The 71580-nt window shown below is 46.0% G+C and overlaps 2 protein-coding genes across 2 annotated transcripts in view; one reads left to right on the top strand and one right to left on the bottom strand.

The window, feature by feature from the left end:
- Positions 1 to 12202: 12202 nt before the first annotated feature.
- Positions 12203 to 27926, bottom strand: SCD (stearoyl-CoA desaturase). The gene is made up of 6 exons (XM_060641758.3): positions 27487 to 27926; positions 26683 to 26965; positions 22645 to 22775; positions 20989 to 21194; positions 19287 to 19519; positions 12203 to 16279 (listed from the first exon to the last, which is right to left on the bottom strand). The coding sequence occupies exons 1-6, from the start codon at positions 27511 to 27513 to the stop codon at positions 16080 to 16082; spliced, it is 1080 nt and encodes a 359-aa protein (XP_060497741.1). The 5' UTR covers positions 27514 to 27926; the 3' UTR covers positions 12203 to 16079.
- Positions 27927 to 64959: 37033 nt separating this feature from the next.
- Positions 64960 to 71580, top strand: part of PKD2L1 (polycystin 2 like 1, transient receptor potential cation channel) — a 31453-nt gene continuing 24832 nt past the window's right edge. The window contains exons 1-2 of the mRNA XM_060641759.3: positions 64960 to 65776; positions 66317 to 66430. Of these exons, the coding sequence (XP_060497742.2) occupies positions 65551 to 65776; positions 66317 to 66430 (340 nt within the window). The 5' untranslated portion in view covers positions 64960 to 65550. The remainder of the gene's footprint in view (positions 65777 to 66316; positions 66431 to 71580) is intronic.

A 71580-nucleotide genomic window follows, 5' to 3' on the forward strand; every position in this document is an offset into this window, starting at 1 on the left:
AACTATATACTTTAAATGGGCGAATATTATGGTATATGGATTGTATCTCAGTAAAGCCATTATAAAAAAATTGAGGATCAAGAGTTTTTGTTTATGAAGTTTATATCTATTAAACATTCCCTCTATTAAAAATTAAAACATAAACATTTAAAATATTTATTTTTGCAATAACAATATGCCTATTACATGTGGACATAAATAACAAATTTTTATGAAAAATAGCTCTATTTTCCAAAACAAAAATAATGTAGTGAGAATAGTGTTACTGTTTTACATTTTTATTAGTCTCTGTAATGTCTGACTTAATAGTGTATAGCTAGATTCTCAAATCAGTTGCCATATGTTTGGTTGAAGTATATGAAGAAAATCTAACCTCACAGATATGTAACTGAAAAAGGGAGGAGTATTTTAATAGCTTTTTAAAAGATCATTGTTGATATTCTTCTTTGATACTACACTAAAACTCAACAAGTAAGAGTTTCTTTTTTTTTTTTTTAATGTTTATTTATTTTTGAGACAGAGAGAGACAGAGCATGAACAGGGGAGGGTCAGAGAGAGGGAGACACAGAATCTGAAACAGGCTCCAGGCTCTGAGCAGTCAGCACAGAACATGACATGGGGCTTGAACTCACGGACCGCAAGATCATGACCTGAGCCGAAGTCGGACGCTCAACCGACTGAGCCACCCAGGCGCCCCAACAAGTAAGAGTTTCTTAAAGGTTAGTTGTAAGCTAGACTCTGAAACCACATGAATGAACTTCATTTTCTGTTATGTAAGAATCTACTGGTCTCTCTCGCATTTTGAATGCAACTTTTATCCATGCATGATTTTATAACATTATGCTTTGGTCATTTGCAAAATATTCATTCCCTGAGTTATGCCAATCTTCCAAAATATTGACAAATTTTATTCTATAATATCAAAAAAAATCACACTTGTTAATATCACCACTGATTTCATCAAATGAGTCTTTAATTATTGGGAAGCTGTCAAACTCAGTGCCACATGCAAGTTTTCCAAGACTCTAATTTTTTTCTTGAAAGCTCAGATTCTACCATTGGAACGAATATTTTGAGTTCTGGAAGTAACGAATTCAATTTACTAATGTTCAAGAAAATGTCTGCTAAATACTCAAGTCTGAACATCCATAGTTTGTCAGTCATTCTTTCAAGTAAAACTGATGTTATAATGAATAGTGGTTAATTCAGCTCACAACTAAAATGATTACAGTAATGCTTCTCATCAAGACAACACTGGTTTGGTTTTTTTTTAATGTTTATTTATTTATTTTGAGAGAGAAAGAGTGAGCACACGTGCGCATGGGCAAGCAGGGGAAGGGGCAGAAAGAAAGGAGAGAGAGAATCCTAAGTAGGCTCCTCACTGTCAGTGAGTGTCAGAAGCTCAATCTCATGAACTGTGAAATCATGACCTGAGCCCGAAATCAGGAGTCACCACGCTTAACCAACCGAGCCACCCAGGCACCCCCCAACCGCTGTTCTTTGATACACAGCAGAAGTGTTTGATGTGTACTTTCTGTCTTGTGACACAGAATTTTTAAAAGACACGTTCTCAATGGTCAAGATTTAATACAAGTAACAATTTTTACTCTGTTGTCGAAAACGCTTTTTTTAAAAGTAGGCTTCACATCCAATGCGGAGTACAATGCTGAGCCCGAACCCACGGCCCCAAGATCAAGACCTGATCTGAGATCAAGAGTCAGATGCTCAACCGACTTGAGCCACCCAGGTGCCTCTTAAAAACACTTTTAAATGAAACTTAACTCCCCCCAAGTGCATGGCAGTGGGGAAAGCAATGACCATTAGTAGGATGTGGAGCTACTGCCTTTATTCCTATCAAGGTGCAAAGAGTTTACCCACCATTGGGTACAAATGTCAACATGATGGTGACAAAAGGCAAATGAAGTCTTAATATTATCATTTTGGTCTCACAGATCCCACTGCAAGTTTCTGGGGGGATCTTCAGAGATCCATGGATCGCATGTTGAGAACCTCTGTGTCAAATGCTTCTTCCGCTTATGCATATATTAAGTAGTGAAACAGATACGTGAAAGTAGGACCCATGGACTCCTCATCTGAGAGTGTCTCCATTATTAGAACGTCGAAGTGAGTGACACCAATATGAAGTATAATGTGAACTCATATAACAAATACAGTTGATCAAATACAGTGGTGATCAAATACAGTTGACCATTGAAAAATATGGCCTTGAACTGTACAGGTGCACTTATATGCAGGTTTTTTTTTAAATACATAAATACAGTACAGAACTAGAAATATATTTTCTCTTCCTTGTGATTTTCCCAGTAACATTTTCTTTTTCCTAGCTTACCTGATTATGAGAATACAGTATGGAATACATATAACATACAAAATATGTGTGAATCAACGTTTATGTTATCATTAAGGCTTCTGATCAACAGTAGTCTATAATTAGTTAACTTTTGGGGGAGTCAAAAGTTACAGCAGATTTTCTACTGCATGGGGGTGGATGCCCCTAACCCCTACATTGTTCAAGGGTCAACTTTAATTAAACTGCTACCAGAGATCTAGTTAAAAACGCAATTAGTAATTATCAGCCAGATATGGTCACTTTAAACTCATCTAGTCCAGGTCATAAAGGTAGCTTAAATAGAGGTGCTTAAGATCATGAAGAGAAGGGATATGGCTAAGCAGGTAAAAAGAGACAAGGTTGACATCCATTCCACAGACTAAAAATAACAAAACTTAACTCCTATCATCTTTGGAAAGGGCTTTCATGTACTTGAAATCATAGAGTCAAAAACTAGGTGGAACCTAAGAGGTCATCCATACAGGAAGCTCCTCACAGCATCTCCCTCTGACAGGGCAAACAAATCCGGTGAGGGGTGGCTTCCTTCTCCTTAGACCTCATAACCGTTCAAGTTACTTTTACTTAAAATTGGCCCCACCCCCTGGTCCCCACAAACCACACTCTCATTCCCACATAGTTTCACTCCTTTATCCCACCCTCCAGAACAATAAGCAATAGGTCTGTTTCCTCTTTTGCGACATATTTTAAGTTAGGTACCAAGTCCCTTCTTCTATACCAAGTACCCTCTTCCATTTTTTCAGTCTAAAAGTACTCCTAAAAGCACTCAGTTTCTTCCACTTTCTTTTTCGTCTGGACCCATGCCAGAGTGTGTATTTGTTGATGGAGGGTTTTGTTTTGGAGGGCCTAGTGTGGTCTCATCCTTCTAGGCCTTGTTTCCAATATCTCCTCCTCCATGCAATGGTCCTGGGTTACCCTGCTCTTCTCCCCTGACTGAGCCTTTCTGGTATTCCAGGCACTGTGCCATTTAATTCCCAGAGCAACCCCATGAACGGTACCATCAATGGTTCCCACTCCCACCCCTCCTTTTTAAGGCATTACAGTTTGAGAATTTTCGTAATTGTGCACAGCTGTGTAACTACCACCCGGGTCAAGATCCAGAACAGCTCCATCACCCTAAAAGTGCCCTCATGCCCTTTTGTAGTCACATATGTATTTTTTTCTTAATTTTTTAAAATGTTTATTTATTTTTGAGAGAGAGAGAGAGAGACAAAGAGCATGAGCAGAGGAGGGGCAGAGAGAGAGGGAGACACAGAATTCGAAGCAGGCTCCAGGCTCTGAGCTGTCAGCACAGAGCCTGACATGGGGCTCAAACTCAAGAACCATGTGATCATGACCTAGGCCAAAGTTGGATGCTTAACCGACTGAGCCACCCAGGCGCCCCCACATATGTACTTTTCTAATGGGATAATTTTGTATGTACTATTTGTTAATTTGAATGTTTCTCTTAACAAGATGTATTAAACATATTCTGACGGCAGTTCGTATAGTTTTAAAATGTAATTTTAATGTCTGCATCATAGTCCCATAAATTGTTTCATAATTTATTTAACCAATGTCCTTTTGTCAGATACCTAGTTTTTACAATGTCCTACTCCCTCTTCCTGGAATTATTTCTTTCATGGCTGATATTCCTTAGTCTGTTTTGCTAACTCTGTGTCCTCTTTCTACCTGTTAAGTGTTGGTGCTTCCCAAGACTCTGTCGTTGAATCTTCGTACCTGTAATCCCTTCCTAGGTGATCAATTTCCTTTCTAGTTTCACCATACACTCTTTGGATCTCCTCTCTTTTTCTGAACACCAAGACCCTTCTTCCCTACTGTCTGCTGGGTATTATTTCCAGGTGGATATTCTTCTCATAACTCAAGCTATACACGTCAAAAATTGAACTCCTATTCCCTTTCCCGAATCTGCTTCTTTCTCTCCCTTTCTCCCCCTCTGCCCTCTGAGTGGAGGTGCTAACCTTTGCAGTCACTGAGGAGAGGAACCTGAAAGTCATCTTTGACTCTCTCTTATCTCACATTTCCAATCAATTAAATGCTATTGATTCGACTCCAAAATGCTTCTCAGCTTGTGCCCTTCCTATCCATTTCCACTAGGACTATCCTGGTTTTTAGGTTCCATGACCTGCTAACTAATCCTCCAGCCCCTAATCTGATCCTCCTTTGATCTGCTCTTTATGGTTACCACCAGTTAACTTTCTGAAACATGGAGATTATTTTCCTCTCCCGCCTGAAAACACCTGATGGCTGCCTATCGCTTACAGAAGCAAGCCTAAACTTTCCAGGCCGGATATCAAGCCCTCCTTTCCATGGTTCCTTCCCACTCTCCCACCCCTCCTTTATGCTCGGGTTACATCACCCCTGAGCTGTTCCGGAGCACGCGCTTCTGCTCTACTCTACCCGGTAACTACTCAACATTTAGTCTGTTTTGCTGTTTCTTTGCTCCCTGCCGCCTCTTACGCGACAGGTGTTTGCAGTATTGCAAATGAGATCAAAACGTGCTCTGCCCACAGACCTTTCCGGGTTAGCAAAGGCTCACATCACCTCAAAGGCAAACCCTAGATTAAGAGCCCATCAGGACAGCCCTGAGGTAGGGAGGGGCTAGCAGGGAGGAAGGGGAAAATCTCTCTTTACATCTCCTCGCAGCCGAGATGCATTGGAGCTGTGCTGGTAAGGAACAGTGTTCTCCATCCCTCTGTAAAACTCTCCTCGACTTCTAAAGTGCAAGATGTCTTGCCAACTGAACGGTATTTTCGGTATTTTTTCCCCATTCCTGAGAAGGGCAGACTGAGGTCTACGAGAGCAGGGCTCTGAGTCAGGCTCCCCTCCCCAAAAAAGGAGACAGCCGGCCTGCAATTCAAAGAGAGAGAGGCTGTAAGGATAGCACCTCCTGATTGGAGCAGACGGAGTCAGACAAGCTTGGGGGTTGCTGATTGGCTCCGGCTTGATCAGGCGCTGTTGGGCTGTTGTAAATGTAAATAGCTCTGTGACCGGCAGTAACCCCGAGGGGAGGGGGTGGAGAGGGAGGCTCTTCCTCTCTCCATTCATGTCTGCTACCAGCCAGGCCCAGACAGGCAGGCTCTTTAGTAGAGGGGGCTGGGCAGGACAAGCCTGGCGGCTGTGTCTTCGGAGATCTTAAGCTAGAGCTAAGAGTTAAGACCAGCCCGCGGGTCTGATCCAGGGCTGACAGCTTCCACACAGAGATGCTTCTTTTCCGCACTCAGCTTTGACTGTTTAAGAGGGCTTAATGGAATGTTCCGTGCGAGGCCGAAGGTGTTGGAGGGCGCTGAAGGGTGCTTTTATGGGGGTAGCCTAAATGGCTGTAGTGGGTGTGCCTCAGGGAGATGGGAGCCTGTCCTTGCCTGTTTCTGTTCACAGTCCTATTTGTGGAAAAGGCAAGAGTGGGGGCACAGCTTCAGGCCAGAGAGGTTCCTGATGCTCAGTGTTCCTGGATGATAGCCTTTCCACTGGAAGTGCAGCTTTTCTCCCACCATCTCTCTACTCCAGGGGGAAAGGGAAGTCTGTGGGGACTGGCTTTCTGGGAAGTAGGGAAGAGGAAAGGAACAGACCGGCACATGGTAAGAATAAAGGGCGACCTTCACACATTGCTGATGGAAATGTCAAATGCTGCAGCCACTGTGGGAGACAGTGTGGTGCTTCCACAAAAAGTTAAACACAGAATTGCCCTGTGGCCCAACAACTCCACTCCTGGGTACATACACAAATGAATGGAAAACAGGTACTCCAGTACTTAATAGCCAAAAGGTGGAAACCACTCTAATGTTCATCAACATATGAAGGGAGAAACCAACTGTGCTGTCTGCATACAATGGAATATTATTTGGCAGTGAAGAGGGATGAAGTCCTGATTCAGGCTACAATGTGCATTATGCTAAGAGAAGGAAGCCAGACACAGAAGGTCCCGTATTGTAGGATTCCCTTTATGTGACATATCCTGAATAGGTAAATTGATAGACACAGAAGGCAGATTGGTGGTTCCAGGGGCTGGGGGGAGGGGAGAAGATGGAGACCGTTTAACAAGTACAAAGCCTTCTTTTGCCGTGATGAAAAGGTTTTGGAAATAGTTACGGGTGGTGGTTGCACAACATGGTGAATGGGCTAAATACCACTGAATTGTTCCATTTATAACTCATTGTAGGGTCTAATCCCTGGAGGGTCTTGTTTTTGTTTTTGTTTTTAATGTTTGTTTATTTTTGAGAGAGAGACGGAGCACAAGCTGGGGAGGGGCAGAGAGAGCAGGAGACATAGAATCTGAAGCAGGCTCCAGGCTCCGATCTGTCAGCAGAGTCTGACTGGGTGGGGGGCTCCAACTCACGAACCCTGAGATCATGACCTGAACTGAAGTCGGATGCTCAACCGAACGAGCCACCCAGGCGCCCCTGAATTGTTCCCTTTAAAATGGTTAATTTTATGGCCTGTGAATTTTACTTCAATTTAAAAACATATACAGCACAAAACCGACAAACAAAAAGACTACAGGGTGAATGCTTGCTGCTGTCCGGAGTGCTTTAAGAAAGGAATAGGACTATTAATGAGCAATTTGGCGCCCTCCCCCACCTTTCACTTTCACTTTCCTCTCATTGCTCATTTCCTCCGGTTTGTCACACAGTTTTTTAAAGCTTGACACGGTCCTGGCTACTCTCTGCTCCTGTGGGAAATGGCCGGGAGGGAGAGGGCCCCTTTGGGCCCTCTGAGACCGTCCCTGCCTGGCCAGAGAACCACTGTGAGTCAGCACAGCAGACACTTGGCCTTTGTGAGCCATCTGTGGCTTGGGTGTAGCAGGCAGGGGAGGGCCAGGCCCCCTCCCGAAAAGGGGAGGGCTCTGCCTCCAGCAACCCCAGTATAGCATCTCAGTTCCCTGGAGCCTGCAATTAAGGCCTGTGGTATTTGCCCCCGAAGTTGGTGAACAAGAATCAGCACTTTGCCTGCCGGCCCTCGGAACACAAAGTTAACTACAGGTCACAATACAGCTCAGGCTCCCTGTGACATAGCAACGGTTCGTGGCAGAGGCAGAATTTAAACCAAGACATGTGACCTTTCGATAATTTTATCAACCAGATATTCTCAAAGAAGAAGATGCCCTTGAGGATCTCAAAACCTGACAGGAGGGGGGGCGTATGGTTTGGAAACGCGTAGATGCAATGTCACATATGTCTCTAATGTTTGGGAGAGCTTCCCTCAGGTGTAGTTGAAATGGGTCATGAGGTGGAGTGAGATTCTTCTGGAACAGAAGACCCATCTGCAGTTTGACTTCGCATCAGTTAAGCTCCCTGCCATTCTAACTAGGCTTTGCCTCTGAGTGTAACTGAATATCACGGGGCATATACGTGAATATATGCGATTGATGCACATGGGCTTTGGTGTATCATCTACTCCACACCCAATATAGAGTAGTTAATGACCTCCAGTTCTGGAGCTGGATCGCAGAACCATTAATCACTCTCTTACAGCTCAACTTCTCTCCAAGTGATTCCAATGACCTTGTCAGTAAAATCGGGGCAGTGATAGCACCTGCTTCTGATACAGGGCGATGACGCATTCTCAAGCCCTCCGTACGACGCCTGGTTGTGTGGTAAGTGTTGTTGTTTCTATCATTGTGTGCATAGGTCTGGTGGACTCAGAGCTTAGGTTTCCCGCATCAAAATGTTGTTAGATGTGTACTTATGCACTGGCCTCAACCCCTTTACCGAATGTGGAACGTGGTACATGGTATGTGGATTTTTCCGAGGGCTTTGGTTTAGCAAGAATATCCTCCTAGTCTGCTTAGTTTATAGCAGCTGCCTTTTCTCATGTGACTGGTGTCCTGTCTCCCTGTAGTTTGAGGACAGAGATCATATCATTCTATAATTAAGAAAATGTAGAGTGTTTCTTTTCGTTACACTTGAGTTTGAATCTCAGCTTTTTACAACTAATGGTAAAAACATTAAAACACAATTTTTTCTTGGACTTTTTTATTGAGATATAATTCATCTACCATAAAAACTGCGCTTTAAAGTGCATGATTCAGTGGTTCCCTGCATATTCACAGAGTTGTGCAACCACCACGACAATCTAACGCTAGATCATTTCATCATCCCCCTCCCTCCAAAAAAGAAAAAAAAAAAAAAACCCCATGCCTACTAGCAGTCACCTGAATTTCCTACCCCAGCCTCTGGCAACCACCAGTCTGTTTTTGTCTCCGGAGTTGCCCGTGCTGCATTTCACACAGATGGGATTGTATGGGGCATGGTCTTCTGTGTCCGGCTACTTTTCCTCAGACTAATGTTTTCAGAGTTTATCCGTGTTGCAGAGGCATTGGTAATTCTTTTTGGGGGGCTGAACACTATCTCATCATATGGCCGTGCCACCTTGTGCTTATTCATCTCTCGGACATTTGAGTTGTTTCTATCTTTTGGCGATTGTGTAGTATGTAATGCTGGTATGAACTTTCAAGTACAAGCTTTTGTGCGGACATACGTTTTCAATACTCGTGGGTACAGACGCCTAAGCATAAAGTTGCTGGATCATACAGTAGCTATGTTGTAACCTTTTGAGGGACTGCCAAACTGTTTTCCACAGCAGCTGCATAATTTTAGATTCCCCCCCTAGCAATAAGTGAAGATTCCAATTTTTCTGTGTCCTCATCAGCACTTGCTATTAACTGTCTATTTCATGATAGCCACCCTGGGGAGTGTGAATATATCTTTTTGTGGTTCTGATTGGCATTTCTTGAGAGCCAATACTGAACATCTTTTTGTGCGTTTGTTGGTCATCTGTGTATCTCCTTTGCAGAAACGTCTGTTCAAATACTTGGCCTATTTTAAAATTGGGTTGTCTTTTTATTGTTAAGTTGCAAGAGGTTTGTTTGTTTGTTTTTAAGTAAGCTCCACGCCCAACGTGGAACTTAGACCCACAACCCCAAGATCAAGAGGTGCATGCTCCACCGACTGAGCCAGCCAGGCGCTTCAAAGCACAGATTTTTATTTATTTATCTAAAAAAAATTTTTTTTTAATGTTTATTTATTTTTGAGACAGAGAGAAACAGAGCATGAACAGGGGAGGGTCAGTGAGAGAGGGAGACACAGAATCTGAAGCAGGCTCCGGGCTCCGAGCTGTCGGTACAGAGCCCGATGTGGGGCTCGAACTCACCGTCTGTGAGATCATGACCTGAGCCAAAGTCAGAAGCTCAACCGACTGAGCCACCCAGGCGCCCCCAAAGCACAGATTTTTAAATTTGGATGAAGTCCAATTTAGTTTTTTATTGTTATTTAGGCTTTTGGTATCATATCTAAGAAACCATTGCCTAATTCAAGGTTATAGAGATTTACACTTTTGTTTTCTCTTAAGAGTTTTATAGTTTTAGCTGATCCATTTTGAATTAATATTTATACATGATGTGAGGTAGTAGGTCAACCACATTCTTTTGCATGTAGATAGCCAGCTGTCCCAACACCATTTGTTGAAAAAACTATTCTTTCTCATTGAATTGTCTAAGCATCTTTGTCAAAAGTCAGTTGACTATAAATATATGGGTTTATTTCTATACTCTCAATTCTATTCTATTGATGTCCTTATGCTGGCACTAACACTGTCTTGTTTGGACTATTCTGGGTCCCTTGAATTTCCATATGAATTTTAGGATAAGCTTGTCAATTTCTGTTTAAAAAGGCAATTGGAATTTTGATAAGAATTGCATTGACTCTGCAGATAAATTTGGGGAGTATTACTAACTTACATCTTCCATTTCATGAACATGAGAGATTTCTCTCCATTTATTTAGGTCTTCTTTAATTTCTTTCTTTCTTATTTCTTTCTTTCTTTCCTTCTTTCTTTCTTTCAAGATTTTGTTTCTAAGTAATCTCTGCACCCAACGTGGGGCTCAAAGTCACAACCCCGAGATCAAGAGTCACATGCCCTACAGGCTGAGCCAGTTGGGCTTCCCTTCTTTAATTTCTCTCAATAACATTTTGTAGTTAACAATGTACCATTCTTATGTGTGTGCTTCGTTAGATTTATTTCTATTTATCTTATTCTTTTTGATGCTGTTATAAGTGGAATTCTTTTCTTGTGTATTATTCTTTGCTAGTTTATAGAAATACAATTGATTTTTGTGTATCACTCTAGTATTCCGCAACCTTGCTGAATTTGTTTTTTAGTTCTAATAGTTTTTTTCTGTGTGGATTCTTTAGGACTTCTTTTATATACAAAATCAAAATCCTGTCATTTCCATACAGAGATGGATTTACTTCTTCCTTTCCAATCTGGATGCTTTTCTTTCTTTCTGTGCCCCGGTGAATACTTTTAGGGACTGTCTTGGTTCTTCCTCTAGAGAAGAGAGAGAAAATTCTTGTTCATTGGACACCAGGAGCCTTATTTACATGTTCTTCTCCATTATTATCTTATCCTTCGTCCCATGGTTAAATCTGGATTATTAACTAGAGCCTTAACCTCTTAACATGTCAAGAAGAGTTCATTACCTTGCCCCTTAGGAGCTCATTATTTACAACTCACGCTTACAGTTAAGTTCATTACTTATTCCTTTTCTCTCTCAATCTTGAATTCAGTTCTCTCAACTGAACATATTGATCAAGCTCGAAGAGCTCTCTCCTTTCTTTCCTTTCTTCCTTCTTGGAACTTTCGCAGATAGGAATCAGAAAACTGCCACAGGGTGAAATAGCAAATACACAAAATACAGATTGCCTGGAGGAAGCATAGTAGCTCGTTCAATTAGGACAACCAGGTTGAAGAGAGGAGGAAAGGAAAAGAAGGTAGCAGAGCTTACTGAGGATAAATTTTTTTAATTGGACGCCAGTTAATGGGAAACAAAGCCAATACTTAGAAGGAACAGAACAAGTATAGAACAACCGAAATAATAGTCCAGCCTAAACATTTTAAAGGGAAAGGGGTGGAAAGCCAGATATGGTGAAGAAAATGCCACTATCCACTTAAGTTATTAAGGTCTGGCAAGGTCTCAGTGAATATAGACTTGATTTTGCCTGCTCAGAATTACTCTGAGAGAATCTTGCTTCCCGTCCTAAGTAAGGGTAACCCTGTCCTAAGGGCTTGCCATCCTAAGCAACTTACGGTAACAAGCAAGGGGAGCTGGTTCTGGGGAACTCAGAAGCCTGGGTGTTGTCAAGGTGGCTCCTATGGGAAGACGGAGCTTCTTCAAACTGCGGGAAAGTCCACATTCTCTTTTCCATGAGGATTCTCAGATAAGTGGTAAAGGCTAAAGGCTTTTCCACCTTAAGATCACAGAGCCCTATTCTGGGAGTTTCCTAACCTTGCCTTGGATTGTTTTTCCTTTCTTCCTGCTGCCGTTAATCAGCATGTTCAGGAAGCCACTTAATTCCCGGGAGGCCCACATTTCTTCACCTTTCTTGGAGGAATGACCCGGACTGCCCGGCCTAGGTTGCAAGGTAAAAAACAGCTTTCCCAGAGATGCTTCTCCTGTTGTTCTCTTCCTCTCTGAGTATCTCTGTCTTGGGTCCGTGTGATCGTGTGACACGCAAGAGACCTGGCATTTCCCCAGGCCAAAGTGCCAGCTGGTGTAAATGTGTTTGACTTAATGGCAACAGACTCCTGGTTTCCTGCTGCCAAGGCGGCGTTTAACCTAAAGTTACCCTTAGGAAGGGCAGGGCGGGTTACTGGGGTGAGTCAACCAGTGTAGCGTCTACTTCTTTTTTACTCTTAAAGGTACAGGGACAGGGTATAGGCAGCGTGGTAAACAATCGATTAAAACTACCCAAGCGATAAGTGTACGGGTCAGCAGATCTAAACTAAAGTCCCAGGAAACTTTGAATCACAGCCAAAAATCGCCCAGACACAGTACAATCAGATTCACTTCACTTTTATTATGAACAAACACAATTTCAGATCAGTACAACTAAGCTTCAGAGTTGATATTAATAGAAATTATTCCAAAATTATTCTTAGGTCACAAATAACTACTATCCCACATAAAAAGGGGGAAATCCCACCCAATCAAGGAAAAGGTATCCTGTGTATTGTTTCCACGGCAATGAGTTTATGCATTCTCAAATGTTGTCTGGCTAGTTATCCACCACTTATCCAATGGATTTACTCAATCTCCCAGAGAGAACCAGATCGATTAATGATAGCATCCAGGACCCACGGTTCATGGTGGACACAAGTTCATGGTGGATACTGCTACTATAAAAATACTCAGGACTTAAAAGAATTCCTCTGCTGAAGGATCCCAAAATGCTTTAAAAAAGCATTAGTCACACCTCAAAACTGCCCTTTGAGGTAGGTCAGTATTATTATCCCATTTTAACAGAAGGAAAACTGAGGCACATTATAGTTAAGTGACTTGCCTAGGGTCACGTAGCAAGTCAGTGGCACAGTGGTAGGAGAGGCCCTGGCCTTAGCCACCCGCGAAACATTGACATCTTGTTTTCTTTAACCTTTCACGCTGACCCATTTGAGCTAGACTTACAGAGAATACACTCAGGATACTAGCAAACCAAGGAGGAAAAGTTTCCATTTTAAATGCTACAACCATCTTTTCGTCTAAAAAAAAAAAATTATAAATCAAATACATTCAAATTACTTCCACCCTCCATCAAATGTGGGCACTTAATACAAATAGCCCTAAGAAAAGATTCCAAAATAAAGCCCAGAAGGGAATCCTGCAAATAACTATACTGATAATTCTCCAGCCAGGCCCCCTTTTCTACCAGCCACTTTTTGCAGGCTCTCAGGTGCAAAGGAACTCCACAGAGGAAGTGAGAGCAGGGCTCATATGCAACACTGATTAGAAAAGATGTAAGGCACCCAAATAAGTTGTCAGCACACCCACAAAGCGAGGACTGTTAGAAATTCAGACTTGAGTTTCTGGGACATTAATGTGTCAATTGAACTCAGCTTTAGAATCTTGAAAAAAGTGTTCCTTACTCAGCAGACACCCTTCTACCTACACATTCTCCTATATACTGGGGCCCTCAGCTTGAGGACCCTGTCCAGCCTTGTGTAGGTCATGCTGTGGATCAGATCCCTGCGACATAATTCGAACAGAAAGATAACCTTGTTTTTGATCAGAATTTATAAAGCAGGCATCTGATAACCTGTGGAATTAAAACTACCCAAGGGATAAGTACACAGGTCAGCAGATCTAAACTACGGTGATCTTCCAGTAGATTCTTTTCTACCGAGAGGAAGAGCTCAAAAGACAAGGATGCCTTTAGTCCAGGTTAACCCCTGTAGCCTCTGTCTATTTGATGAATACAGGAAGAAAGGCCCTCTTCCCTTCCACTATTAGGGCTCAACAGTGCACAGAACATTTGGTATTGTACATTTCCAATCTTTCACAGAGTACAGCCAGGCTTTTGCATTGATGACTTAGGTACAGGGACAGAAATAGTCCAAGGTTCTCAAAACACCGATGATTTTTTGCAGACCTCTCCTATACTACTGTTTGCCCTAGGCTGTGGGGTGGGGAATGCTGGTTAGTTTACTGAACAGAGACGCTGTTCAGCCAAGTTCATGGCATCTCAGATCCCAAGTCTCGGCTTTGCAGTACACCCTGGCTCCAGGGAACGGGGCCTCCTTTTGAGTGAGGCACTTTGGAACTTCCCTTTGCTTCTTGTGCTTCCCAGTGAAGACTAGGCTCCCTCCCACTTCTACAAGCATTGCACTGTCCACTGGGAGCAGACTCGGGCTGGGCAGGCTTACTGAGCGAGCAGGGGGCAGCTAGCATGCTCTCTCGTGTTCTGATCCAGACAGAGGAGGATAAAAACAAACCCTTCTTTGCCCGATGGCTGGCTCACTGGTACCACATGAGCATTTGGCCTGGCTGTGCCTGAGCCAGGGATGTTTCTGGTAAGGTTTGCCAGCTTTGTCTTGAGTCATCAGTGTGGTAGGGGAGCACAGAGGTGTAGATGGAGAGACTCTGGAGGCCAAGTGAGAGTGGCAGCTAGCTCAACTTTATAAAGAGAAACAGTGGTTCAGTGGCCCTGAGCATTCTGTCTGCAGGAAGGGGAGCTTCCTGGTGAGCAATAGCCATCACTGCCTCTGAGTATCTACAAAAGAGCCTTCCTGCCCAGAGAAAGAAGAAAACAGCAGGGAGGAGATAGAACCTGTAGGAGAAAATGGACAGCTAGGGTAGAGCCAGGAATCAATAACCACAGTAGTTAAGAGATTCCTACCTCGCCTTCCCCCGGCCCAGGCAGTCCTATACTTTAGACTAAAATTTTAACAGAGAAGGAATGGATGAAATGGTTCAACACTGAGGGGAGAAGCCTTCTAGTTTTTATTCATTCCAAGGAGAAATTGGCATTCATGAACGAGCCTAACATTTAACTTGTTTGTATAACCACCTTCCAAATCAGGACATCCAATGACTTAGTAACCTTCTGAATCCCCTGGCAAGGTGTTCTGAAAGCCCTTCTTTTGTAAAGTTATCTCTTAGGAACTGCCAACAGACCTTGCCCCGGAACCTCTCCATCTCCTGTCCAGCAGTGAGAGGAAAGCAGACAACCCACCTCATTTCTCCTCTTTTTCAAGCATCCCTCTTTCAGAGGGAGGCACTCTAAGTGAATTACTTCAACATTGCAAGCAAAGGATGTATGTATGTATATTTTTATGTTGGACCCAACCCCACCTCTTAAAATCCTTCCTTCTGTGGAAGGTGGCTGTGCTCACCACTATGCCACAAACATGTTCCTTTTTTGGATGTCTGGAAACGCTTGAGCCACCTTATTACTATGATGGGAGCTGACCAATGTCCCGGAGATGGCAGAGCAGAAAGCTGAAAGAATTTTGATGATTCCGTGATCCGCTAGATTCACCGATTCTGGACACAAGCAACCTCAAGATTTCTTGTCATATGGAATAAGAAATCTTGTTGTTATTAAAAAAAAAAAAAAAAAAAAAAAAAAAAAAAAATCCTTCCCCAGCAGAGACCACTTTTACTACAAACTAAATGCTTCTTCTTTATCCTCAGACTAAACTACAGTGGGACATTGCCAAGCTCTATGCCCATTCCCCATTCAGAGTCAGGAGAGAGAGGAGGCATGCCATCTGGTGGGGCTCCAAGTCCCCACCAGGCAAGCAACTGTGTGTCCAATCACAGCAGGAGCTTCTTGCCTTGATTCCCACCTCACCCCATCTTTACTTTTCTCAATCATACCATACACGCTAACTCTCTCCCCTGACAATTTACCTGCTTTAGAAGCTTTGTGCCCAATAAAGTTATTTTCCATTCCAACTCGCAAAAGCCTGGGCTGAAGACAATTAACGGGTGCCTTCCCAGAAGATTTTATCATAGCTCTGGCGTGAGCCACCCATCCTGAGTCTCAGGACAGCTCAAGGAAAGAGTTATGTGGGGCAAAGCCCACAAGCTCTGGGCTACAGAACGGTTGTCTAGGCTTTGGAAGTTGGACGCCCACCAATGAATGACGAGCTGCTTGCCTGGGAGGCAACGAGCGAGGAGAGGAAGGGAAGGGATACGAACAAAGCAAAGAAAATGACGATGGACTAGAAGAGAGGGAAGAGAAGAGCAAAAATAAGAATATCAGCTTAGTGTCGTGAAGGCAGAGTTGTTGGCTTTCAATTTTAAAAGAATACTGTACTGGAGTGGGTTAATGTCATCCTCTTTAGCATCCTGGTAGCATTATTCAGTAGTTAATAAACAGAACATTAAACCTCTGCCCGGCTGGCTTTCGGAAAAGGAACCCGAGGGACCCAAAACTCAGCCACTCTTGTAGCTTCCGTCTCCAGTTCTTTTAATCCTGGCCAGGATGGCGGCCTTGGATACTTTCTTCCGGTCGTAAGCCAGGCCGAGGAAAGCCATGCAGTCGATGAAGAATGTGGTGAAGTTGATGTGCCAGCGGTACTCACTGGCAGAGTAGTCATAGGGAAAGGAGTGGTGGTAGTTGTGGAAGCCCTCCCCTGGAACAGAAGCAATGAGAGTTATGGGGCCACGCTGTGAGCTGCAGTCTTCGTGGTCTCCGCGCGCTGGTTGCCTAGCAGAGGGCCTCAAACCCCTCAGAAACTTGCTATTGCTGAATGAACCAATGAACCCAGGCTCTTCGCCTCTGAACCCAATTGTTTCCCTCAGAGGCGCTGGGGAGCCCTGATCCCCCAAGCCTTTCTAGGAGCCTTTGTCAGAGAAGGACCGGCAATTTCTCCCAGAGGATAAGCTAACTAGAGAGAAATCGCTATGGCTGGGAATGGATTTCAGATTGGAAGATTCCAGAGCCTCGCTAAATATTGGTCTGAGCCGCTACAGGCTCTTTGTGTGCATGTGCATGTGTCAGCGTGGGGAGAGGACAGAGTCGAGAATGAAGGACTTCTGCTGTGCTTCTTCCAGAGATGAGCAAAGGACCACACCTTTCGCCACGGCATTAGCGCCACCTCGAAGGGGGGAAGATATTGACAGAATTGGGCGGTAACAGCCCAAAGGCAGAAGAAAAAAGGCCCAGTGCAGGGGCCCGAATTTCCTCAGTCACTACTGGTTTACAATGGACTGTTCCGGCTTCTAGTACTCTGAGCTTTGACCCTGGTGTAGGGTGATGCTGATAAAACAGAATCTCTCTGAGGGAGTAAGAATTAAAATGCTTATGGGGCACCCGGGTGGCTCAGTCGGTTAAGCGACCAACTCTCGGCTTTGGCTCAGGTCAGGATCTCACGGTTGGTGGGATCAGGCCCTTTGTCGGGCTCTGCGTTGACAGTGAGGAGCCTGTGTGGAATTCTCTCTCTCTGTTTCTCTCCTTCTCTCTCCCTCTCTCTCTGCTCCTCCCCTGCTCGCTCTCTCTCTCTCTCTCAAAATAAATAAATAAACTTAAAAGGAAAAAGACTCAAAATGCTTAGATATTCCCTCTAACCTCTGAGATTCTGAGATGAGCAGGTCACTTTGCTGGACAGAAGAAAAACAAAGCAATTCCGGTTTTAGGAGAATTTCGGGAACAGGTAAAGCTTTGGAAACTCCGCAGAGAGTGAGCCCTCCAACCTCTGGCAGGACTCTTCCTTCTGGATCATATTCAACAGTAACAATACTGACCCTTAGAAAGCTGGGGGAAAGCTGGGAAAGACTGGCTAATAAAAGAGCACACTCTGAGCCCTTTGAAGATAAAAGAACCCTAGTAGAGCAGTAATGATATTAATAACAAGCAAGTGAAGGAAGTCCTGCAAAGTAAATGACACCATCCAGGGCAAGTCAAGGTATGTCCTCTCTCTGTGACACCTGATTATCCACAGTGTGAACTGAGTAGGAGGCTGGGCTCGCCACAAGGCCGAACGTACTGACAAGATTACCAATTTCCATAAATGGTTTTGTACCAAGGCTCTGTACAAGCACCAACCAGGCCTCCGGTTATCAGATTTAAAACTAAACCAGATACACACATAGCCAAGAGGCCAAGAAACAGAGGAAGGCCCATGGATGGAACAGGGAGAGGACTCTGCAACTGGGGCAGCAAGACAGAGCCCAAGCAAGGCTCAAAGAAGGAGGGCAGCTTTGGCAGAGAGAAAAAGAGCGTGTGACTGTGGGGGAGGTAACTCAAGAAGAAAAAGGTTAGAACGGCAGAAAAATAAGCCCCAGGAGAACAAAGGCCAGAGGTGAAAAGGGAGGAGTGCAACAGGTCGGAGAAACGAATGAGAGCCGAGACAAAGTAAGATACTGGCAGCCACTCTGAAGTCGTGCTCAGCAAGAGGCTGCAGTTGGGGAAGCTCGCCATAGACCCAGCGCCAGGAGAGGACAAGTGTCATTCCAGAAACTTCCATTTCTGTGAAAGTCTCAGACTTGCATCGCCTAGGTGACTGATTTCAAACATGGTTCAGAGTATGAGCGGGCGCACTGGTAGACGGTGCCTGCGAGGCGCGGGAGGCGCATGAAAGTTCCGAAGAGATGGGAAAAAAAACGCCCTAGTACCGATAGTAAAGATGATGAGGATTGAGAATCTAATGGGAGGTTTTAAAGCGAAAAAGTGAAGGTTAGGCCACAGTGGGCACAAATATGTGGAACAGTGAAGTGGCCTAGATATACCGGATGACCAATAGCATTGATCATTGGTGAGGAAGAGGTCACGGGGTCTGCTTCAGGAAAATAAATTCCAGGCCTCGGTCAAGGTCTATATTTAGTTGAAAACAGTGATGGGAAAAAAAGGGGGGGGGGGCGGGGAGTCAGATGGTTAGAAGCCTGTTGTCTTAGCCTCTGGCTATTAAGACTGGAATGATAGAAATACATTCATGAATAGTCAGCATTAGATCAGTGAGCAGGTACTTGTGATCAAACTAACCACTTTACTCATGGTTCCCTAAGCCATGTTGTGGGGAAGGTGTGTTCCTAGCACAGAGGAGAAACAGGAGAGAGAAAGATAAAGGGCAAGAGATAGGACTGATGAGTGGTGGCGAAGGGTCACCAACAATTGCTTTGATGCCCTTCATGTTGGCATCACCAAAGAATAAGGCGTGGCACATGCTTCAGATGTGGCCTCCCTGAATACAGCAAGAAGACAAAATAGAAGTTGGTGCAATTAAATTACAAGGACTTAGTCTACATTGTATATTCCACGTTTACATATAACACCCTAGGCTTACCGCCCACCCAAATGATCCTGTTGGCCCGTTTATGCATTCCCTGCCCCAAGCAAGACCTGCAATCCAGCCCAGAGGTGACTGGAAAAAGGAAAACCCAAAGGGGCTCACTATACATAGCATTTGGGAATGTTCTGGAATGTGAAATTAAGTGCATTGTTGTTTTTTTACCCTTTTCTTCCCACAGAAAATCTGTTGCCTGACTCTGAAAAGTTGTCTAATATACTGACCCTTAGTTTTGTAGTGGAATCCCAGACAGAAAGAAGTCCTAAAACAGGTTACTCTGGTTTTTCTGGCTCCTAACCTAACACCCTAACCGGCGGACCACTCGAAGGGGTCTTGCTGAGGACTGCTGACTTACCTACAGCTCCCAGGGAAACCAGGATATTCTCTCGGGGGCTAATGGTGGTGTCATAAGGGCGATATCCGTAGAGGTGGGCAGCGCTGTTCACCAGCCAGGTGGCATTGAGCACAATGGCGTAACGCAAGAAAGTGGCAACGCACAAGCTGTGTATAAAAGTTTCACCCCAGAAATACCAGGGCACAAGAGTGGGCAGGATGAAGCACATCAACAGGATGCCGGGTTTGTAGTACCTACATTGAGAGACCATACGCTGAGTCAGAGGGGAGAGGACTCCCAGATCTGCCTGATTTTCCCCACTGTCACCGGTGGGGCTCTTTCCTTCTATGGGGTACAACATAGCAGAAGTCAAAGCAAGAGGGAACGGGGTGGGGAAATGTTCTGAGAATGTCTCCGGGGTTAGAAAATGAGGTAATGGCAGGTGAACTGACTTTTCTAGGATCACACCAGTAGGAACCGGTGGAGCAAGGATTGGAATGCTTGTCTCCAGCGTCTGCATCCAATGTTCTTTTTGACTGTAGCCTAATATCACCTTGGTAAGACAGGTGACGTCCCAATTACCAACTTAATAAACTCAGTCCTCCTTCCCAGGCTGTTTTTCCCTTCTGCCTTGTAGGCTCCTTTCTCTTTCCTGTCCATGGTTTCTGAGAGTCTGTGCTCTGTGTCTTGCCTCCACATCCTGCTGGCCACCCCTCTCATCATTCCTCTCCTTCCTGAGCCAGGCACAGAGCGTCCTTGACGCCCGCAGGCCCTCTGGAGGCTCCGTGCCATTCTTCACTCTCTCCAATGTAGGCTACGCCATTGACATTTCTAGGGAACTGGTTTCCTGCTTCTCTTCAGTGGCCAGTGTTCTCTACTCTCCTATCATTAGTATTCCCTGCATCAAACTTTGCGTTCCTGCCATGTTAACTGGATCCCTGTTAACTCCTTACTTGTGGTCCTGCTTCTCAGCTCTCTGACTCAATGGATTTTTTTTCGACCATCCCGAGAGTGACCTTTCTAAAGAACACCTCCGGTCATGCCACATTGCTGTGCAAAAAACTTGTAATGGTTTCCCGTTGCCTATTGAATTAAGTCCTACTTTTGCTTTTAAGGCTCTACAAGAATAGTGTCAGCCTCTCTTTCTAGTCTTATTGCCACCACACCCTGTGCTTCAAGCAAAAGGACTTTGTGGCTGGAATGTGCTTTCATGCTTTAGCTCCTTCTCTTCTTTGTGTTTGTACTTTCCCTTCCCACACACACCTGTGAAAATCTCTATCCATCAGGGGATTCCAAAGCTATCTTCTGCATTAACCCTTCCCCCATGCCCCCCACTACACAACCTCCCTCTCCTTTGGGCCCCTCATTGGTATAGAAAACATCTTGCATGTGTCATGGCTGTCCAGATCTTTGGCTTTCCCTCCACCTCCCAACAGGCTACAAACTCCTTGAAGGCAAGGACTGTGACACAGTCATCATTGTATCTGTGAATGTCCTAGGCCAATAAGCATTTGTTGAATCTAATTGGTTTAATTAAGAGAGCTCTGAGAGAAAGAACAACAGTCCACGGGCAGGGGCCTGTGGGCCGTTAAGTATGAGGGTTTTAAGTTAAATTCGGAACGTGCAAACTCACTAAATTACTCAGCTTCGGTTTATAAGCCCTAGGGGAAAAAAGGGGGCTCCCCAAACACGAGATGCCCAGCCCCCTTATCCCCTCACTCACCTTCTCTGGAACATCACCAGCTTCTCAGCTTTTAGGTCAGACAAGTCTAGCAAACCACCCTTCTCTTTGACGGCTGGGTGTTTGCGTACGAGCAGCCAACCCACATGAGAGAAGAAAAAGCCACGTCGGGAATTGTGAGGATCAGCATCTGTTTCTGAAAACTTGTGGTGAGCACGGTGATCTCGGGCCCATTCAAACACGTCATTCTGAAGGGACAGAGAAGAGGAATGTAGGCCTGATGAGAAATACCCTCTGAGAGGACTTCCACTGGATAGGCAACTTTAAGAGCCCATGGCTCTCAGCTCCACCTCACAAAATGCCCAGGGGTTTGGGTATCAAAGGGGTCATGGAGTTGCCTCCTCTTGTCCCCCAGCTTGCCCCTGAAGCTTCGGTGGAAGGGCAATTTAAAGTCCCCGGACCACAAACAGGACTAGCTTCTTCTTGCAGGTTATATGGTGGACAGAACGGAGGCAGATCACACAGAACTCAGAGAGTTTCATTCGAAAAGCACATTGCAATTCTTCAAGCAAGAAAAATGCTGGAAAAGGTCCTCACGGGGCGCCAAACCCCTGGGCATGGAGATCACGAGGGAGGCAGCCTTGCATCCCAGGTCTCGGCCGGTGGATGAAGCTTCAGAGAGCTCCGTTCTGACGCCTTGCCACATAGACGATGGCCAGGCAAAGAAATCACGATCTTGACTCCATTTCCAAATGACCTGTGGGCTCCCCTAGGATTCTTTTCATCCCTTAAAGAATGTGCCAGAATCTCTTCCTTTGCCCCACAAAGACAACATCAGGAACCATCAGTGCTGTGACGGAAATGATTATACAACTGTGGCAAGTACCTGGGATGCTGCCATGAAGGAGAGGATCAGTTTGCTTTCTTTCCTTTTTCCTCTTGCTCCAAGCTAAGCCCCGCACCACAGGCTATCTTTTGTCCATTGCTTCCACTTAATAACTGGGAGTTCCCTTTCCCCAGTTCCCTGTATTCTATCTCTGCCATGAACTCTTTGCCTCAACAAACTTCAATATTTGACTTAGCCAGACTGGCAGCCCAAGATAGGACCAAAATGTCGGTCTACCTAACTTGTCAGTGACACCATTTCCTCATCTGTAAGACGGGGGTAATCACACCGACCTTCTAAGATCGTTGTGAGGGTTTCATGAGGTAATCCACGTCAAGGGCCTAGAATAGTCAGGCACATAATCAGCGCTACAAAGTATTTGCTCATATACCCGAGAACACAGAGTCCAAGAGTCTGAAATATCAGCTTCAATCCCATTATGGTGGAATCCTAAAATATTCGCCTAAAATGGCGAATTTATTGTCCAGTGTCTGCCCAGGAACACAGGGTCAGCTCCTTATGCACTGCGGCCCCTTATGATAAGGCCCCCAACAGCTAAGACTGTGTGACAACAGAGGGACCTTAGGATCAAAAATAATCCCATGATGCTGAGACTATTTCCTATGTAGCTCCTACTCCCTTTTCCAATGTGGACTTAGGGACTGGGCCTGCACTGGAGGTGACCCTACAGGGGAGAGGAAATTGAGGTGCTGTCCAGGTACAGCTCCTCTCCAGGCACTGAGCTCCTCCATTCTGTCCCTGGACCATCAGAAGAGTGGAGGGAAAAGAGCTGAGCAGAGCCAGCTCCTTACCTGGAATGCCATCGTGTTCGCAATGATCAGGAAGAACCGCAGGGGCAGCCGAGCTTTGTAAGTCCGGTGACTCCATAGGCGATGAGCTCCCGCTGTTATGCCCAGGGCGCTGATCACATAGTAGAAGAACCCTGCCGGGAGAAGTCAGTGTGGGTAGTCACTAATCTGGGAAGACATTCACATGACGTTCTCCAGACTGGTCCGTGTGTTCTTTAGGCTTCGGGTGAGGATCTGTTTTACCCTAAACTCCAGGGATGCCTTGGTCTCCCATGCCCCTTCCGTTTTACAAACTGAAAACTACCATCACCTCCCATCCTCTGGAACGAGCCAAATCCCAGGCACTTCAGAAAGGCCAGGCAGAGAAGAGGGCTCTTATCACCCAGCCACTTGTCATTCTCCATCATGAAGGACATTATCCCAGATCCCATTTCCTTTGACCTTCAGTTAAACTTTTCCAAAGTTTTAAGGACCACAGACGACTCCTGCAAAGTTTAGGACCTATAAGCAAGGATGGTATTAAAATGTTTGACAGCCAGTATGGTCTACGCATTAACCAGTTCAAGGGACCCTGGATTCTAGAGGACACTCACAGGGCTCTGAACCGTGGCTATTTACCAACTAGTATAAAAACATTTCAATATTTTAGCAGGCAGTGGGGCCATATCGGGGGAAAACCCGCCCTGCACATAAGTCATATCCGCACAGTGTCTGAAGCTTTGCCAAGGCTTTTATGCTCTCTGATTCATCGGATACCTTGAATGGGATCTAATATCCTCACTTTGCAGTTACGTGTACTTTGCAGTACGCGGTGAGAGGCTGAGTGGGCTCGAAACCAAGTTGTCTGTCAACAAGCAGTTTGTGTCCCAGCTATACTGTACTCTCCACAGCCCCACGGTTCCTGTGTCCCTCCTTTGCCATGTGCCTCAGTCAGTCCCTGCTCCCTCTGGCAAGGCTAATTCTAGGTAGTGGTGGGATGGCCTCCAAGCTACCGGTGGAATACCCCAACACTGTCCTGCCTCACCTTCCTGGAGGCCTGCAGGACATAACCTCTAGATTATACAGAGATATAATCTCCAACTGGGAAGTGGGTTTCTGCGTATAGCCATCTTCCGCCTTCCTGGAGGCCTGCAGGATATAATCTCTAGATTATACAGAGATATAATCTCGAGCTGAAAAGTGGGTTTCTGGGTATACCCATCTTCCTCTGCTCTAGGAGGCAGGGGCTGAGGCCTTGGTAGAGCGGTGACGGTTGACAATGTTTCATTCCTAGGAAAACTGCTAGAAACAATAGATCCTCAGTGGCCACGGAACTTAGTTGCAGTTGGAGACACTGCACATTGTAACAAATTGTCCTGTGTTCTCCTCCAGCCATAGATACCAGTTTCCTAAATAACCCCCTTCCTCCCCTATCCTATCTTCCTCCACCCTCTCCTGTTCCTCCTACAGGATCTGGAGGAGAGCCATGGGGCCAGAGTCTGTCCCAGTGAAAGCTCTACCCATAGTCTCTCTGAGCTGGGATTGGGGCTTCAGGTGATTTGCTGGCTTTAAGCCATGTGGTGTGTTCTTTCCAGATGTATAGTAGCTGCCTGCAACTGCGTCTGAAAAAGTGACAGTTGAGCCACAGCCGACCAGTCACCAATGAGGAAGAAAAATGGCTCTGGGCATGAAAGCAAAAGCACTCAGCTCAGAACCAAGGAAGCTGCTAGGGCTTTTGCATGCCACAGAGGACCTGGCAAGTTGACTCAGAAAGCACATAAGACGCTAGTGTTAACAGGGGCATTGGGAAAAGAGCCCATCCACTCTGGTGCCTTTTTCTATCAGTATCTCTAAAGCCTATCTAATAGAAAGCCTTAAGTCCATTGGAGATTCATTTCTTCATGAATGTCCAACTCGTCAGCCTAAGGAAAGTCTCATAGCTTTGACTCTAAGAAAGATTTGAGAAGTTTTGCCCCTTGGCCAGTATTGCCGAGGTATCTCTTCAGCCCTAAGGGCTCTTCTGAGATGCTTGGAACCATGAGAAATACTGGAATCACTACGAGTTGCTAATTTAACACTGTCCTTAGGGATAAAACAAAAGGAGAAGCCAAGCTCCTAAACTCTGAAGGTGGCCCTCTGACCCTCCCTTCACCCCTCTTGTTCCTTGAGACAGAGAAGTTCTGACTTCCTAGATACAGCTGGTCATCCCATCAACTAAGCCATCCACCACGTGGCCCGGGGGCGGGTGTGTGTGTGTGTGTGTGTGTGTGTGTGTGTGTGTGTGTAAATCACCATCCAGTCTCTGTGTGCCATGTTTCTCTGTCCATAGGTACAGTACACACCCATGGGCAGAGCCCCCAAAAGGCAGCATTGTTCCCCCTGCACCAGCAGCCAAGGGCAAGGAGCAATCAGCAATTGTCTGGCCAAGCTCCGGGCCTCACGAGGCCTACAGGGAGTTCTGAGGTTAGAGGAGGATAGGTGACAAAACTACCTGTGAAGATCCTCTACTGGGAAGAAGGAGCAGAGAGAAGAATCCAGTCTCCCTGGGGGATCCTTCAACCTGCTCTTGACCTCTCACACTACAGCTGAAGTTCTGCTGGGTTCTCAGAGGGGTACAGAACACATGTCCCCTCCCCTCCCAAGCATAAGGGCCCTTCCTGGTCTGCAGATGAACTGATTTCCTGCGCCCGGCCAGCCCCAGGAGTGACACACATGTAACCCAAAGAGCACTACCTTCCTAATCCCAAAAAAGTCCTGTTTGTCCCACTTTGTATCTGGAAAAATTGAGATCCCAAAGAGAGGGGATCTACCCAGTTGCATTTCTCTGTGGCACTGAGATTTCCCAAGACAAAGCTTCAGGGACCGGGTCCCACCACCTTTACACCAAGAGGTCCGTGGGGGGGATCAGCTAAAACTTGGCCTACCAGCCCTTCGACACAACTCTCGGCCAAGAGTGCAGCTGTCGGCAGGCATCCCACACCCAAGACTGCTCTGGAAACCCTAAAGTTGTGTTTTGGAGGGGAGTTCTGGCTCACTACCCTCAGAGAGGGGCAACGTGGAGCCCCTGGGGCACTGGAGCCCTCTGCTCTCCCTTTCCCCTTCCCAGGTCAGGCTTTTGGTGGCAGAGGTGAAAATGCCTGCAAAGCACATGTGTGTATCCAGGGGGCAGGGCGCTGCCATCAGCCCATCCCCGTGGATCCCTGAAAAAGCTGAGCTAAGGGCAGGTTAGGGACAAACCGGAAACCATTTCCCTCGCTGCGGCAGCCTCAAGGCTGGGGCTGCTCAGGGTACTCTTGCCTGGCCTGGCTGTCCCTGGCAAGGAGGGACTTCCTGACATCAAGAGAGAGGGGCCAGAGCATGCCAGATGGGCATTGGACATGAAACATTTCCTCCGTCATATTTCATTCTCAGAACATTTTCATTTGGTGGCATGCTCAGTTCCCTGCAGACGTCCATGGAGTCGCAGCAACATCTGTGTGACCTGCTTCATACAGGAGCTTTCTTCGTCTATTTAACAAAGAAGCCTGGTCGGGCCAAGGGCCGAGGCAAAATTATTTTGTAGATAACCTCTTCTCTGTTCCTCCCTCTTCTACTAACTCTTTTCCTGAGCGGGTTCTCTTGCTTTCCTAGGACTGTGCTCAGCATATTCCCTCTAAAGCTGCTGGTCTAGTCCCATGTTCCCATGCCTCCCAGGTTGTGGCCTTGATCCTTTCGTGGCCGGCAGGGCTAGGACAGGCAGCCAAGCAAATGACTTGAAACAGAAATGCTCTTTCAGGGAGACCTGACTCTTTGGCCCAGGTCAACTTATTTCAAAGCCTGCAGCACCCGGTCTCAGGGCTCCCTCCCCAACCCCCAAATTAAAGGACCCCCAGCATCGTCACTCCTGCATCCCGATCCCCCTAGGCTCCATTCTCAGCCCACCATTCTTGAGTCACAAGAGACATGGCTGGGAAAACCTGGGCCTGGAGGGGCTGTTGCCTCTGCTCTATGCAAGATCCTACCTTATTAGAGGAGTGGGGAGAAGCCAGGGTACGGGGTCAGAAGGACAAGGGAATCTCTTACCCCAGATCCAGGTGTAGACCTTGCAGGTGGGAACCAATATGATCCCATAGAGGGCTCCTAAGTGTAGCAGAGACATAAGGATGATGTTTCTCCAAACATACTGAAGCTTGGGCCTTGGGCCCTCGGGATCTTTGTAGCTTGGGTCATAGATGTCATCTTTCATTTCAGGGCGGATGTCTTCTTCCAAGTATGGGGAAGGCTTCTCCAACTTGCACCCTCCATTCTGCAGAATCCTGGAGGGAGGCGCTGTGATGGTGGTGGTAGTTGTGTAGGAGCTAGAGATCTGGAGGGGAGAGGAAGCAGAGTCAGGAGGGAGAAGAGGACACGTGCGTGCACGTAGCCTTTGCCACTTCACTCTAATCAAGGGGGGGGGGGGAGGGGAGGGAGGGTGGCGTAGGGACAGACCCTGCGCCCAAAGCCCACGTTAACTGAAGAGTCCGGGGTACCTCTGATGGAAGAGAGGGAAGCCCCCAGGACCTGTGCAAATAGATCGTGGAAGGTGGTGGAACCTCAAGGTGAAGATGCGATAGTAAGGAGGAGAAAAACACTCGCACCCTTAAGAACACACAAAGGAAAACCCACATGCATATATAGACATCAAAGTCCCGGCACGACCAGGTTTTTCTTTAAAGCTTAAGAAACAAAAGTTGGGGAACCAAGTCCTCAAATTACAATCCACATTCCCAACAAACTGAAGGCAGTACAACTCGCAAAAGATGACTATACAGTCCACGGAGATCTCAACGCTCTCGTCCACCCAGCGCCTGCGAACCCGCAGCGTGCGGGCAATTACTTGGAGCTCACCTCCTCTTGCAGCAAGTGGGCCGGCATCTGGGCTCTCTGATGCGGGGATCACTTTCCCGGGGCTGAGACTGCAGAGCGGAGTTCCGGATAGCCGGAACAGAGGGTAGACTTCGGTTCCCGAGCCCGCGTTTGCGTGGTGACCCGCGGCGCTGCGCCCCGAACCCCTCTCTGCGCGGTGCGCGCCGGATCGGTGTCGGGATCCGATCTGCAGTACGTGGCTCTACCCGGGATGGGAATTTAAAGGCTAGAGCTGGCAGTGGATGTCCCGTATTTCCTCAGACCCCTTTTATTCGCTGCCAAGAAGGGGCAAAGTGCGCGGAGTTGGCTCGCCGTGGGAGACCCGCCTGGGCGGGAGAGGGGAGGAGACAGGGCTGAGGCGTGCTGCGGGATGGAGACGCACAAACAGGATACTGCAGACACACCGCGGCTCCGCGGCTGCAGCCCAGGCCCCTGCCCCTGCCCCCGGGGAAATGCTAATGTGCTTCTGTAGAATCTGGCGCGTCATTGGCCGAAGGGAATTTGGTGCCACCTCGTCCAGCCGTTGCCATTGGCTGGGCGCAATCTGCTGTTCCCTCTGCCGCGAGCTACTCGCTCCCCCTCCCGTCTCTTTCTCCTTCTCGGCTCCTCTTCCCCGGCCGCTGGCCCGGTGCCCGGCACCCTGCGGGCTCGGAGGCGCTCGGGAGCTTTCCCTCCGCACGCGGGAGAGGACCCGGTCCGGGAGTGGGGGGTGGCTACCCGCCCGGGACTGGCCCCCGACCGCGGGCGAACGCCTGGGCACCGGGGAAGTTTCCCTGGCAACAGTGGGGAAGCCCCGGGGCCGACCACTCCGCGCAGCTCGGTCCTGTCTTCGCGCGCCCAGAGACGCGTGGGAGGCGAGACGTGGCTTCAGAGCTGGGGTCCCGGGCAAAGGGAGCCGGCGGGGTCCCGCGTGGCTCCCCGGCGGGCGCGGGGCCGGGGGCCGCTGCGGAACAATGGTCCTGCCCCGCCCACCAGCCCCGCCGCGCGAACCCGAGCCTGCGGAACCCGCGGGGTCTCGGGGCGGGCGGCCCGCACACATGCCTGCACATCCACGTGTGTGTGTGTGTGTGTGTGTGTGTGTGTGTGTGTGTGCGCGCGCGCGTGTGTGCGTGTGTACCTGCACGCGCGCAGGGTGTTCCGCCTTGGAGCGCGCTCAGCAGGGGACAGTCACTGCCAGGCACCGCGGTGGAGGGTGGGGGTGGGGGGGTAGGAATCCCATCCCTCTGTGCTGCGCACAGGCCTCTATGCCTCTGGGATGTTTTGGTGAGACTTGAGCCAGGTTGTAATTCGGGGTTCTCCTCCAAGGAAAAAGGCAGAGAGCGCACGCTTTCGCTTTCACACAGACACAGGCCAGAGGACTGGTGTGTGCAACACGAGTAACCAACAGGTGTTGCATTATTACTGCAAGCCACTTCGCAAGGATCATTTTATGTCATCCTTACTGCGACTCCATGAGGCGGGCTGTGCGTTCAGCTGAGATAAGGGGAGGTTAAGTCGCTTGCCTCTGGTCACAGCAGCCAGGAGTTGAGCCTTTCAGAAGCGTGATGCTAGAGCCCAAAGTCTAAGTCCCTGCCCAGAATCCTGTGTCCCTGAGACGCTCTGACCTCCCTGCCCTGTCCCTCATGCCCCCTGTCTTTCTGGGCCTGTGGGAGGCTGACCATGAGAGCAAGCCCAGGACCAGGCAGGCCATGCATTCCTCCCAGCCTCCTTCCACAGCCAGGCCTCCCGGAATCCTGTCCCAGGATCCTTCCTCTGGGAAGAGGAGAGCACAAGGGGCTGGTGCCAGCCATTGGCTTCCCAGCAAGAGAGGCACCTGGGATTGCCTGGGAGGAGGACTGAGGAGCTCCCTTGTTGGCCACTGGTCTCGGGGTCAGGCCACCTCCCTGGCCAGTCACCGGCACCTGCATTCCAGTCGTGGCTCCCTGGCCGGTGCGAAAGTTTTGAATGAGACTGACTGGCTGCCTCCCTTAGGAGCAGCGGGTCTTGTCATGACTGCGAAGTGCTGGGCGTGTAGAAGGGAAGTCTGTGCACATGCTGCTCCTCGGGCTTGCTCTGCACCGTCTACTCAATTCCTCTACCAACCACAGGGTCACTCTTCCAGGGAGAAGATCCAGAGTTCCTTTAGGGCTGTACCTTTCATTGTGCATGAGGGTGGCTCTCTAACCTGGAGACCAATTTTCCTTCTCCTTAACTGCCTAAGTATATTTGACCTTTCTTCCAGATCCTGGACTTCAACTAGATCATTCATTTTCTGCCAGAGAAAGCAAGGGAAGGCCTGCCAAGAAAAAAGTAGAACTGGGGTATTGTATTTCTCTCTAAAGATAAGATGCTGCCCTATGGGGGAACCTTTGGGAATCTAGGGAAGGTCTAGATTAAGGAGTTTCAGGGAGAAATGGTCAGATCCCATGTCATTGTTGATAAATATAATGGAAAGGTGACCTCTGGTTCCCTAGCTTGGGCTTTTCCCTGAAGTTCATCTGGGGCGTGTCACATGGAATCGAGTGTGTCACCCCCAATTTTAAAACTCTGCCCACAAAATATGACCGCACAGTAGGAGTAATATGGGGAAATCTTGGGCCTTGTTGTTAAGAAGTATTAGTAGCAAGTAAATTGGAAGTTATATATAAGTATGTGATCAATCTTTGGATACAGTAGAGTTTATGTATTGACTTAGATGATAGATATTTAGTATCTAAGAGAAAGCACAAGTAAGCTTGGGAGGTAGAGATTGGAGGTACAAATTTTCCTCTATGCAAAGGGGCACAAAGTACCATGGCAGTTTTAACATTTCACTTTGATTTTTCAACTCAAGAGAACAAGAAGAAACAGACCTCTGTAGTCATGTAGATAAATGTCGACCACAGGAAGTCACAGATAATGGTCTCCCTGTTCCTTCAGCCCTTCCCAAGTGTTCTGGCATCTGGTTCTTATAGGCATGGAATTGTTCATAATCAGGACCTGGTTAGGAATGCTATCTGTGTTTGCAGATGTCCTTGGTTCACTCCCATTTCTCTGGGTATCCTGGTACTCTGAGCCTGGAAATCCTGAGGTTCTCTTATCCAGCACAGCCTGGTAATTATATGGACCCAGAGGAGTATTTCAGTGCAACAATGTGCCACCAGTGTACTTGTCCTTCAGACACAGACTTGGAAAATCGTCACCACTTTTGACATAAACCTGATGAGAACATGATTTAGAATCAAATGATATTTCTCTTTTTTTTTAAGTTTATTTATTTTGAGAGAAAGCCAGAACATGTGAGCATGAACTGGGGAGGGGCAGAGAGACAGGGAGAGGGAGAGAAACCCAGGCAGGCTCTGCACCATCAGCACAGAGCCCGATGGCAGGCTTGAGCTCAAGAAGCTTGAGATCATGACCTGAGCCAAAATCAACAGTTGGTCTCTTAACCTACTGAGCCACCCAGGTGCCCCAGAATTAAACGATATGTCAAACCACCGCTCCATTCTCCTTTGTTAGCATTAGAATTTAGGGGTGCTTGAACTGGAAAAAAAAAAAAAAAAAAAAAAAAAAAAGCTACCTCAAGTTAATCATCTGAGAATATTTTTAAAATATTTAAAAAAATTTTTTTTAAGTTTATTTATTTATTTTGAGAGAGAGAGAGAGAGAGAGAGAGCACAAGTGAGGTAGGGGCAGAGAGAGAGAATCCCAAGGAGGCTTCACACTGCCCGAGTGGAGCCCAGTTTCGGGCTCACAAACCATGAGGTCATGACCTGAGCCGAAATCAAGAGCCTGACAGTTAACTTACTGAGCCACCAGGGGCCCCCATCTGAGAATATGTTTATTCTATTTCCCTAACTGGGATGTTGTTTCTCCTTTAAGCAGAGGGACTGGGTCTGCACTCCTGAGGGACTGGTCACAGTCTGGCTCTCAGATGACAGTGGTCAAACCAACACACTGACTTGTATTTTAAGCTTATTTCTCGGTCAAGGGGCTTTAGTCAGCAAAAGAAACAAATTGTCCCAACAGTTATGACAACAACAGCCTTTATATACAAAGGGCTCATACAGACTGATAAGCTTAGCTGAGACTCTAAATGGTAAAGGAGCAAAGGAATGGAGCAGGCATTTGATAAGGGAGGACAGATAGATGCAAACACTTTGAAACTGTTACACTTCGCTAACCATTCAACACAAAGTAAGAATAATATGTATTCATCAGTACTAAAGACTTGAGAATATTCAATATGATTGGGGGGGGATGAGATGAGGTAAGTATTCTCTTAGATTGCTGGTAGGAGGATCAATCGATTCACACATATTCACCATAGTATTTTTTATAATATTTTATAAATGTTTTTAAATGTTTACTTTTTTGAGAGAGAAAGAGAAAGAGAGAGAGACAGAGACAGAGACAGAATCCGAAGCAGGCTCCAGGCTCTGAGCTGTGAGCACAGAGCCCAACGCAGGGCTTGAACTCGCGAACCGTGAGATCATGACCTGAGCCGAAGTTGGATGCTTAACTGACTGAGCCACCCAGGCGCCCCGGTATTGTTTATAATTTGTAATACTAAAAATAATGTTATAAAACAGAATATTGCAAAAACTGTCAGTGATGCTACAGCTTTATGTATTCAACACCGACAAGAATACTGTGTAAGAAGCGTTTCTATTGATATAGAAAAATGTTCATGCTATAATGTTAATGAGGGAGGACAAAACATATATATTTATGAGATCTCAACTATGTAAAATATTATTTTAGAAAGGAGGAAAAAGTGTTAGGCTGAGATCCTACTTCTGAAATTTACTGAGGCACCTGGTAACCTTGGGCGATTTACTTCGTTCTGTGAACTTCAATTTCCTCATTTGTAAAAGGGGGATAATCTTTGTTTTGCAGAATTGTTGTGAATATTAAATAACATATTAAGGTGATTAATACTCTGTTGGAGGGGCACCTGGGTGGCTCAGTCAATTGAGCATCTGACTTTGGCTCGGGTCCTGATCTCGCGGTTCGCGGGTTTCGGGCCCCACATGGGGCTCCGTGCTGACAACTCCGAGCCTGGAGCCTGCTTCGGATTCTGTGTCTCCCTCTCACTCTGCCCCTCCCCTGCTCACACTCTGACTCTCTCTCAAAAATAAATAAACATAAAAAAATACTCTAGTGGACACAAAATCAGGTGCAATTATTATTTTATTTATATCTAGGCTCCATAATTTTAGTATTCAAAGCGCTCCATGGTTTGACCATGAACTTCCCATGCCAGCCTTAATTCCCACTCCCTGTTTGGTGCATCTTACACCTCCCTCAAACTACACTTGCTGATTTCTAAACATGCTCCATCTTCCCAGCTTTTTCTTCCCCTCTGCTCTTCCTGCCCAAATATTAGTCATTTCTCAAGGCAAATTCAAGTTCCATCCCTTTCTTAAAGCCTCCCCTGATCTTCACTATTGCAGGATATGCTTGCTTTCTCTCTCGCTCTCTTTCTCTCGCCTGGGGCCTCCAGAGAGCACCATCATTTTTGGCACTTCTTCCAAAGTAAGAATAATTACCTGCATGTAACCTATCTCTCCTATCAAAGTCCAAGCTCCTTGAGACAAGGCTTTTGCTTCATTCTTTCATTGGGCCTAATAGGAAGGAAACGAATAGGAAACCTTAAGCACTGAGCTGGTTGCTAAGAGTAAGGGAGTTAGTTAACTGTGCATGGGGGTCATACTGTTGTGTCAGAAGGAAGTACTAAGAGGGCTCAGTACTGCTGTTAAAGCCTGAATGTGGGGGCAGGGGGATGGGAGGGATAAATCTCTCAGCTCCAAAATAAAAATCTCTTGGAAAACTTGATAGAAGGAAACCTCCCCAATCTAATAAAACAGGTCCACAGAAGGACTACATCTAATATTATACTTAATGGGGGAATATTAAATCTCTTTTCTCTAAGATAGGGGAAACAGGCAAACATGTCCACTCTCACCACTTCTATTCAACATTGTGCTTAAAATCCTAGCTAGTACAATAGGCAAGAAAAAGACATTGGTAGGCAAATTCAGAAAGGTCAAGGATACAAAGTCAATATAAAAAAAATAATTTCATTCTATATACTATTAAAAACAATCGGAGAAGGGCACCAGGGTGGCTCAGAAGCTTAAGCATCCGACGTCAGCTCAGGTCATGATCTCACGCTTCCTGAGTTCAAGCCCTACATCGGGCTCTGTGCTGACAATGCAGAGCCTGTTTTGGATTCTCTCTCTCCCTTCCTCTGCCCCTTCTCTCTCTCCCTCTCTCTCTCTCAAAATAAGTAAATAAACTTAAAAAAGAAACAATTGGAGAATAAAATTTAAAATCTATTCTTTGAAATAGCATCGAAAATATCACATATAAAAGAATAAATCTAACAAAATATTTGCAGGATCTCTACACTGAAAATTAGAAAACATTTATGAGAGAAATTCAAAAGCTCCTAAAGAATTGGGGAGAAAAAAAAAAAGAAATAATACATACAATGTTCATGGATGGGAACACTCAATGTTGTTCTATAGATTAACTTATTCCCTATAAAAATCCAAAAGGTGTCTTTGAGGAAATAGATAAGCTGATTATAAAAGTAAGCAAAAATATAAAGGGTTTACGGAATAGCTAAAAACAATCTTGAAAAAGAATAAAGTTGGAAGAATTGAGCTATTTTATTTCAATAAAAGCTTACTGTAAGCTTACTGTAAAGCTAGAGTAGTCAAGATTGTGGTATTAGCAAAAGTAGAAACTATTTAGATCAATGTTCTGTTTAGATCAATGACATGAACTTGCAACTTCATAAATACACCAACACATGTATAGTTAACTGATTTTTCACAAAGCTCCCAGGTCAATACAATGTGGAAGGGAAAGTCTGTTTAACAGATATTCTGGCAACAACTGGATATAGAATAAATGCGCCTCACCCATACACAAAAATTAATTTGAGAGGGATCAGAGCTAAATGCAAAACCCATAGCATTAAAGCATGTGTATAAAGCCATAGGAAAATACCTTTGTGACTCTGAAGTAGGAAAAGATTCTTTAGATAGGACACAAAAAGCAATAATCATAAGAAAAAAATGGATAAATTAGACTTCATGAAAGTTAAAGTTTTCTGGTATCAAAAAAAAAAAAAAATTAAGAAAACAAATAGGCTGGGGCACCTGAGTGGCTCAGTCGGTTGAGTGTCCCACTTCAGCTCAGGTCGTGATCTCACGGTTGGTGGGTTCAAGGCCTGAGTTGGGCTCTGTGCTGACAGCTTGGAGCCTGGAGCCTGCTTCAGATTCTTTCTCCCTCTGTCTCTGTCCCTCCTTGGCTTGCATTCTGTATCTCTCTCTCTCTCTCAAAAATAAATAAACATTAAAAAAATTAAAAAAAAAAAAAAGAAAACAAATAGACAAGCCAGAAAATGGGTACATCTATTATAACACTTAAAAAGATAAACAAGTTAATAAGGAAAATGGCAAAAGATTTTGAATAGGCATCTCACAAAAGAAGATATAACAATGAGCAATAAGCACATTAAATTGCTCAATATCTTAGATATTACACCTAAGGCATAAACAACAAAAGAAAAAATAGATAATTTGGACTTTGTTAAGATCAAAAACTTTTGTGCTTTAGAGGATATTATCAAGAAAGCAAAAAGACAACCTACAGATTGGGAGAAAATGTTTGCATATCACATATCTGATAAGGGACTTACACCTTACTTACACCTCCATAATAAAAAGATAAGAGACCCAATTAAAAATTGAATAGACATTTCTCCAGTGAAGATTCACAAATGCCCTATAAGCACAAGAAAAGATGCTCGATATCCGTAGCCAGCAGGGAAATGCAAGTCAAAACCACAGTGAGATACTTTATATTAGAATGCCTTTTTAAAAAAGACATATAATAACAAGCGTTGGTGAGGATGTGGGGAAACTGGAACCCTCATACACCGCTGGTGGGAATGTAGAATGGGGCAGCCACTTTTGAAAACATTTTGGCAGTCCTCAATGTCAAACCTGGAGTTACCAACTGATTTAGCAATTCCCCTCAGGTATGCACTCAAGAGAAATGAAAACATGTCCCCGTAAAAACTTGTACCCAAATATTCATAGCAGCATTATTCATTGTAGAAAAGGTGGAAACAACCCAAATGTCCATCAAGTGACTAATAGATAAATAAGATGTGGTGTATTTTTACAAAGGAGTACAGGCATACCTCATAGATGTTGTAGGTTCAATTCCAGACCTCTCCAATAAAGCAGATATTGCAATAAAGCAAGTCAGAAAACTTTGTGGTTTCCCAGTGCCTATAAAAGTTATGTTTACACAACATTGTAGTCTATTAAGTATGTGATAGCATTATGTCTAAAAATGTACATATCTTCATTAAAGAAAACTTTATGGCTGGGGCACCTGGGTGGCTCAGTTGGTTGAGCGTCCGACTTCGGCTCAGGTCATGATCTCACAGTTCGTGGGTTTAGGCCCTGCGTCGGGCTCTGTGCTGACAGCTCAGAGCCTGGAGCCTGTTTCAGATTCGGTGTCTCCCTCTCTCTCTGTCCCTCCCCTGTTCACCCTCTGTCTCCGTCTTAAGAATAAATAAACATTAAAAAATTAAAAAAAAAAAAGAATTCTTTATGGCTAAAAAGTGCTAACTGTCACCTGAGCTTTCAGCACCTCATAATCTTTTTGCTGGTGGAAGGTTTTGCCTCCACGTTGATGGCTGCTGACTGATCAGGTGGGTGCTGAAGGCTGGAGTGGCTGTGACAATTTCTTAAAATAAGACAACAATGAAGTTTGCTGCATCAACTGACTCTTCCCTTTATGAATGATTTCTCTGTAGCAAATGATGCCGTTTGATAGCATTTTACCCACAGGAGAGCTTCTTTCAAAATTGGAGTCAGTCCTCTCAAACCCTGCCACTGCTTCATCAACTGAGTTTGGGTAATATTCTAAATCCTTTGTTGTCATTTCTCTCTCTTTTTTAAAGTTTATTTACTTTTGAGAGAGAGAGAGAGAGAGAGAGAGAGAGAGAGGGCAAGCAGGGGAGGGGCAGAGAGAGAGAGGGAGACAGAGGATCTGTAGCGGGATCCTGATGTGGGGCAGGGAGCAGAGAGCCTGACGTGGGGTTCTAATTCATGAGCCTTGAGATCATGACTTGAGTTGAAGTTGGACACTTAACTGACTGAGCCACTCAGGCGCCCCCACTCTGTTGTCATTTCAACAGTCTTTATAGCATTTTCCCCACGAGTTGTTTCCCCTTCAAGGAACCACTTTCTTTACTCACCAGTAAGAAACAATTTCTCACGGGTTAAATTTTTATCATGAGATTGGGGCAACTCAGTCCCATCTTCAGGCTCTACTTCTAATTCTACCGCCCTTGCTATTCCCACCATATCTGCAGTTACTTCCCTACTGAAGTCTTGAGCCCTTCAAAGGCATCCAGGAGGACTGGCATCAACTTCTAACAACTTTCTGTTAATGTTGAAATTTTGACCTCTTCCCATGAATCGTGAGTGTTCTTAATGGCACCTAGAATGGTGAATCTTTTCCAGAGGATTTTCATCTGACCTTGCCCAGATCCATTAGAAGAATCTGGTAGAATACCTCTGGCGGCTATAACCTTATGAAATGTATTTCTTAAATAATAAGACTCAGAAGTCAAAATAATTCCTTGATTCATGGGCTGCAGGAGGGATGCTGTGTTAGCAGGCTTGAAAACATCTCCATCAGAACCCTTGGGTGACCAGGTGCCTTATCAATGAGCAGTAATTTTTTGAGAGGAATCTTTTTTTTTTTCTGAACAGTAAGTCTCAACAGTGGGCATAAAGTATTCAGTAAACCATGTTTTAAATAGATGTGCTTTTATCCAGGCTTTGTTGTTCCACTCTAGAGCAAGGCAGAATAGATTTAGCATCATTTTCAAGGGCCCTAGGATTTTCAGAATGGTCAATGAGCATTGGCTTCCACTTAAAGTCACCAGCTGCATTAGCACCTGACAAGAGAGTCAGCTTGTCCTTTGGAGCTTTGAAGCCAGGCATTGACTTCTCTCTAGTTATGAAATCCTAAATGGCATCTTCTTGCAATATAAGGCTGTTTGCCTACACAGAAAGTCTGTTGTTTAGTGATAATTCACCTTCATGAATGAGCTGAGCTGGATCTTCTGGAGAACTTGCTGCAGGTTCTACATCAGCACTTGCTGCTTCACCTTGCACTTTGACGTTGTCGAGATGACTTCTTTCATCAAACCTCATGAACCAGCCTCTGCTAGCTCTAAACGTTTCTTTTGTAGCTTCATCACCATTTCATAGCCTTCATAGATTGAAAAGAGTCCGAGTCTTTTTTTTTTTAATTTTTTAATGTTTACTTATTTCAGAGACACACACACACACACACACACACACACACACACACACAGAGCATGAAGGGGAAGGGGCAGAGAGAGGGAGACACAGAGTCTGAAGCAGGCTGCAGGCTCTGAGCTGTCAGCACAGAGCCCGATGTGGGGCCTGAACCCACAAATCGTGAGATCATGACCTGAGCTGAAGTTGGACACGAAACCAACTGAGCCACCCAGGTGCCCTGAAAAAAGTCAGAGTCTTGCTCCGGATTAGGCTTGAGTTTAAAAGAATGTGTGGCTGGTTTGATCTTCTGTGCAGATGAGTAAAACTTTCTCCCTATCAATAATAATAAGTCTGTTTCACTTTTTGTCATTTGTGTGTTCACTGGACAGCATTTAGGTTTTCCTTCAAGACCTTTTCCTTTGCACTCATAACTTGGCTATTTCATAGAAGAGGCCTCGATTTCAGCCTATCTCTGGCTTTCAACATGCCTTCCACACTATGCTTTATCATTTCTGCCTTTCGATTTCAGGTGAAAGACATGTGACATTTCCTTGCACTTGAACATGTAGGGGCCATTGTTTAGGTATTAACTGACCTAATTTCAAAATTGTTGTGTGTCAGGGAACAGGGAAGCCTGAGAAGAGGGAGAGAAAGGAGGGAATGGCCAGTGGAACAGGCAGAATGTATGTTATTTATCAATTAAAACCATGTAGTTTGGCACCCCAAAATAATCACAATAGTAACATCAAAGATCACTGATCACAGATCACTGTAACCAATATAATAATAATGAAAAACTTTGAAATCTTATGAGAATATACAAAATGTGACATAGACAAAAGAAGTGAACAGATGCTGTTGGAAAAAAAAATGACACCGATAGACTTGTTCCACAAAATTGCCACAAACCTTCAATTTGTAAACAACAATTTGTAAAAAAGTGAAGCATGGAGCACCTGGGTGGCGACCCAGTTAAGCATCTGACTCTTGATTTCAGCTCAGGTCACAATCTCGCAGTTTGTGAGTTCAAGCCCCACATCGGACTTTGCTCTGGCAGTGTAGAGCCTGCTTAGGATTCTCCATCACCATCTCTCTCTGCACCGCACCCCACCCCAAATAAATAAACGTTTAAAAAGTGAAGCATAATAAAATGAAGTACGCTCGTATTATTTAGCAACAATAATAATGAGGTCCTGGTACATGCCGACCTAAATGAGTATCAGATACATAATGTTAACTAAGAGGAACCAGTCACAAAAGACCACATCCTATTATCCAAAATACATGAAATGTCCAGAATGGGGAAATCTATAAAAATGGAGTAGATTGATTGTTGCCTAAGGCTTGGAGAGGGTATGAGGGAGATTGAAGAAGGGGTGATGGCTAAGGAGTGCACCCCCTCCCCCTTTATGGGGTAATGAAAATGTTCTAAAATTGATTTTGCTGATGGATGTACAACATCGTGAATATAGTAAAAGGCGCCAGATGTACAACTTACAGGGATAAATGGTGTGGGCTGTAAATCAGATCTCAATAAAATGATTTTTCAAAAAGCTACAGTGAGATAACACTACATCCTTACTAGAGTGACTACGTTTAAAAAGACTGAGAACAGTAGGTCTTGGCGAGCACGTAGGAAGCCAGAACTCTCGTGCATTGCTGGGGGAAACATGAAATGGTACAACTACCTCAGAAAATGGTTGGGCAGTTTTTGATAAAGGTGAACGTCCATCCATCCTAAGATCCAGTAATTCCACTCCTAGGAATGTCCTCAAGTGAAACAAAAACGCGTGTCCACAAGAAAATCCACTGTGGCCTCATTCATTGTTGCCTCAGATGAGAAACACCTAAAAAGTTCACCAGTTGGAGACCAGATAAACAACTTATGGGCCATTCATCCAGTAGACAGATCAGAATCGAAAAGAATGAACCACAGATACATGCAGCAACATGGATGATTGTCAAAAACATGCTCAACAAAGAAGGTGGCCACTGAAAGGATATGACAGCCAATTCCCTTCATAGGAAATCCAGGAACAGGAAAGACTAGTCTCCAGTGAAAAAGGCAGAATGAGGTTGCCCAGGATAGGAGGATTTGATCTGGAAATGGGCCAGGGGGAAGATTTTGGTCACTGAAATGTTCTACGTCTTGTTTTGGGTGCTTGTTATCTGAGTACATACAATTGTCAAGATCATCAAACTGAACACTGATGAGGTGCACACTTCAGGGTGTGGTATTTTCCCTCAGCTTAGCTAGGAAGGGTTGGGCCCCCGAGTACGAGCCCAGGAAAGGGAGTCCTAAAATCTGCTTGCTTCATTCATACACTCAGAATACCTTACATATTTAGTGTGCCCCCGCTATACAGAGCAGGCACTGTTATGGAAAGCTAGTATCACTGGTGAATTAGGTCCATGTTCTTGCCCTTATGGAGCTTACATTCTGCTGGGAGGGACAAGTAACAAAATAAACAGATATAAAAGGTCAGATGGAGAAAGAAGGGATAAGGGGATTTAAAATAAATTGTTCTACTAAATGCAGAAATTTTGCACATTATGGGCATCATCTTTGCTCAACAGGCACCCAAAGCCCCTCTTTTCCCTCTCCCTCTGCCCTGCCCTGCCCTTTCTTCCTTCTTTCCTTCCTTCTTTCTTTCCTTCCTTCCTTCTTTCTTTCCTTCCTTCTTTCTTTCCTTCCTTCTTTCCTTCCTTCCTTCCTTCCTTCCTTCCTTCCTTCCTTCCTTCCTTTCTTCCTTCTTTCCTTCGTACCTCCCTACACCCCATGTCCCTACCTCTCTACCTTCCTCTCTACCTTCTAATTACTGTCCTCTTACCCTTTAAGCCTGGTGATTCCGTGTTTGGGCCTTACAAATTTCCTAGCTGAGTTCTCACCAGCCTATGACATTCCTGGCTCCCCTCTGGGGCAGAAATATTGTAATCAAGTCTCACCCTCATGGGTGGGCAGGGCCCAGAGTAGGCAGAACCTCCATCAGGAGATGTTGATTTCTAGATTGCACATAGTTGCAAGGGGACAGCCTGAGGGCAGAGCTCACCAGAGCACCTGAGTGTCTCCACCTGACCTCTCAAACTTCCTGACCTCTGCCAAGGATAAGGATCTTTCTGAGGAATTCTGTGCCCTCGTTCTTATTTGATTTTCTTTCCATCAGGGGCCTGGCAGCTGAACCCTCTCCAGCACTTGTCCTGTTGCATTTGTTTGATGTCTGTCTCACAGGGACGCCTGGTAGAAGGCTGAGCAGTCAGAGCACTCTCCTGCCTCTTCCCACTGCTGAGAGGGCAAAGAGGTTGATTGGCCTGTACAATTCCTCTCCCCCACAAAGAAAGGACATGACCCCAAGCAGGTCACTGTCAAAGGAGATGAGAGAGATCTCTGTGCCTCTGGGATGGGCAGGCACTTCTCAGAGTGGCGTCAGCCTCTCTTTAATGACCTCGTGGCCCCAGTCATGGCTTTGGGTTTCCCAGTGTAAGGAACCCAGTGACGGTGGGGCAGACTTCCGTGGGAAGCCATGATGTTCCTGGAAGGGGAGGTCTTCCGGGCATGGGGGGTTGGGGTCAGAGGAGGGTGGCCCTCTCCCAGAGCTTTCCTGGGCTTTCAGGAATAAGCAGCCTTATGGCTTTTCTCTGTCTCACCTCCTGTGGCTGTGAGTCACTCTCGGCTGCAAGTTCAGCTGCCACATCTGTCAAGACAGTCCCTCTGTTGACTCTGACAAGGCCTGAAATACATGGGCACACACCGTGTGCTGGTGTCTGCTTCCTGGACTCGTGTTGAGGACTCCACGTCCTGGCCATCGTGATACTGACCCTGCATTGCATTGTGGCTGATCCCAATCACACCCTTCGTAGGTTTCAGTTTCTTTCCCTAGCCCACGGTAGGCAAGGGGGTGACACAGTAGTCACAAGCTGACACTTGGGAGGATGGAAACTAACAAGTTTCCGGAGCCTGTTTCTTTCTTCCCACTCTACTCCCAGCTTCATCTTTGATTGGTTCTCTCAATGCTTTGTCCCTCAGTTTCTCTTCTGTGAAATGGGGGCAAGCAGACTTTTATCATCATGTGCTTCCCTCTCAGGTGGGAAGTCAATAGATCCAGCTCTGGCCTCCCAGGTGTTTGGGGAAAGGGTGAGAGCCCCTGTGATAGGCTTTCTGTATGTGAGTGACCCTCATCCCAGGAGAGCTTGTGTGTCTCTTGAATGCTGACTCATCACCTGGACAAGCCCCAGCACTGGGAACAGATTAGGCCTCCCTTTTGTCTTTTCTTGACCTGTTCAAGGAGAGGGAGCTTGGAGACACATCCACAGAGTTATGGCACATTAGGCTGCAGAAAGAAAGAGAAAGATGGAGTTGCAGCTTTGTGATTGGGTCCAGTCTTTGTGGAACACCTACTCTGTGGGTCTGTGACTGTCCCCAGCCAGATGTCAAATGGGGGTGGTGGGTTGGGGGGAGGTATGCTCGCAGATCTTCATGCAACCTGGACAGCGCGCTTGACGTTCCCTTCCTTTTGCCCTTCCGGGCGCCCTGCAAGAAGAGGCCAGCAACATCCATAAGGCTCTGAGCCTGGAGATACAAGACCCACAGAAGCACTGGCTGGGCACCACAGGGGCACTGGGGGAACTCATGACTGTCTCCTGGCCTAGCTGCCCTCTGGCTCTGGCCTTCTTACCTTCTCCTTCCTCACCCTTTAACACTTTAAAACACAGATCTAAGTCAACTCTGGGTGCACATTAAGTAAAGACAACCCATTGCCTTACCTAAGTCTCTACCCCACGAGTCACAAAAACTAGGCCTATCTGTTCCCCCATGACTGACAGGTACTGGACCCAAGGCTTCTCCCAGCTGCTGTGGCTTCAGCCCTTCTAGGTCCTGAGATTAACGTGTCAGCTTGCTCAAATAAACAAGCACACTGAGACAAGTTGTGATCCAACCAGCCCCACATATCTGTCCATCCACACTGCTCATGGCATCATGCAGCAAGGCTGGAGGCCAGCACTGTACACAGTTTCCTCACAACTCTGACCTCAGGCTTTCCCATGGTTACACAGTATGGAGAATGGATGGAAGCCAGTTCCTGCAGCTGGCCCAGCACACATGTGCCCTAGCTAGTTCTCTGTGTTGAGAGATGGGGAAGGACCCCTTGAGCTTTGGAATCCTCCCTGCCCTTGGCCCAAGCTGACTCACAGGCAGCAGACAACCGGTAGAGCTAGTGTGAGTGGACCCCCCTCTTCCTTCCCAGAGGAGAGGGGACCAGGCTTGTCTGCCCTTCTGGACCCTGTCCTGGCACCACTGGGTTCTAGAAGTGCTTGAGAGAAATAAGGGCTGGGGCCCCCATACCTCCATGACTATACTGGTTCACTCACTCAGTGAATGTTTATGGAACAACCACATGGTCCCAGGCATAGTGGCAAGTGCTGAGGTCATAAGGAGCTCCTGACCTTGGGGAGTCACCATAGTGGAGGAGATCCCTGTGTGTAAACTATGATGGAGCTAAACCCAGGGTGAGAAGAGGCACACACCAGATCTGTTTGGGAGAATCAGGGAAGGATTCCTGGAGGATATGGTGTTCCTATATGCCAGGGCATTGGGTGAGTTTGGAAGCACCAAGGGAAAGAATCTCTAAACTGACACTTCCCTGACTAGGACCCTCCAACTTGGTGCCTTCCAGACTCCAAGCTAGAGAGATGTGCACAGGTCCTCTGCTCAGTGATCCTGGTGGAGAGGGGGCAGTGCACTTTTCCCACCAGCATCCTGTCTTACCAGATGTATGTGTATCCACACTATCTGTAGAGCCATGACTTAACTCTCTCCAGCCCTTCTCCAGGAGGTTCTCCCCTGTAAGCACAGGGCTACAGGAATGTGTGTGTGTGTGTGTGTGTGTGTGTGTGTGTGTGTGTGTGTATTTTCCCATGCTCTAGTGTGCAGGTGTACTTACTAGGGAAGGGTCCTCTAACAGATTATTACTACCTATCTCTGAGTCCTGGGCATATGTCTGCAGAACACATAGTGTGACCAGGAACAGTTAATGTCTTTGGGTTGAATGGGTGACCTGGGGACCATCAAGCTGGGTAAGCGAGACCTAGGGACCGGGATCAGGGCCAGAGATTTCACTGATTGCTTGGTAGAAGTGAGGCCTGAGGACAAAGATCACAGGACAGAGGCCAGGGCACGAGATTCTCCAGCCATCGCCATTGGCTGGACGCAATCTGCTGTTCCCTCTGCCTCGAGCTACTCGCACCCCCTCCAGTCTCTTTCTCCTTCTCAGCTCCTCTTCCCCGGCCGCTGGCCCGGTGCCCGGCACCCTGCTGGCTCGGAGGCGCTCGGGAGCTTTCCCTCCGCACGCGGGAGAGGACCCGGTCCGGGAGTGGGGGGTGGCTACCCGCCCGGGACTGGCCCCCGACCGCAGGCGAACGCCTGGGCACCGGGGAAGTTTCCCTGGCAACAGTGGGGAAGCCCCGGGGCCGACCACTCCGCGCAGCTCGGTCCTGTCTTCGCGCGCCCAGAGACGCGTGGGAGGCGAGACGTGGCTTCAGAGCTGGGGTCCCGGGCAAAGGGAGCCGGCGGGGTCCCGCGTGGCTCCCCGGCGGGCGCGGGGCCGGGGGCTGCTGCGGAACAATGGCCCTGCCCCGCCCACCAGAACCCGCCTGCGGAACCCGCGGGGTCTCGGGGCGGGCGGCCCGCACACATGCCTGCACATCCGTGTGTGTGTGTGTGTGTGTGTGTGTGTGTGTGTGTGCGCGCGCGCGTGTGTGCGTGTGTACCTGCACGCGCGCAGGGTGTTCCGCCTTGGAGCGCGCTCAGCAGGGGACAGTCACTGCCAGGCACCGCGGTGGAGGGTGGGGGTGGGGGGGTAGGAATCCCATCCCTCTGTGCTGCGCACAGGCCTCTATGCCTCTGGGATGTTTTGGTGAGACTTGAGCCAGGTTGTAATTCGGGGTTCTCCTCCAAGGAAAAAGGCAGAGAGCGCACGCTTTCGCTTTCACACAGACACAGGCCAGAGGACTGGTGTGTGCAACACGAGTAACCAACAGGTGTTGCATTATTACTGCAAGCCACTTCGCAAGGATCATTTTATGTCATCCTTACTGCGACTCCATGAGGCGGGCTGTGCGTTCAGCTGAGATAAGGGGAGGTTAAGTCGCTTGCCTCTGGTCACAGCAGCCAGGAGTTGAGCCTTTCAGAAGCGTGATGCTAGAGCCCAAAGTCTAAGTCCCTGCCCAGAATCCTGTGTCCCTGAGACGCTCTGACCTCCCTGCCCTGTCCCTCATGCCCCCTGTCTTTCTGGGCCTGTGGGAGGCTGACCATGAGAGCAAGCCCAGGACCAGGCAGGCCATGCATTCCTCCCAGCCTCCTTCCACAGCCAGGCCTCCCGGAATCCTGTCCCAGGATCCTTCCTCTGGGAAGAGGAGAGCACAAGGGGCTGGTGCCAGCCATTGGCTTCCCAGCAAGAGAGGCACCTGGGATTGCCTGGGAGGAGGACTGAGGAGCTCCCTTGTTGGCCACTGGTCTCGGGGTCAGGCCACCTCCCTGGCCAGTCACCGGCACCTGCATTCCAGTCGTGGCTCCCTGGCCGGTGCGAAAGTTTTGAATGAGACTGACTGGCTGCCTCCCTTAGGAGCAGCGGGTCTTGTCATGACTGCGAAGTGCTGGGCGTGTAGAAGGGAAGTCTGTGCACATGCTGCTCCTCGGGCTTGCTCTGCACCGTCTACTCAATTCCTCTACCAACCACAGGGTCACTCTTCCAGGGAGAAGATCCAGAGTTCCTTTAGGGCTGTACCCTTCGTTGTGCGTAAGGATGGCTCTCTAACATGGAGCCATCATGTTCCATCTTCCCAACTTTTCTTCCCCTCTACTCGACCTGTCCAAATCGTAGTTAATATTCAAGGCAAATTCAACTCCATCCCATTCTTAAAGCTTTCCCTGAACTTCACCACTGCTGGATATGCTTTCCCTCCTCCATGGGGCCTCCAGAGAATGTACTGCAAAATCTATGGCCCTTCTTACACAGACTTAAGAATAATTACCTTCAAGAATCTCACCTCTCTTACCAAACTCCAAGCTCCCTGAGACAAAGTCTTAATGTCATCATTCGACTCTTTCATTGGCTCTAGTAGGAGGGAAATGTATAGGAAACCTCAGGCACTGAGCTGGTTGTTTGAATAAAGGGAAATTAGTGTGCATTTCGGTTGTACTGATGTGGTGAAGGAAATAGTAAGAGGGCTCAGTACTGTTGTTAAAGCTAGGGGTGGGATTCAAGGTAGAAATCTCTTAGAGCGCTGGGAGTAGTAGGAAACTTCATTAACCTGATAAGGAACACCTGCAAAAACCCTGTAGCTAATATGATGAAGTATTAGATCCTTTTTTCTTAAGATGTGGGAAAAGGCAAGCATGTCTGCTCTTACCTCTTCCGTGCAACACTGCATTAAAAATCCTAGCTGGTGTATAGCAAGAAAAAGAAATGAAATTCTTAAACATAGGAAAAGAAAAACTGTTATTATTTGCAGGAGACATAATTTACATATGAAAAACTCTATGAAATTTATTCCCCAAAAGCCAAAATTGGCGAGAGAATTCAGAAAGGTCAAAGATACAAAGTCAAGATAAAAAATAATTCCCTGCTGTGTACTCTAAAAGAGCAATTGGAAAGCAATATATTTTAAATATATTTTTAAAAATAACATCATGAATATCATAAAGAAAGGAATAAATCTTAAAAAATATTTGCAGGATATCTGCACTGAAAACAACAAAACCTTTATGATAGAAATTCAAAGTTTTTAAAGAACCAGAGGGAATATAATAAACAGGTATACATTGTGTCTTGGATGAAAAAACTCAAATGTTCTATAGGTTAATCTCTATAAAAATCCAACATGTTTTTTTTTTAATAAAAAGTATATAGATCAGCTGATTCTAAATGGAAATGGAAATGCAAACTGCCTAGAATAGCAAAAACAGTCTTGAAAAAGAAGAACAAAGTTGGAGGAATAAAACTATTTTATTTCAGGAGTAACTGTAAAGCTCGAGTAGTCAAGACACTGTCGTATTAGCAAAATTAGAGACAAATAGATCAATAAAATGAACTAGAAATTTTAGAAATACACCAACACATATATGGTTAAGTGATTTTTTGCCAAGCTCCCAGGTCAATACAATATGGAGGGGAAAGTCTCTTTAGCAAATATTGCTATAACAACTGTATATCCATACAGAATAAATGAACCTCAACCTCTAACTCACTCTATGCCCCTAATTAATTTGATCATAGTATTAAATGCAAAACCCACAACCACAAAGCTTGTGTATAAAGCCACAGAAGAATATCTTTGTGACCTGTGGTAGAAAAAGATTTTTTGGACAGAACACAAAAAGCAATAATTATATGAAAAGATAGATAAATTAGATGTCATGAAAGCTAAAATTCTCTGGTATCAAAAAAATATTAAGCCTGGGTAGCTCAGTCGGTTGAGCATCCAATTTTGACTCAGGTCATGATTTCATGGTTCATGAGTCCGGCCCTGCATTGGGCTTGGGGCTGTTAGTGCAGAGATCCCTTCAGATCCTCTGTCCCTCTCTCTGTGTGCCTCCCACACTCACGCTGTCTCTCTGAAAATAAACATTAAAAAAAAAAGAAAGAAAGAAAACAAATAAAACAAATAGACAAGCCAGAGAATGGGAACATATATTACAGCACTTAAAAAGATAAACAACTCAATAAAAAAAGCGGCAAAATATTTGAATAGACATTTCACAAAAGAAGACATAAAAATGACCAATAAACCCATCAAAATTGTTCAACATCACTAGTATTAGATATCACCCCTAAGGCATAAACAAACAAAAGAAAAAATAGAAGAGCGCCAGGTTGCTCAGTCGGTTACATGCCTGCCAGACTCTTGATTTTGGCTCAGGTCATGATCTCGTGGTTTGTGAGTTTTAGCCTGGCATTGGGTTCTGTAATGACAGTGCTGAGCCTGCTTGGGATTCTCTTTCTCCCTCTCTCTCTCTGACCTTTCCCCCACTTGTGTGTATGTGCACTCATATTTACTTTCAGTAAATAAACTTAAAAAAAAGAAAAGAAAAAATAAATAATTTGGACTTTGTCAAGATTAAAAACTTTTGTGTTTCAGAGGATATTATCAAGGAAGTGAAAAGACAACCCACAGAATGGGAGAAAATGTTTGCATATTATATATCTGATAAGGGACTTACACCTGGAACACGCAAAGACCTCTTACAACTCCATAATAAAAAGACAAGTGACCCAACTAAAATTTGAATAGATATTCTCCAATGAAGATTCACAAATGGCCTATAAGCATAAGAAAAGATGCTCAATATCACTATATTATCCATCAGGGAAATGCAAGTCAAAACCACACTGAGATACTTTATACCCATTAGGATAGTTTTTTTAAAAAGATAGGGTGCCTGGGTGGCTCAGTTGGTTACGCGACTGACTCTTGATTTTGGCTCAGGTCATGGTCTCACCATCTTGATCTGAAGATCATGAGATCAAGCCCCACACATCGGGCTCTGAGATGGGAATGGAGGCTGCTCAGAATTCTCTCTCTCCCTCTCCCTCTCCTTCTCCCCCTCCCCCACTCATCTCTCTCTCTCAAAAAAAACAATTAAAAAATTAAAAAGACAGATGATAACAGGTGTTGGTGAGGATGTGGAGATATTGGAATACCCACACACTACTGGAGGGAATGTAAAATGGTGCAGCCACTTTTGAAAACTTTTTGGCAGTTTCTCAAGAAGTTAAACCTGGTGCTGCTGGGTGGCTCAGTTGGTTGAGCACCTGACTCTTGCTTTCGGTTCAGGTCATAATATCACAGTTTGTGGGTTCAAGGCCCACATCAGGCTCTGTGCTGACAGTGGTGAGCTGACCTGGGATTCTCTCTCCCCATCTCTTTCTCTCTGTCCCTCCCCCACTTGAGCGCTCTCTCTCTCTCTCTCTCTCTCTCTCTCTCTCAAAATAAATAAAAATAAATATTAAAAAAAGAAAGTCCCTTACTATTACTGTAAAAATATATACACATATATTATATAATATATTACATATATAATGCTAAGTGAGAGAACTCAGAGACCACATCAGGGACACCTGGGTGGCATAGTTGGTTGAGAGTCCAACTTTGTTCCAGATCATGATCTCACAGTTTGTGAGTTCGAGCCCCACATCTGGCTCTGTGCTGACAGTTTAAAGCCTGGAGCCTGCTCCAGATTCTGTGTCTCCCTCTCTCTCTGCTCCTCCACTGCCTGTGCTCTTTCTCTCTCTGTGTCTCAAAAATGAACATTAAAAAAAATTTTTTTCAAGGTCACATCCTATTATCCAAAATAAATGAAATGTCCAGAATGGGGAAATCTATAAAAATGGGGTAGATTGATGGTTGCCTAAGGCTTGGAGAGGGTATGAGGGAGACTGAAGAAGGGGTGATGGCTAAGGAGTACACCCCCCCCATTTGTGGGGTAATGAAAATGTTCTAAAATTGATTTTGCTGATGGATGTACAACATCGTGAATATAGTAAAAGGCGCCAGATGTACAACTTACAGGGATAAATGGTGTGGGCTGTAAATCAGATCTCAATAAAATGATTTTTCAAAAAGCTACAGTGAGATAACACTACATCCTTACTAGAGTGACTACGTTTAAAAAGACTGAGAACAGTAGGTCTTGGCGAGCACGTAGGAAGCCAGAACTCTCGTGCATTGCTGGGGGAAACATGAAATGGTACAACTACCTCAGAAAATGGTTGGGCAGTTTTTGATAAAGGTGAACGTCCATCCATCCTAAGATCCAGTAATTCCACTCCTAGGAATGTCCTCAAGTGAAACAAAAACGCGTGTCCACAAGAAAATCCACTGTGGCCTCATTCATTGTTGCCTCAGATGGGAAACACCTAAAAGTTCACCAGTTGGAGACCAGATAAACAACTTATGGGCCATTCATCCAGTAGACAGATCAGAATCGAAAAGAATGAACCACAGATACATGCAGCAACATGGATGATTGTCAAAAACATGCTCAACAAAGAAGGTGGCCACTGAAAGGACATGACAGCCAATTCCCTTCATAGGAAATCCAGGAACAGGAAAGACTAGTCTCCAGTGAAAAAGGCAGAATGAGGTTGCCCAGGATAGGAGGATTTGATCTGGAAATGGGCCAGGGGGAAGATTTTGGTCACTGAAATGTTCTACGTCTTGTTTTGGGTGCTTGTTATCTGAGTACATACAATTGTCAAGATCATCAAACTGAACACTGATGAGGTGCACACTTCAGGGTGTGGTATTTTCCCTCAGCTTAGCTAGGAAGGGTTGGGCCCCCGAGTACGAGCCCAGGAAAGGGAGTCCTAAAATCTGCTTGCTTCATTCATACACTCAGAATACCTTACATATTTAGTGTGCCCCCGCTATACAGAGCAGGCACTGTTATGGAAAGCTAGTATCACTGGTGAATTAGGTCCATGTTCTTGCCCTTATGGAGCTTACATTCTGCTGGGAGGGACAAGTAACAAAATAAACAGATATAAAAGGTCAGTTGGAGAAAGAAAGGATAAGGGGATTTAAAATAAATTGTTCTTGGGGCGCCTGGGTGGCGCAGTCGGTTAAGCGTCCGACTTCAGCCAGGTCACGATCTCGCGGTCCGTGAGTTCGAGCCCCGCGTCAGGCTCTGGGCTGATGGCTCGGAGCCTGGAGCCTGTTTCTGATTCTGTGTCTCCCTCTCTCTCTGCCCCTCCCCCGTTCATGCTCTGTCTCTCTCTGTCCCAAAAATAAATAAAAAATGTTGAAAAAAAAAAAAATTAAAAAAAAAAAAAAAAATAAAATAAAATAAATTGTTCTACTAAATGCAGAAATTTTGCACATTATGGGCATCATCTTTGCTCAACAGGCACCCAAAGCCCCTCTTTTCTCTCTCCCTCTGCCCTGCCCTTTCTTCCTTCTTTCCTTCCTTCTTTCTTTCCTTCTTTCCTTCTTTCCTTCTTTCCTTCCTTCCTTCCTTCCTTTCTTCCTTCCTTCCTTCCTTCTTTCCTTCCTACCTCCTTACACCCCATGTCCCTACCTCTCCACCTTCCTCTCTACCTTCTAATTACTGTCCCTTGCCCTGTAAGCCTGGTGATTCCATGTTTGGGCCTTACACATTTCCTAGCTGAGTTCTCACCAGCCTATGACTTTCCTGGCTCCCCTCTGGGGCACAAATATGGTAATCAAGTCTCACCCTCATGGGTGGGCTGGGCCCAGAGTAGGCAGAACCTCCATCAGGAGATGTTGATTTCTAGATTGCACATAGTTGCAAGGGGACAGCCTGAGGGCAGAGCTCACCAGAGCACCTGAGTGTCTCCATCTGACCTCTCAAACTTCCTGACCTCTGCCAAGGATAAGGATCTTTCTGAGGAATTCTGTGCCCTCGTTCTTATTTGATTTTCTTTCCATCAGGGGCCTGGCAGCTGAACCCTCTCCAGCACTTGTCCTGTTGCATTTGTTTGATGTCTGTCTCACAGGGACGCCTGGTAGAAGGCTGGGCAGTCAGAGCACTCTCCTGCCTCTTCCCACTGCTGAGAGGGCAAAGAGGTTGATTGGCCTGTACAATTCCTCTCCCCCACAAAGAAAGGACATGACCCCAAGCAGGTCACTGTCAAAGGAGATGAGAGAGATCTCTGTGCCTCTGGGATGGGCAGGCACTTCTCAGAGTGGCGTCAGCCTCTCTTTAATGACCTCGTGGCCCCAGTCATGGCTTTGGGTTTCCCAGTGTAAGGAACCCAGTGACGGTGGGGCAGACTTCCGTGGGAAGCCATGATGTTCCTGGAAGGGGAGGTCTTCCGGGCATGGGGGGTTGGGGTCAGAGGAGGGTGGCCCTCTCCCAGAGCTTTCCTGGGCTTTCAGGAATAAGCAGCCTTATGGCTTTTCTCTGTCTCACCTCCTGTGGCTGTGAGTCACTCTCGGCTGCAAGTTCAGCTGCCACATCTGTCAAGACAGTCCCTCTGTTGACTCTGACAAGGCCTGAAATACATGGGCACACACCGTGTGCTGGTGTCTGCTTCCTGGACTCGTGTTGAGGGCTCCACGTCCTGGCCATCGTGATACTGACCCTGCATTGCATTGTGGCTGATCCCAATCACACCCTTCGTAGGTTTCAGTTTCTTTCCCTAGCCCACGGTAGGCAAGGGGGTGACACAGTAGTCACAAGCTGACACTTGGGAGGATGGAAACTAACAAGTTTCCGGAGACTGTTTCTTTCTTCCCACTCCCAGCTTCATCTTTGATTGGTTCTTTCAATGCTTTGTCCCTCAGTTTCTCTTCTGTGAAATGGGGGCAAGCAGACTTTGATCATCATGTGCTTCCCTCTCAGGTGGGAAGTCAATAGATCCAGCTCTGGTCTCCCAGGTGTTTTGGGAAAGGGTGAGAGCCCCTGTGATAGGCTTTCTGTATGTGAGTGACCCTCATCCCAGGAGAGCTTGTGAGTCTCTTGAATGCTGACTCATCACCTGGACAAGCCCCAGCACTGGGAACAGATTAGGCCTCCCTTTTGTCTTTTCTTGACCTGTTCGGGGAGAGGGAGCTTGGAGAGACATCCACAGAGTTATGGCACATTAGGCTGCAGAAAGAAAGAGAAAGATGGAGTTGCAGCTTTGTGATTGGGTCCAGTCTTTGTGGAACACCTACTCTGTGGGTCTGTGACTGTCCCCAGCCAGATGTCAAATGGGGGTGGTGGGTTGGGGGGAGGTATGCTCGCAGATCTTCATGCAACCTGGACAGCGTGCTTGACGTTCCCTTCCTTTTGCCCTTCCGGGCGCCCTGCAAGAAGAGGCCAGCAACATCCATAAGGCTCTGAGCCTGGAGATACAAGACCCACAGAAGGACTGGCTGGGCACCACAGGGGCACTGGGGGAACTCATGACTGTCTCCTGGCCTAGCTGCCCTCTGGCTCTGGCCTTCTTACCTTCTCCTTCCTCACCCATTAACACTTTAAAACACAGATCTAAGTCAACTCTGGGTGCACATAAGTAAAGACAACCCATTGCCTTACCTAAGTCTCTACCCCACGAGTCACAAAAACTAGGCCCATCTGTTCCCCCATGACTGACAGGTACTGGACCCAAGGCTTGTCCCAGCTGCTGAAGCCACAGGTCAGCTCCTGAAGCTCTAGGTCTTGAGATTAATATGTCAACTTGCCCGAATAAACAAGCACACTGAGACAAGTTGTGATCCAACCAGCCCCACGTGTCTGTCCATCCACACTGCTCATGGCATCATGCAGCAATGGGGGAGGCCAGCACTGTACGCAGTGTCCTTAGAACTCTGACCTCAGGCTTTCCCATTGGACACGCTCAGTGTGGAGAATGGATGGAAGCCAGCTCTTGCATCTGGCCCAGCACACATGTGCCCTAACTAGCTCTCTGTGTTGAGAGACAGAGGAAGGACCCCTTGAGCTTTGGAATCCTCCCTGCCCTTAGCCCAAGCTGACTCACAGGCAGCAGAAAACCGGTAGAGCTAGTGTGAGTGGACCCCCCTCTTCCTTCCCAGAGGAGAGGGGACCAGGCTTGTCTGCCCTTCTGGATCCTGTCCTGGCACCACTGGGTTCTAGAAGTGCTTGAGAGAAATAAGGGCTGGGGCCCCCATACCTCCATGACTATACTGGTTCACTCGTTCAGTGAACGTTTATGGAACAACCACATGGTCCCAGGCATAGTAGCAAGTGCTGAGGTCATAAGGAGCTCCTGACCTTGGGGAGTCACCATAGTGGGGGGAGATCCTTATGAGTAACTTATGACGAACTTAACATAGGGTGAGAAGAGGCACACCCCAGACCTTTTTGAGAGAATCTGGGAAGACTTCCTGAAGGAGATGGTGGTGTTAAATCCAATGGGGCCATTAGTGATGAAAGTGTAGGTCAGCAGTTGATGAGTTTATGTGCCCAGAAAAGCACAGATACTCTAATCTGACACCCCACCGACGAGGTCCCTGCAGTGTGTCTTTTGGACTTGTGCTTACATGTTCAGGTGTGCATACCTGGGAAGGGTCTCTACCAGGACATACGATCTATCTCCAGGGCTTTGGGGTATGTCTCCAGATGACATAGTGTGATTGGGAACAGTTAATGTCTTGGGGCATAATATGTGACCTAGGGACTGATTGCCCAGGTATGTAAGACCCAGGGATGAGATCACAGGGCCAGGGCCAGGCTAGAGATTTCTGTGGTGGCCTGACCTCCTGCAGGGCATCTTCCCCCATTCTGGAAAGGCAATCCCACATTTGAGTATTCCATGTAGGATAGACAGCATAGAGGACAGGCAGACACAGGCACAGCACCTGCCACAGCAAAAGAGATGAAGGAAAGTCCTTCTTGCCCTGGTTCTGTGGGGCCAAAGTGGGATGAGGGGGTGGGACTGCCTCTACTGTGGTCTGAGAGAGAGAGAAGTATAACCCCATTTGTTTCTCTAGGTTGCTAAGAGTGCCCTGAGGGTATCACAACTAGTGTTCCAGGATTCCAAACCAGTGCCTCCCTTCCAGGGTCAAAGGTCAGGGTCCAAGCCTTTCTAGCCCTTCCCCTACCCCCCTTTTTTCTCTTCTCCCTTTTTACTCCCTGTCTGTAGCCCGCTGCAGGCCTCTACCAGAACTAAGAAGTGCCCCCCAACCTTCCTTAGTCCTACAACCTTTCCCCATTCGATCTAGCCCCATGCCAGGGAGCGTAGATAGTTTTCCCTCCCATGGCCTTCCCTTTGCCTGATAGTAACCTCTTCCACAGCTGATGTCACCTCTGCTTTGCACTGACACAGCAGCTGAGCTGGGCACAGCAGGACTGCAAGGTCCAGAGGGCAGCTGGCTGTGTTCCGAGCCAAGCTTCCCTCTGTGACTCTTCTACCAGCCTTTTCCAGCCAAGAGTCTGCTGCTCTCCCATTCTGTTTCTCTGAGCCAATGTGTCCACCTGGGGATTTAGTGTTGACCGAGCCACCCATGTGTCCAGCAGAAAGTCAGAGCTGTGCTCTGCATGGGGGAGAATGGAGTCAGAATTCTGGTCCTGCCCCTGGGGAACCCACAGATTTCTAAGAGAAACAGGAGAAAGCACAATAGCCAATTAGGCAAGATAGTATCTGATAATGGCAGAGTGGAACCGTATTAAGTGGGGTACAGGTTCAGGAAATGGAGAAGGACCCTTGCTAATATAGATACCCTAGAACTGGTTAGGGGAACAGGGTAGGCTTGAAACAGACTCATTTATTTTGTGTGTGTGACAATCTATTAATCTATTAATATTTACGCTTATTTTTGGAGTGCCTGGGTGGCTCAGTAGGTCAAGCATCTTACTCTTGATTTTGGCTAGGGTCATGATCTCATGGTTCATAGGCCTGAGTCCCACACCAGGCTCCGAGCTTACAGCGCAGGATTCTCTCTCCCTCTCTCTCTGCCCTTCTCCCCACTCATGCTCTCTGGCTCTCTCTCAAAATAAATAAATAAACATTAAAAAAATTTTTTTACCCCTATATTTAACCTTATTTTGTAAGGCTCAGAAAAGTTGTGCCAGCTCGGGGTTTTGAGGTAGGGGGTGATGTGCTAGGAGTAATACACCTGCTGGGTGGGTGGTAGGTACTTCACAGATCATCTAGTAAGCAGTCTTTCCAACCACAGAACAAACATGCTAAGCAGAGAGTGGACAGGAGATTTGATGTGTCCCATCCCTCTTCTGCCCTCCCACCACCTACCACTGCATCCATGGTCCCATCCAGGCTCCATAAACCCTGGAACCTGGGGCCCTGGCCCTAGGCAAATTACAGTCTGGAAGGCCCCATGGTCACCCAGAGGCACCTGGCTTCCACCTTTCTTCTCCAATGCTCCCTGTAGAGGATGGAAAAGGGAAAATCTCGTGCTTGCCTTCAGCTTTGCCTTTGACACAGAAGGTATAAAACAATGTAATCATGGTGGATTTCCAGGCTATTTCTCTGCTGTTCCCACATCAGGATTTGGCTGGATTCCCTATTAAAGCCTGGAGTTATTGCCTTATATTTGCCTTGAGAATTCTGGATTTGCAATGTCATCTGGCCCAGACGACATTCTTGCAGAATTGTTGGTTTCCCCAGGCCCTCCTGTCAAGCAGCAGCCCAGAAAGCCAACTGTATTCATCCCATCCCTCCCAAGCCTGTGTGGCAACTGAGACCCAGCCAGGCGAGAGAGGAGCCAAACCCAGAACCCCGTATACAGTGTGTCCCTCAGCCCCAAGAGCACTCAGGCAGGCCCACGGGGGCCACTGACACAGTCAGTGGCTATCATGCTGGGTGCCCATTACTCTTCTCCCCTATCACCCTCCTTAACAAATCTCAGCTTTCCTTAGACAAATGCCAGCTTCTTCATCCTGAAACCCTAAGAGCTACCTGGCCCTCTGGACCACCTGCAAAGCTACAGTTGCCCTACCATGTACTAGGCCTTGGCTGAGACCAGAACCACGCTGCCAACCACTTAGATGCCTGGGGAGGATCACCTGAGACAGTGGGGACCCCAGGAAAAGGAATGGGGCCTGGTGCTGGCCCACCAGCTTCCTGCCAGGACAGACTGGCACCTGGGCCTGTGGATCAGGGTTAAAGTCAACACACACCTAATCCCATCACTACCTTCAAGTTTCCCTGTTTACAAGCAAGAAGGAGCCAAAGACAGAGGCGTGGAAAAGGTAGGGCTTGCTTGGGAGGATGTTTGTATCTGGATTCATGCAGGAGAGAAGGAACAGAGTCAGATGCAGGGGATGGGAGGAGCTTATTCTCTGGTGGGGGTAGCTAGGAGCTGCCCAGCCAATAATTGAGCTTAGCCAAGATACTAAGGGAGGCCCCTTCCTGGGAGACACAGAATTCCCTCTCCTTGAAGACCTCAACAAACCTTTCTTATGCTAACTGCTAACTATGCGGCAGAAGTGCACCCAATCTTCCCACCCTCTCTCCTTGACTCAGAGGCAGACTTACCTCATGGTCTGACAGCTCTCCTAGCCTTCCTGGGCTCCCCTACTAAACACCTCAGGACCCTCATCTAATCTTGGTGTCTGCTCAGAGGACCCAGATCAACACCGAGGTGTACTAAGTCTCCAGAATGATAAATGCCTATGGATTAGGTAGGACCTGTTAGCAGCGCCTGTCGTGAGCTTTTAGAGTTACCTAGAAGAAAAGAGTAATTAACAGGAAGGAACTGGGGAGAGAAAAGGTCTCTGGACGCTCCCAACTGGTTTGTCTTTTGCGGCCTGAGACAGGGCAAGGGTTCTGCTGTCATCTGGTGGCCATTATAGGCAAAGCACCTTTGCGTCTTCCCTCCGTTCTGTGACTCTGCCCAAGAGGCGTCAGTGGAGAATTTGTTGTGGTGGTGTTTGGGGTCCATTTTCTCCCTCCCTTACAGCATTAATTGTAACTATTGACTTCCAAACCATATTCCCAAATGTTCTACCTTGAAAATTAGTACCATAATTGCATACATCGGTGAATTTACGGAAAACTATGGAATTACACACTTTAAACGGGTGAATAGTATGGTATGTGAATGATACCTCAATAAAGCTGTTTTTAAAAATCAGCATCATAAGAGGAGTTGGAATAAAGTGAGACTTTTCGAACATGACGATGAGGATATTGGTTTCAGTTTCTTCGGATATCCCCAGATACGCAAGAAGTTCACCCAGTAATATTCAATAAACACTTGATAAATTTCTTGTGTAGTTAAATGGAGCCTCTTCATTTATTGCCTCACCACCCACTCTTTAACCTCTGCCTCCCCACTTCTCCAAATCAGGCCTCCGTAGCCTTCTCACTTTCCAAGGTCACCTGAGAGATTCTAGTCTAAACATCTGAAGGCTTTTAATTTATCAGAATCCTTGACCTTTTAGCACTGATACGGTCAATAATCACTCCCTTCTTAAAATACTCCTCCTCTGACTTTTGTGTCTTGAAAACTCTTGGTTGCCTTCCTGTCTCTCTTATGACTCTTTCTCTCCCTTTCTGGCTCCTCTCCTTTCCCCTCAACTCCTTTCTCCCTTCATGCAATCCTTTGGCAATTTCAGCTATTCCTGTGGCTCCAATAAACATGTCTAGCTACATGATCCCCACATCACTCCCACCAGGGTTTATTACTGTCTCAAACTCTAACCCAAATTTTCTGGTGACCTCTCAGATTTCATCATCTGAGTGTCCCATTAACACTTTAGACTCAAACATACCTAAAGCTGAATTTCCTGTTGTAACCTGCTCCTTTTGATCCTTCTCCCCACCCCACCCCCACCCCCACTCCATTATAGCATCATTATCCTTCCAGTTGTAGGGACTTAAGACCTTGGAGCCACCTTTGATTTTGCTCTCCCTTGTACTGTACATCCAGTCAGGGGCCAATCCCTGTAGGTTCTGCCTATGAGATGCCACACATATCTTTCCATTCCTTTCTATTCTTATTTTACAACCATCATTCAGGCTTTCATGCCCTGTCCCTAAACTAGTCCAGCAACCTTCCAACTGATTTCCTTGCTTCCAATCTCCCCCCCAAATCAGCCCATCTTCTTATCTGATTATTTTTCATAAAATATACCTTTGATTTCATTACTGTTTGGGAGCTTTCTTTGTCTTTCTGTTGCCTGAACAGAATTAAATTTTTATTGCCAGAATGAGTTAAATGTTGGGCATTTGAGACCTTCCATATTCACTCCCAACCCTCTTTCCAGGCTTATTTCCAGGCTTATTCCCCAGTGAGAGTGGTGGGACTGCCCACCTACCTGCCTTTGCATACACCGCTGTCCCTGTGTGGATGACACACAGGAAGTATTCTCGCTGTAGTCAGACAGATCTAACTCAGAAGACAGGTTCCACCATCAGTTGTCTCTCAGATCCTCAATTTCTTCCCCCATAAAATGGAGATAATAAAAACCTACTCCATTGGATTGTGTGAGAATTAACTGACATGATGCACTGTGAGGTGTGTGCCATGTGTATGGTTAATAATGGCAGCTATGCTTTATTTTTGTTCCTTAAAATATTTTTCTTCCTTCAAAGTCCATCTTTTTTTTTTTTTTTTTTTTTTTTTCAACGTTTATTTATTTTTGGGACAGAGAGAGACAGAGCATGAATGGGGGAGGGGCAGAGAGAGAGGGAGACACAGAATCTGAAACAGGCTCCAGGCTCTGAGCCATCAGCCCAGAGCCTGATGCGGGGCTCGAACTCACGGACCGTGAGATCGTGACCTGGCTGAAGTCGGACGCTTAACCGACTGCGCCACCCAGGCGCCCCCCTTCAAAGTCCATCTTAATGTCATTTGTTTCAAAATTCATTTCTTGACCCTTCCACTTCCGGACCCACTTTCCTTCCTCAGAACTGCTGTTAGATGCTGTACTTCTCATTACATTACTTCTCATTGTGGCTATTCTCATCTTTGTCACACATTCCACCCATATTCTTCCTCAACTGTAATCTCCAAGGAAGTAGTAATTAATACACAGTCTGGGAGCAAGCGATTGATTGATAAGCAAATCTATTGCATGGAACTTTCATGACTTCCGGCTGATGTGTAGAGCTAGTTTCTATGCATCTGATTAACCATAACTTAATTTACACATAAAATTCGGATTCTGTAGACACATGTGCCAGAATTTTTCACATAACTTGTGATGAGCATTTTCTCATGATATTAAATACTATTCAAAATGTTGATTTCTGCACAACACATCATGTGTATGTCTGCTTTTTTTTTTTAATTTCCTGTCAGTTTTAATGAATGGCAGTAGCATATCACATGCAGTTCTGGGTGGGTTCAGGGTGAGAATTTTCTAATGAACCTTTTCTAATACTAAAACTGTTTCTTTTTGTGTCATCCAACATTCACCTCAAGTTGAGGGAAGAGAAAGCTGGATGGATCCTAAGTTTCTCTTAGGGGGAATCCAAATCTATATCTTCCCTCTTTGCCAGGAGATAGGGCAGGGCAGGAGGATCAAGTTCTAGCCCCCAAAGAAAGAAGGACTAATAAACAACACATTTACTCTGTCCTTTTGAGGCCTGCCTTCCTTTTAAAAGGAACTACATCCTTAACACACAGGTAGTTTTCAACCTTGTATCCTTATTTAATATTTTTTTCTAGTGTTGGATATTTGAGCTTCCTCTTTGTCAGCTTTTAAAAGATTGTTATCAATTATGTTGATAGAAACATCAGGATAGCTTTCTAGATTTAGGGTTACGGGGTGAACAGAATAAAAGAAACATTAAGCTCTTGGTTCCAAATTCCTGTTTGAGAAATTAAAACAAATTTTTTTGAAGTATTGACTGTTACTGAGGTATGATTGGCATGCAAGAAGTTGTACATCCTTAAAGTATACAACCTGATGAGCTTGGAGATAAGTAAATACCTGTAAAACCATCACCTGAGGAAATTTTTAATCAGTTTGTAGTTTTGCCAGCTACTCTACCTCTCTTATTAATTTCTGCCTCCTTTCCAGGTGTCGAGGTGATCATCAATTTCAGGAATGAAAGAGTGGTTGGATTCCATGTGTTCAGAAGGAATCCAATGCAAGCCTTCAAGCTTAGCTCAACTCTTGTACTGGTGACCACAAGGATTAAAGATTACTGTATGTCGTACCCTTTCTTACAGTTATAACTTTTTCCTTGCTTAACTCCTTTAACTCTCTCTCTAATTTAACTAAGTCTGTTTCCTTGTGTATATTAGCAGTAAAACATTTCTGAATCTCAGAAAACCCTATTTGCTGCCAGGCCAAGAAGGGGAAAGAGAGGTAGAAATCCTAATTCTGTTCCTCATTTGCCTTAGAAATTTGGGTGTCCTGCCATATTTCCTCCTAGCACCCTGTACTTCTCCTTTGCAGCACTTTTTATGATTACAAATCATAAATTATCTGTCTATTTGCTTGATGCCTATCTTCTCTTCCAGAATGTAAGTTCTGTGAGGCACGGGCCCTGATGATCTTATTTGCTGCCTACCCCAGAGTCCCTACTATAGAGTCGGCACTCAATAAATACCTGTGGAATGAGTTATGACGGGAATGAGGACTCAGGATGGACAGATGTGTGTCTCCTGTGATGGGGCCCTCAGAGGCAGGGACAAGGAGGTATGTAGGGTGATTGCCCTGAGACCCTGAAATGATGCTGGAAGAGTGAGCATCTGGGAGATCTGCCCTCGTTCCCAGTCTTCCATCTTCACAACCTCAGGACCTTGTCAACCAAGCCTCCTGTGAAATTTAGTGAGTAGCTCTGAAGGAGAGAACTGTGCCCTCTCAGGTCCTCTTCCCCATAATCCACTTCCTCTCTCATGCCTTTCTTTCCCCTCCACCTCCTACCTTTCTTTCTAGCCTAGTGTCTCTGGCTCACATGGAGCTCTTTCCTCCTGACTCCACCCTCTCTAGCAGGAGGCCTGGCTAATGCTTACCATCCCACACAGAACCCTGCCTGCCACAGCTGGAGCTCTTCCTAGAAGGGATAATGCTGATGGATCACTTCAGGACCATGTGAACATCTGCGTCTGGACTACACTCATGCCAAGGGGTAAGATCACGGCCTCAGACCCAAGTTTCCAGACAACTGAAGACTGACTTCCTTATTTTTATTGATGGCATCATCTCCCACCACCTGGGTTTGGTTGGTTCCATCTACCTGTCCAATCTTCTACAGAAGGCATAGACAAATGGGGATAGATATCCAGGAGGGCTCTCTAGATATGGAAGGAAAGTTGAAGGGCTCATTTCAAAAAGGATCTCTTTGGAGGGATGGAAGATGCAAAATGTATTCCAGCAGGACATGTTAAATCCAGGAGGTAATGGGAAGGAAGGAAGAGACTGAAATGGGTCATTGTGATGAGGGGAGGCGGGTCTCCTCCAGCCTTCCCCTGTGAGGTCCCTGATGAAATACAACAGAATGCTAGTTTCTTGGCTTTCTGGGCTGGAACAGCTGCAACAGGACTTCATACACCGGAACCTTCCAATGGATCTGGCTTGTCTGTTCTAAGGTATTAAAAAGCTGTGGCTTGTGTTGCAGTGTTGTGGTATTTATTGCACAAAAACAGGGAGGGGAGGACTCCCTTGGGATTAGCCTACTCCTGTCTGTTTGCTTGGTCCACTGTGTTTATTGCTGAAAACTTCAGCTCCTCAAATTTCAATATTTGTGCCATGCAGATGACTAGTGGCATATTGGTGAAGGGTAAGCTCTTAAATTCAGGGTTCTCTTATAAGAAAGTGATCTTCCGTGTCCTCCATTGAGAATCATTGCCACGGTGAGCCACTGTTACTTATGGAACTCTATTATTTATGTTCATTGAGGTGGGAAGAGTCAAGGGTCACTATGTAAAACACAGAAGGTGGTTTGAAGCTTGCTTCTCCCTGTAGAATCTGGACTGTGAGTCATGCCAGGGCTCCTTCTTTAAAATATGAAAGGTGACTTATCCTGGGGGAATTTACATGGAGAACTTATAAGAAGATGGGTCACAGGTTTCCTTCCTATGGCCTTTGCTGTCTCTGGGCTTCTTGTCAGGACCCAGTGGATCTGAGTGGCACTGAAGAGCCTGGCTAGGATGGGCATGGCATGAAAAAGGAGTGTACTCATGGCAGAAATGGTGCAATCCTTTTGCTGGTGTGTGCAATAGGATAGTGTGCAACCACAAAGTGTATCCCAGTGAAGCAATGGGATCGATTCACCAAGTGGGCTAAGAGGCATCATGCTGAAGAGGTATTTTGGGTTCTGATGGACAACCAGGCTTGCCATGTGTTCAAAAATTGCTAAGCGCTGCTCTCGTTCCTGACTACTGTTGTAACACTCTCCAAGTGAAAGGCCATCATTCCTCTCTGTTGGTGTCAGTTGGAATGGAATGGGTGTTGATATGGAGAGTTCTGAGACCCTTGTCTCTCAGAGATAATGACAACAGAGTCCTGACTGAAGGTATCTTCCTTAAACATGAATTTCTTGTGCTGGGCACAAGGATGGATGCCATGGCAAGATAACCAAATTTGTTTTGTGCTTTATAGCACACAGTTCGTAAAGGTTTCTGTATCTACTGTTTTAATCTTAAAACAGTCCTTAAGTTCAGCAGAGCAGGGTTTAGTATGAACACTCTGCAGATACATAAACTAAGTCTCAAAAGGGACTTTCCAAGAACCATACACTTAGTAAGCTGCTGAGCCAAGAGCTCAACCTGGCAGCTTGAGTTTCAAGGTCAAGCCTGTTGGGTTTTGCTAAACTGCTAAGAAGCAGCCTGAGTCACAGGACTCTGATATTGGTTGCCCTTATTAACTGGATCTGGCCACTCAGGAAAAGCCAAGTGCCTTAGAAGCTTGAAGACATTAAGAACGGCTGGACACAAAAGTATCAGGAGATCCCACTTGATTAATATGTTTATGACCTTCTTGAGCAAGACTAAACACCCTAGGAATGCACAGCACCTTTAGAGAAAATTTCTCAAGCTGTGTTGCATAACCTGTACTCCTGAGGGGTATTATGGGTTGATCCACACACATGGGGAGAGGAGACTGAGCAGGGAAAAGCAGTGTTTCCTAGGTTGGGTGACTGTGAATAAAACAGTCCAGCTCTGGTCACAAGGGTGTGGGACCCGTCACATAACGAACCTCCTTGAGTCCATCCGAACCCTTGTTGATCACAGGCCTCTCTCAGAATACAAAATTACCCCCAAGGAGTCAGAAACCATCTCCTCTTCCTCTCATCATTTCTTTGAACTACACTGCTAGCTTCCTATTTATCACCTCTGTGCTAATGTTCAGTTTTGCAAGCCAGGGGTCCTTTTGCAATTGTTTGAAGAGCTTGTGGGTGAGAGGCATCAGTTCCTGTTCCTTCACTATCAGCAGATTTCGCACAAATTGGTCAAAACTGGCACACTTCCTTGTCTTTTGTCTTCCCAAAGAAAACAAGCACTTTAGATTATGTCTCATTAACCAATAACATGTAGAGATGAAACTCTTCCTTCGAGGGAAGCTCACAGAGAAGCCATGCAGAGTTAATTCCCTAAAAGTATCTGGGCCTGGGACAGGAGATCCATGCTGCAGACCCAGGGGTAAGATAGCTGCTGTTTTTTCAACCCTTTCTCAGGTGTTGGAGTACACTTATTTATCAAGGACCTGAGGCCAGCCTTGGGTTGTCTGGAATCAGGATCTCTTTATGGGGACACTTAAGACTGGTGACTTCCACCAGATTGGTGTTTTCCTGAGCGGTGAGGTGGACTTCAGTCGAGTGAGCAATAGAGTGGTCCAGATGGGGAGCCAGCAGTTGGAGAGAGAGCAGCCCCCACCCTAGCCATCAAGGAGGATATAACCCCTGCACCTGTGGGGCCAGTGCCATTCTGGACACATGCTTGTAAGGGAGCCCCAGGCAAGTGATCAGAGGTTGGAGCAGAGCAGAGGCAGAGATGTACCTGGGGGCACATGCCAGGGTTTTAATTCAGACATCTGAGATGGAAGAAAGCAGACCAATACTGGGGTGCCTGGGTAGCTCAGACTTTGATGGTTAAGCATCTGACGTTGATTCGGGTCACCATCTCATGTCTTGTGAGTTCAAGCCCCAGATCGGGCTCTGTGCTGACAGCTCAGAGCCTGGAGCCTGCTTTGGATTCTCTGTCTCCCTCTCTCTCTCTGACCCTTCCCCATTGGTGCTCTGTCTCTCTCTCTCAAAAATAAACATGAAAAAAAATTTTAAAAAGCAGACCAGTGCTGATAATTCTCATAGTTCCATTATGTGCTCATGTTTACAGCCCTCGGTCCAGTACCTAGCAGAGTCATAAGACAAAGTTGTCAGCTGAGCTGAGTCCAGATATCTACTCTTCTTAAGGAGTTCCAAATCACACTGTCCTTGCCCTTTGCTCTCTGATACATTCTCCCAATCAGGGCTTAGCCTTTTCCCTAGGCTGAGCTTCATACCTTTGAGAAACACTTTTCTGCCAGTGTAGCTCTCTCATAAGCCATAGGAGGGCAGACCTCAGAGAAAGGATATAGACAGTCTGGACCTCCATAGTGCCCCCCACCATCGCGACCTCATCAGCAGTCAGGACCCTGCCCCTTAAGTGTCTAAAACAGGGGCTCCTCCTGCCTCTTTCCTTTCCCCAGCTGTAGGGCCACCACAGGGGACAGCCCAAGGTGAGACATTAAAGGGGCCTCAGACACCATTGAATGAACCTGGAAGGGGGGCAGCACTTTCCAGTCTCCTGTCCCTGGCCTTGGTCCCTAGCCCAATCCATGTCGGCCCTTTCAGGAGCTTTTAGTGGAAATTAGCCCAGACCCACAACGGAGTCTGCCAGGCATCCTCTTTTGCCAGCTCCTCCCACTGCTCTTTCATCCCCTCTTCTTTCCGACTGGGACCCTCCCCCCCCCCCCCAACAGCCACCAGGCCCATCTATAAACAGCCCTCCTCTCCTCCCGGCACACCTCTCTCACTCCTCCTTCCTTCCACCCCATCTCCACACCTCCCTCCCAGTCTTCTCCTTCTCCTGCCAAACCCCTGCCTTCTAGCTCCCTCCCACCCCCCTTTCTCCAAGGTAGAGGAAGAAAGAGCCCCAGACAGGACTGATGGCCATTCTCCACCCCCTTCTGTCTGCTCCCTCCCCACAGCTAGTATAGATTCTCCCTACAAAAGGCAGGAAGCAGAGGCTTTCTGAGACCAGCTGTTCTCTCCCTCTCTTTCCTTTGCCTTCTGCTAACTAGACTGGACTGTTTTGCTCCCTCTTTCTTCAGGTGACAGCGGGTATCTGACGTGCCAGGTCCCCTACCTCATTCCCCGCGAATGCTATGGGAAGTCCCAAGGGGCAAGAGCTCCAAACTATGGGGAGAGGAGCCTGGGACAACCCTGCCTACAGTGGTCCCCGGTCCCCACATGGGACACTGAGGATCTGCACCATCTCCAGTGTGACACCCCCTGAATCCCAGCCCAAAAAGCCTGAAGATGGACCCCAAAAGAAGGCATACAGGACCCTGGTGTCCAACTGCTGCTTCCAGATCTGCCGTGGCATCAGAGGTACCTGGTGGGAGGAGGGTTCTTTCAGGATACTGGAGTTAGAAGAGGGGTCCCAAAAGCTTTGGGGGGAGATGTGATCTAAAGAAGAGGTGGGATGTCAATATCTCTTTGGGCTTTATGAATTGTCCCTTAGAGCCGATGTCCCCAGAACACAGAGGCCAGTCTCATGGTCTCTCAGAGAGAGAGCCTGGTGCAGTCATCTCCATCTCTGGGGACCCAGAAAGGTATGTGGGAGTTAGCTGGAGGGAGGGCATATTTGTGATGATACCCTAGATGGCCCCACCTGAAACAAGGACCTCCTTTCCAGGTCTTCATTCTCTAATACCCAGTGTCTTTTCCACTATCTACCTCAGGGTGTTTGATGAAGGAGGGCAGGCTTGAGTGTGGTTAGAGTAGCCAGATTCAGGAAGATAATAATACGGTGATGTGTGAGGAGAGAGCCAGAGTAGAAATAGGAGTAAAGTCCAGGGACTGATGGGCCAGGCAACTGGGAGGAACCCTGCTCTTAGGGATCCTAGATGTCTCTCCTATGTCCCTTAGGACTTTGGGGAACAACCCTGACTGAGAACACAGCTGAAAACCGGGAGCTGTATGTCAAGACCACCCTGCGGGAGCTTTTAGTATACATCGTGTTCCTGGTGGACATCTGTCTCTGTGAGTAACATTTGTCTCTGTGTCTCTGTGAGAAGCATCTATGCATACAACATCTGTGTACACACTTCCGCAGCAACACCCGTGGAGATGGCATCTGTGTGTGAGCAGGTCGTGTCCTGGGATTGATACCTTTTCAGTTAAAGATATTTTTATTAAAAAGAATTTGTCAGGGCATCTGGGAGGCTCAGTCATTTAAGTGTCTGACTCTGGCTCAGGTCATGATCTCCTGGTTCACGAGCTCTGCCCTGACAGTGCAGAGCCTGCTTGGGATTCTTTCTTCCTCTCTCTCTCTCTCTCTCTCTCTCTCTCTCTCTCTCTCTCTCTCCCTCTGTGTGTGTATGTCCCTCTCTTGCTCATGCTCCTCTCACTCTCAAAATAAATAACAATAAAATTTAAAAGAAATTTTTGTCACTGAGTTCAGGAGAAGAAGGCAGATTGTTAGAAAGCTATTAAAGTTGTTTTGTCAAGCATTATGAGGGGAATACAGTTTTTAAATTCAAGTTCCTGGCACCAATTCAGCCGCCACCATGTTCTTTTGGAAAGTGGAAGTTTTTACCCTTCTGTAAAATGTGGAAAATGGTTCCTTTCTATTTGGAACAAAAATAGTTTGGTGGGTTTTACATGGTTGTTATGCTATGTCTGATCCCCGTTTCTTTAGAGGCAGAAGGAAAAAGGTTCAGCAGGCCTTAGAGCTCAGATTCCTGATAAAGGGGTTAAAGATGCCAGTGCTATGGTGGTCAATACAGCTAAGATTCTCCCATGTGAGAGATCACCATGCCACAGACATTGAAGCAAGCTTATCTGAAGTTCTGGGAACTTCCCAAACTGGGAAGGTTTGGTATCTAAGTTGAAAGAACCCAGTGAAAGGATAAAACACTGAGCCATGAAAGGATAGAGTCAAATAATTATAGATAATAACAAAGGTGCACCAAATAGATGGTATAAGGCCTATAGATAGGATGCTTTGTACATAGCCAATGGCTTCTTCAAAAACTTGCACAAGTGAATTTTAGCTAGTTTCATGGAGTTGTGTGTGTACGTGTGTGTTAATTAAACTGAAGTTTGGACCCTACAACTAAGGTGCCTCCATTATTACATGACCTTATACTCCACAGAAAGCTCTGTTCTTTTTAGGATGCATGAATCTTTTGAAAGTGTCTGAAAACATAAGTGTAGATGGAAAATGTCATCATCTTAGAGCCAACTGCATTTATGTGAGCCCTGTAGGAAAACTGAGCAGAAAGCACTTTCTCAGGTTGCACTCTGTTGGGACTTACTCTGTGGGAATAGAAGGGGCAGTTCTGAGTGTTTACCATGGGTCATCAGCACAGAGGGAAAGGAGACAGTGTATGCGGGAAACAACAGTCGACCAAGTGTACGTTCTGTGGGGGCCATTTGATTCCTTTCAGCAAGTGACCATCAGAAATTCATTTGTTGACATATTGATTTTTTGTCTTAACCATCTGTTAGGAAGGAGTGTCCTCTCCTTTTTCATATCCCATGATAGCAGCTGAAACCCGCAGGGAGAGCCTTTCTATATAAATGTCTCTATTTCCAGATTAGCCTCTGGAGCAAGATTGGGAGGTTCCTAGCTCCCCAGAGTCATAGTGAACCATTTCTGACTCCTGTGTATGGAACTGAAGGGGGTTGAAGTTGGGTTTCTGGAAGCCCACTGAGAATATTTAGGGGCATTTTAATGCACCGGTGAATGCTAAATGGTCTGTGACTTGCCAAAGTCTGAGTCATAAACTCAGTCCAATAAGTGCAGAGTCCCTGAGCAGCCAGATTTAGAGGTTGTCCAGTTCAAGGACACAGAAATCCCTTCTCTATGATTCCTCCTGTGGTGCTCTGTCAGGTGGCCAACTAGCCCCACCCTGGGAAATATCCATGGGGATTTCACTATTTCATGGGGCAACCCATTCTACAGCTAGGCAGGTCTATTTAAGGGTGGCTATTGTGTTGTTCTATTAGGATGCTGTCTTCCAAGAGCTTCAATGACATGTGTTTGGAAATCCACCTTTATCAGTGTGCTTTTCCCTGTCAGTTCCTATGGATTCAGATGTTTCAGGACCCATATTTGGTATTAGGGTCAATACTGTGGCATAATGGAAAGATATGAAGGTTGGAGACAGACAAACTGGATTCAAATACCAGCTCTGGCACTTACTGGTTTTATAACTTTGGGCACTTTCTTGTTGCTAGAACAAGGATAATACTATTTATCTTATGGAGATAACATATATAAATAATCTAACCCAATCACTGATAGTAATTATCTTTGTATCATCTAGTGGAATTTCAATATACTCACTTGGTCCTCTAGAGTGGTTATAAAAAAAATACCTCTCAAGAAAGAAGCAAATCTGAAAAGGCTACATATTGGGACACCTGGGTGGCGCAGTCGGTTAAGCGTCCGACTTCAGCCAGGTCACGATCTCGCGGTCTGTGAGTTCGAGCCCCGCGTCAGGCTCTGGGCTGATGGCTCGGAGCCTGGAGCCTGTTTCCGATTCTGTGTCTCCCTCTCTCTCTGCCCCTCCCCCGTTCATGCTCTGTCTCTCTCTGTCCCCCCCCCCCCAAAAAAAAAAAAAAAGTTGAAAAGGCTACATATTGTATGATTCTAACTGTGTGACGTTCTGAGAAAGGTAAAGCTATGGAGATAGTAAAAGGATCAGTGGTTTCCAGGGATCCGAGAGGTGAGAGAGATGAGTAGGTGGTGTGCAGAGAATTTTTAAGGCAGTGAAACTACTCTGTATGATGATATTATAATAGATACCTGTCATTATACATTTGTCCAAACCCATATAATATACAAAACCAAGAGTGAACACTGATATAAAGTATGGACCTCAAATAATGATGTGTCGATGTAGAGTCATCGATTGTAATAAATGTACCACTCTGATGGATGATTTTGATAATGGGGGAGTCTGTCCATATGTGGAGGCAAAGGTATATGGGAAATCTCTGTATCTTCCACTCAGTTTTGCTTTGAACCTAAACCTGCTCTAAAAAAGTAAGGTCTATTTGGTTTGTGGTTGGCTTCACAGATAGGCATATAGGGCTAATATCATTTGAACAGCACCATTTAAGTTAAGGCATTTTCTCCAGAAGACCTCAGTTTATCACTACAACCACATCCTTGTTGTTATTAACAGCACACACACCAACCTTTTACTGAATGAAAGCACTACGCTATGTGCATTATCTTGTTGACTACTCACAGTGATTCTAGGATATTGGTTCCGTCATCACTCCCATTTTATAAATCCAGAAAGGTTTAGATATGTGAAATAGCTTGCCCAGGGCCATACAGCAAGTAAGTGGCAGAAGCAGGGATCCAATTCAGTGGCTGTTGGCTTGATTCAGTTATTGAGACTTTTAACCAGAATCTGCTACAGCCTCTCTGCATGTCAATGTGTTACACATTAATTTATTAACACCCATCAACATCTTAGCAAGGAAAACTACCCATCCTACCTTAGGAGAAGCATAATTTTGAGAGAATTCTACCAGCTGGTTATTTTTCTTTCTTTTTATTGTTGTATTTTAAAAATGATATAAAAACATTAAAGGACATTTGAAATATAGGTCACCTATAATTTACCGCCACAACCCCATAGATATTGTCACTTATCACCAGTCCTTATCCACATACTTACATATTTTACCTAGTTGTATCATATGGTTCCCTTCACTTACAATTGTATCTTAAATACTTCTTCATGTTCGTAAGCAGTTTTTATATTTTCATTTTAATGACTACAGTCACATCACAATTAACTATAATACTTCTCTTGTTGTCTCAGTATTTGCCAACTATAGGTAAATGTATGTATACTTGGTACTTTTTGCCATTTTTGTTAAATTATTTCCTTTGGAATTTCCAGGGAGGGAGATTACTAGGCCAAAAGATAGGAATACCTTCTTAATCCTTGCTATGTGGTGTTATCTTTGCCTTTGTAAGGGATCATACAAATTTATGATGCCACTAGTACTCTGAGATCAGACCAATTTTGTCACAATCTCACCAACATTGGATATTCTCATTTGTAATTTTTGTTATTAAGTAGGCATAACATGGTACAATTTGCCTTAATTTGCCTTTGATTATCAGTGAGGATGGACAGTTTTCTCAAGCTTTAATTTATTATGTGTATCTACTTTTGTGTAAATTGTTTAAGGAAGGCATGTTTTAAGAGGGACAAGAGAGGGGATGGGGCGTGAAGTTTGGAACATTAGACCCTAGGGGAGGGACCAACCACCAGGAGGCTCATTTCCAGGATTTGGATTCCTGGGGCTAGGAAAAATAGCCTACTTTGGCCTGGGACAGGCCCTCATAATCTATGGTGGGCAGCCATACTGACCACATTCCTTTTCCCATATGCTTTATTCTAGGACCTGGGTGGCGCTAGATACCAGAGCTATTAGGAGTTTCATCAGCGAAAATAGAGCTATCTTTTTTATGCAGGCGGTGTGGGTGAAACATCAGTCTTCCCACAATAACCCTATCAGTTGGGCAGCCTTTTAAGTCTTACAAAGAGGTTTTACGCCTATTATCTCATTTGGTCTTGACAACAATCCTGTAAGGAATAGATATTACTTCCATTTCACAGATTAGGAAGCCGTTATTATTGTCATTATGAATAGTTCAGGAGCGATCAGTAATTCAGAACAGTCCCTGATGGGTGGATTTTGTCCTCTTCCTCTACATAGAAAATGCTGGAGAATGATCTTCTTGCCTCCACTCCTCCCCTCCCACCATCCTGATATTTATGAAAGGGCTTCCAGCGCTTTGTCTTCTTGGCAGGATGGCTGTAGCCTTTTGTTGTTGGAGGAAACATTGAAGGTCTTTGTATGAAAACAATGGCTGTTTGTTTTAGGAGACAGTATTGTTATCTCGAAGGTGCACCTGGGACTGGCCCTGTATAGGAGCGGCTCTGAGACAGGGCACGGCTGGGTCTGGTCACCATGCAGTTGGGGAGGAGGGCACAGACCCTCAATCTTTGGTGACTTGTGCCTCCACACCAACTAATGTCAACTGGATGCTCTTTATTCATCAGTGGTTGTAAGGAAATGCCTATCTCTGTTCACTCTGCCTTTTTTGAGTGGATCTCAAGGATCTGTTCATAGATTGGTAGAATCCTGCATTA

The sequence above is a fragment of the Panthera onca genome, chromosome D2 (genome assembly GCF_046562875.1).
Source record: "Panthera onca isolate mPanOnc1 chromosome D2, mPanOnc1 haplotype 2, whole genome shotgun sequence".
Classification (NCBI taxonomy): Eukaryota; Metazoa; Chordata; class Mammalia; order Carnivora; family Felidae; genus Panthera; species Panthera onca.

Excerpts from the sequence above, each read along its gene's own strand:
- SCD (XM_060641758.3), bottom strand. The coding sequence starts at position 27,513 with ATGCCGGCCCACTTGCTGCAAGAGGAG. Across the intron at positions 26,966-27,486 it reads CCCACTTGCTGCAAGAGGAG|ATCTCTAGCTCCTACACAAC; the intron begins GTGAGCTCCAAG and ends TCTCCCCTCCAG. Across the intron at positions 22,776-26,682 it reads GGTCTACACCTGGATCTGGG|GGTTCTTCTACTATGTGATC; the intron begins GTAAGAGATTCC and ends TTCTCCCGGCAG.